We start from the raw sequence: 72,089 nt of genomic DNA on the forward strand, positions 1-72,089 counted from the left end.
AGTCCTAGAGCTTCCTTGCCTTCCACAGGACTCTCTGAGGCTGTATACACTGGCACTAAAGGCTTGGTGATCAGGGTTACCTCAGGCTTGGTCCTGCTATTCCTTAGTATGCTGCAGCCTCTGATTCTCCCCCAGTTACATGGCTTCCGAATCTGTTCTGCTATCTCAGTGGTTCAACGTATTCTTTCTGGCCACAAGTTTAACACCTTTTCATCTGGATGGTCATTCAGTTGCCTGCTCCTATCAATTATGGGTGCCAAATCTCCAAGCATGAGATACCCTAAAAGCATGCTATACTTACTTAAGTCTTTCCCAAAAATTAATGAGAGATGCTCACATTTATATAATGCTGATACAACATTGTGAGGTAGATACTACAGTTATAATTATTGCCATTTTATAGATGGGGAAACTGAGGTTCAGAGAAGTTGACTATGGTCATGCAACTAGTAAGTATCAGATCAGATTTGAACCCAGGTATCTCCCGACTCTGTGTCCAGCAGACTTTCCACTATACTATACTGCCTCACCAAGTACAATCAATATTGCTTCTTCCCAGCCTAGGATATCTCCTAGCTGTCAGAAATCATTAACAGAAGGTAGCAATGAGGTCTTTCTTCCTTCCTCCTCCCCAATATTTAAAACTGCCATCTGATTTGGATGACAGCACCCCAAAATGACCAGCAACACTATCATAAGCTGCAGAGAGCTCTTCAGTGGGGACTTTCTAGGGTGGCATCTCCTCATCCAAAGGGCACTCGCTCCTGGTCTTTTGCAGAGACATAAGATTGCATTGTAAAAACGATCATACCTTGGCCAAGCCAAAGTCTGCTCCCATTTCCCTTTAAAAAGAGGCATAAATCTATTGTGGGTTAGTTGGAGAGATCTACTGTGACATAAAGTGAAATATTAGTCTGGTGGTCAGGGTTGCTGCTACTAAACTTGCTCTGTAAGTCTGTGAACCACTTGTGCAAGGACCTACAGAGTGCAGGAAAAGAAAGGACAATTCTTCATGTTGAACTTTTAAGTCTTGGTTCTTTAAGAACAGCTTTAGGGTGATGGGATAGAGTCTCAGAGATAATGTTATGTCAGAAATTCACTCAAAGCTATGTTTAAAAAACCTCTGTTCTTTTTTCTTTTCAGGCAATTGGGGTTAAGTGACTTGCCCAGGGTTACTCAGTTAGTAAGTGTCAAATGTTTGGTCCAAGGCCAGATTTGAACTCAGGTCCTCCTGACTTCAGGGCTGGTGCTCTATCCATTGTATCACCTGGCTGCCCCCTGAAAAACCCTTCTCATCACAGCCTCTACTCTTACCTTGATGCTGACCTCTAACCATGCAGGGATGGTTTGAAGTGATGCCATAATGCACTAGACTTCTTTCCACAGACTTCCCTGGTTGCTTCCCTGGTTGCCTACCCTTTGCTGTTTCTCCATTGTTTAGTGTGCAGGGGAAATACACAAAGACATAGCAATATTAGAAATTCTTTTCCTAGGGAAACTCAGCTAATACCTTTCCCATGTCCTAGAGACTCACCTAGGGCTTACTCTCACTCTGAGTAAATCATGTAGTTGAAAGAACTACCAATGAAACAGCGTAATTAAATGCACTCAATCTGGTTAACAAACCTTCTTTCTTAAATGTCCTTTCTCTTTGTGCTCCTGCATGCCCCCAGAACTAGCAGAAGGACATTTAGCTGCAAGTGGTTAGGCACTGTCCCCCTCTTGGTGCTGAGTCACTTGGGGACACTCAATGTCCCCACAATCTTAGGTCTTGGGGCCAAAATTTTGCTGATCACATCAGTGTTGAAAGGCAGTGAGAAGGGAGAGAAAAGTAGTTGGAAGAATCAACAAGATTTGCTTGAAAACTTGATTAAAAAAAACTGGACATGTGATAATCACTGTATAGGGAACTCCAAATGTCAAAAACTTCCTTTACCAGTGTAGATCAATGTTGTTGTTCTGTTATTTCAGACTCTTCATAATCCCGTGTGGGGTTTTCTTGGCAGAGATACTGAAGTAGTTTGCCATTTCCTTTCCTAGCTCATTTTACAAATGAGGAAACTGAGGCAAACAGGGTTAAGTGACTTGCACAGGGTCACACAGCTAGTAAGTGTCTGAGGCCAGATTTGAACTCAGGAGGATGAATCTTTCTGACTCCAGGCCTGGCACTCTATCCACTGTGCCACCTAGCTGCCCTCTGCCACTTAGCTGCCCATGTAGATCAATACCCTTTCTGCAATTTATTTTTACAAAGTTCCCTGGGTGCACTTAGGAATTAAGTGACTTGCTCAGAGCCACACAGCCAGTATGTGCAAGAGGTAAGATTTGAACCAAAGTCTTATGGCCTGGCTCTTTATGTACGATGCTATATTGCTTCTCATCAGCTAGCTATGTTGTAAAATATGGAGGAGATTAAAAATTATGATTTTTGAGCTTGACTGAATGGGAAAAAATTGTTACCACTGATAGAAACAAAAGAGCGAATGAAAACAGTTTTGGGGGTAAGAGAGGTCCCATTTTTGACATAAGTAATTTTTTAAAGAAATATTTTGAACTTGACAAACACTTTAAAAAAAGAGCATTCCCATATTAAAAAAACAAAAGAAAACAAGTTAGATGTAAACACACAAATATCCATTACGTATAGACTGCTTTTTAAAGTTCATAGTAAAGTCAGCATGTTAGTTCCAAAATTGCCCTGCTTAGGCATATTTCCCTTTGAAACTCTGTTTTCCTCTGTGAATTTGGGGAAAAAATGCTTTGTTGTTGTTCTCCCTCTTCTCCTGTTTCTCTTCCTATCCCTTTCTCTTTTCACCTTTCCCATTGCTGTCTCCCTTAATTCTCCACTTTCTCACCATTAAAAAATTGATAGAAAAATATTTAAGTGGAGTTATTATATAGCCATTTGCAGATATGAGACTGGAGACTGAGTGAGAGAGAAACCCAAGATCTCTCTCTGAGGGTCACCAGTGTAGATGTGATGGATTAAGCCCTGCGACAGTATCGTTCATGGTGGGAAAGAACATAGAGAGAGAAAGAAGAGCAGAGGGCCAAGAATTGGACCTTGGGGAATGAACAACCCATTGCAAGCAGCTAAGAGGAATATAGCACATGGAAATTCAATAAAAACCAGCCATCCAAATGGGCATCTGCTTCCAAGAATGACCTACGCATCCAGTGGGAATACCACACTCCAAACTCAGTATGGGTGTGTGGGAGGGCCGTCTGGGGCAGGAAAGTGGCACAGTGTTTTAATTCACACCACAATCCTCCTAAGAGCCATTACAACAAGGCTGGGAATGAAGGGCGAACATTGTTTTCTTGTTAAAATACAAACCCACAATCGTTCTATACATGCACAGAGGAGACAGAAAACAAGGGATTTCCCCTAGTTAAAGGCTTGCTTCCCCTTCCCCATTTATAGGGTGAGAAGATGGTCCCTCGTAGTAAAAACCACTACACGGGATATAGCTACTAAATGCCTTTCTCACTTCCTCCTTTGGGCTTCAGACCAACCATCAGTATCCCAGATGGGGGAAGGGCTTTGGCGGGTACAGAGGGTACCATGTACTCACAGGCAACAGTACATAAATGGTCCTTAAGAGCCAGCCATGGAGAAGCAGAGTCTAATTAAAGGGGAAGGATGCAATTTATTCGACAAGAAAATGCTTTCAGGAGAATGGCAGTAAAAAAGTAAGAAAGGAAATGAGAAACACCTTGGTTATGGACAGATGAAAAGGAAGCAGGATCTGCTTTACTTTATGTCTCAGCTGGAAGGAAGGCGATTTAGAAAAATGTTATCAGCACTTTCCCCCCCCATTAGCCTTTCTGTCCAGCCCCTGAGAAGAGCAGAAAGTGAGGAGTGTTAATTAAGCAAGCACCTAATTAAGGCAACCCTGGCGGACAAAAGTTTGGGTTGCTTTCTAATTGGGCAGCTGTGGGCAACTTTCCCAGTGGGTTGTAGAAAAATTATCTAGTCTTCTCCAGACAAACTCAGGCTGTGAGAAGTCAGCTCTGCCCTGGGCTGCTGAAGGAGCAGGTATACTCACTCGGAAAGCAGTCCTGGAGAGGGGCCTGGGAAGTGTTAAAATGACATGACACTCCATCCAGAGCGCTTTCCGTCTGTGAAAGGCCAGAGGTGGCTAAGACACTAGGCAGCTGGGTTTTTTTTTTCAATTTGAAAACAGTGTCTGTCTTTTCTTCATAATGACTCACCAGGTGCAAAGAGTGAGAAGCCACATTCTTTTCTTAAAAAGAGATTTTTGATATATTTTGTTTTTATATCACCTAGATTCCTCTCTCTGCCCTTCCCTGTAAAGTCTCATCCTTCATAACGAAGCATTTTTTGAAAGAAAAAAATAAACGGAGGAAGAGAAAAAAATCCAGCAAACCTGATCAGTGTATAACAAATCTGACATTGTCTGCAATATCCTATATCTATGGACCTTCCACCTCTGCAAACGAGTTGGGGGGTGAGTGCTGGGGAGGGGTTATCTCCTATCTCTGCTGTGAGGGCATGCTTATTCTTTGTAATTTTGCAACATTCATTTTCGATTGTTTTGTGGTTGCTGTTCTGTCCATTTCTGGTGCTGTTGTCATCATTGTGGATATTGTTTTCTTAACTCTGCTTACTTCTCCTCTGGTAAGCTTCGCCATGTTTCTCTGAATTCTTCATAATCATTGTTTCTTATGGCATGGTAATATTCTGTTATAGTGATGTATGCACAATTCGCATAGCCATCCTCCAATAGATGTGACAAGCCACTTTCAGGGGTCCTACAGGCTGTCTTAGTGAAAAGCTGTTTGATGCCTTAAAGAAAAAGGGGAGAGAGTAATGGAAGAAGTAATGCTGCTTTGGTAGTATAAGCACCCAGGTTTGAATTTTTGCTACTTGTGTGGCTTTAGGCATATAACTTAATTTCCTTGGGTCTCAGGTTCCTCATCTTTAAAATGAATATTTGGACTAAACTGCCTCTGAAGGCCTTTCCAGCTTGATATCTACGATTCTATAACCCACCTATTGAAATCCTTCCCATACATCAAGGCACTGCTCAAGCACCACCACGATGTCTTTTCTGATCCCTCAGCCAGAATTAATCTACATCCTTAGACACATATGTGTTTACTGTATTTTATTTGGCAACTTTGTAAGGTTCTAAGTTGCCTGCACTAGTGGAGAGTTTCCTCACCGAGCAGTGCCTTATATCAATAAAATACCAGGTTCAATCCTTATCCCATTCCTAAAAATGTCTTATCTTTCCAGACATACTCTAAGATCTTTGAACTCCAGCTGTATCTTCATTTTACCCACCACTGTATTCCTAGCACCCCACAAATACAAAGGGCATAGTGTTTATTATATTGAATTGAATTTGCCGTAGAATCCATTCTGTCTTTTTGTCTCAGTCTTTTAAGGGCACATGGGTATTAGGGGCTGCTGTGTGCTTCCTCCACTCTCACTGTCCTTTCAAATTCTCTTGGAAGCTACTTGAAGGAGGGTCACCAGCTGATCTGCTACTTACCATTTGCTTCCACTCCTGGGGAATTAATTTCCTTCCTTCCTGTTACAGCCTCCAGTTAGTCCCCAGATGGTTCATCAGCTTTTCAGGATCACACTCTGCTCCTCTGCTGTGATAATTTGAAGACTTGGGGATGTCTGAAATCCCATTTGGCTTCAGTGCCTCGAGGACAGAGGGAATGTGTCACAATTTGCTTTCTTGTTTTCTCTTTGGCCAATATGTTCAAATTATCATATGGGTCACTGCCAATAGTTGTCTATTTACTATGAGGAAAATAAAAACAATAAGAAATGGTCATTTATCTACTATTAAAAAAATCCCCACCCCCCTCCCCCACATCTCCCCATAGCTTTGCAGCACTTTGGTCTTAGTGTATCTCCTTGACAAATTGGAAAATTAAATAGCAACCACGGTCTGCTCATCTATTGATCTCACCACCATATTTCCTTGGTATCTTCTATTGCCTCCTCAGTCCTGTGTGAAAGACTCCTTTATTTTTTTTTAAAGGAATACATCACGATGTTATCTGATCTTCTGCTACTGATCCACAGTCTTGGAACATACTTCTCTGCATCAATGCCCATCTTTTGGCATTTATGTACAAACATTACATTCTTTTACATGCTATGTATTTCAGCCAAACTAGCTTCCGGGGCTCCTCATCCACAACATTCCAATTCCGATTTCCATGCTTTTGTTCCAGCCGATCCTCCCATGCCTGGAATTCACCCTTTTCTACACCTCTACCCATTAGACTCCTTCAAAGCTCAGCTCAGGCACTACTCTTACACGAAGCCTTTGTTGATTCCCCTCCTGCTACTACTGTCCTTTAAAATTACTTTCACTCATATCTCTTTGATGTTTACTTTTAAGTGTAAATATTCTTTCCCTTGATAGAATGTAACCTCCTTCAGCCTGCTTCGTTTTTTGTCTTTGTAACCCCATTATCTTTTTTTTCTTTTAAAGGCAGTTAGGTTTAAGTGACTTGCCCAGGGTCGCACAGCTAGTAAGTGTCAACTGTTTGGTCTGAGGCTGGATTTGAACTCAGGTCCTCCTGACTTCAGTGCGCCAGTGCTCTATCCACTGCACCACCTAGCTACCCCTCCCATTTTCAATGAATGTAGATTGAATTGAATGCTCACAATACGTTAGACACTGAGCATTGGGGATACAGAGAGCAAAAATAAATGAAGCAATCCTTGCCTTCAAAAAGATTACAGTTTATTGGTGGTGGTGGTACAGAGAATAACATGTACATAGACAAATACATACTATATATAGAGAATATTTATAAATTAATTTAGGGGTGGGGGGGAGGCCACTAGCAGCTAAGTGAATTGGGAAAGGCCCTGTGATGGACATGATACTGAAGCACTGCTTTGAAGGGAACATAAAAATTCTATGTAGAAGAAGCAAGGAGAAAGCGCATTCCAAGTATGGTGGATAGTAGCTTCTGCCAAAGGCACAAAGATGTAAGATGAACCATTGTGTACAGGGGACTATAAGGAGGCTAGTTTGACCGTCATGTAGAGTGAGTGAGGAAATACAATGGGAAATTGATCTAGAAAGAGAAGTTGAACCAAAGACTTTAAATATCATTAAAAAAAAATTCCTTTTTTTGTATTCTGTCTTAGAGGCAATGGAGAGCTACTGATGCTTTTTTAGTGACATGATCAGACTTGTGCTTTGGCAGCTGTGAAGAGGATACATTAATGAGGGGTTTGAGTCGGGGGTAGAGAAGATATTCACTTCTTAATTTTGTCTATTCTACTGCACGTGATCTTTTGTATCTGTCTACTCTCCACTCCCATGATCAACACCTCAGTACCCTACCTCATCATCGCCTCTTTCTTGGACTACTGTTGTAGCCTAATTGTCCTTCTAGCTTTCAGTTTCTACCTGTTTTGCTCCACCTTCCACACAACCGTCAAACTGATATTCCTAAAACTCTGGTCTGGCCGTGCCCGATTGGTCCCTTCTCAAAAAACCTCAGTGGATTCCGTATTGCCTATAAGAGAAAACACAAAAAAGGATTAAGAAAAAAAAATCCTTTGTCTTTTATTTAAAGTTGTCCACAAATTGGCACCAACCTCTCTTTCTAGATTGATTTCCAATTATATTTCCTCACTCACTCTGTTTACCAGAGGTGTTAAATATATTTGGCTCACAACCCTCGAGAGTATGGCCAGAACCAAATTAAAATGCAGTTGGGAAATATTCAAGAAAATAAAAAATATAATAAAACATATGTAATTTTACATTCTAAAACTAAGTCAATATGTGGCCCTCAGGGAGCCTTTTGTATGTTCTAATGGCCCCTATTGACATAACTGGTGTGCACAGCAGTTCATCTCATACTGTGTCTTTGCAGAGACTGCTGTCCACCATATCTGGTATGCTTTCCCTCCTCATCTCCTCAAGGAATCCTTATTTTCTTCCTTCCTGATTTCATATTGCCTCCACCTTTATTGTTGTTATCCAGTAGTTTCAGTCACATCCGACTCTCTGTGATCCCATTTGGGGTTTTCTTGGCAGAGATACTGGAGTGGTTTGCCATTTCCATCTCCAGCTCATTTTACAGATGAGGAAACTGAGGCAAGCAGGGTTAAATGACTTGCCTACGATCACACAGCTAGCAAGTGTCTGAGGCCAGACTTGAGTCTTCCTGACTCCAGGCCCAGATCTCTATTCACAACACCACCTAGCTGCCCTTGTCTCTGACCAAACTGACCAACTTGTTCTGTTTCCCCATATATCATATCCCATTTCCTACCTCCTTGCCTTTATACAAATGACAAGAAATGTTCTTTCCCTCATCTCCACCTCTTGAGCTTTGTTGAAGTCTCAGCTTTGAGCATTGCCTTCGGTACAAGACCTTTCCTGATCCCCCCAAGTTGTCGGTTCTTTCTCCTTCCCTCCATGCCAACTACTTCACATACATTTTGTATTTATTTGTGTATATATCCTTTCCCTTCCCCAGTAGAATGTCAGCTCCTTAAAGGCTAGAATGGTTTTCATTTTTTGTCCTTGTATCCATAGTGCCTGGCACACAGTAGGTGTTTAATAAATGCTTTTTCATTTGGATTGAGTTAAACTGAACCACTTACCATTTTTTTGAGCTGGAGACTGACATGACAAGATGAAGGTTTGTTTGGAAGCTATGTAAAGGATGAATTGGAAATGAGATGAGACTGGAGTCAAGGAGACTGGTTATACTATTACAACAGTTCAGGTGAAAGGCAATGAAAGATAGAACTATCATGGTGGCTATTTGAATAGACAGGAGGATCTGGATAGGAGAGATATTTTTGGAGGTATAACTGATAAGATTTGACACCTGATTGAACGTGTGTATGTGTGGCGAAGAGGGTAAGGGAGAAGGAAGATTCAAAGATTTCTTCTCCTATCCTATTCCTTAAGTAGTAATTGACTCTCCATCCTCTCCATATCCTGTTCCTCTTTGAACATGCAAATAATTTACTCATCTCTGATATTTTTTGCATATAAACCTTTTCTTTGGAATTCCAGTTCTAGAAACTATAGAATCTTGACTTTAGCTGTAAGAGCACTTCATATTTCCTTGGTCCACTATGGCCTTTAGGGTTGGAGGCTTCTCTGTTTCTATGAAAGTATGGAGGAAAGTTGACTTACCAGTAACTAAACTCCAAACATAATTCCTTCAGGATCTTTGGCATTTGAATCATGTAAGAGGAATGGGTATCAGCATGGTATAGAGGAATAGTAAATAGGAAACTACTCTTGGAGTTAGGAAGACCTGGGTTTCATATCCCACCTCAGTGTGTGACCCGTGGGAAATTCACTTAATCTTTTTGTGCCTCAGTTTACTCATCTGTAAAATGAGGGTTTGATTTCCTAGTTTCTTCCAGCTTTAGGGCTATGAACTTATGATCTTCCAACCCATCGCTTCCAAACTCACTTCGATTTAACTGAGTCTTCAAGGAAGATACTTAATCTGATGGGTAGAGATGATAATAACTAGTATCTATGTATCACTTTAAGGTTTGCAAAGTGCTTTATGTATATTATTTCATTTGATTCTCACAACAACAGTATGAGATAGGTGGTGTTATTATTATTGTTCCCATTTTACAGAGGAGAAAACTGAGTCTGATTCTTGCTATAACATACTTGACATACATATCCAACCTCTGCTTAAAGACTTCCAAGAAAGGAGAACACACAACCTTTCAAGGCAGCTCAGTTGTAACTGTTAGGAAGGTTTTTTTTTTTCCTGACACCGAGTCTAAATTTGCTCCTTTGAGACTTCCGCCAATCCTGGTTCTTTCCTTGGGGTCACACAGAACAAGTCTAATCCCTCCCTCTTCCACAGGACAGTCCTTCAAATACTTCAACATAAATATTTCATTTCCTTCCTGATTCTTCAAGTCTCCAGGCTAAACACCCCTCTATGGTGTATCTCCCTCTGTCATCTACTATTCATGTGCTCTTAGAATGATTGGGTCTCCTAGTTGCGACTAATCATCTACTGTTTCTAGCTCACTGGTCCTTAATTAACTGCTGTCATCTACATGTGATTCCAGGAATAACATTCATGGCTCATTCATGTTTTGCTATCTTTGAATCTTGTCATATTTCCTCATTCATCAGGGAGCTCTCCAGCTGCTTTGGAGGAAATGTCAGAGCAGTCAACCCTGAATTTTGTCACTTCTCTGGCTTGTCATCGAACAGCTGCTTCTCTTTCTCTCTCTGTTTTAACTCTTAGAGCTCAATTTGCTCATTGCTTTCATGTCAAAGATATAAATCACACTGCTCTGTGGTCCCCACTTTTAGTTTGAAGAACAGGAATAGCAAAAGGTTCCAGAGTTACTTAATTGCTCTCTGTGCAGAATATTGAACTGTGCTCTCTTTCTTTCTCTCTCTCTCTCTCTCCTCTCTCTCTCTCTCTCTCTCTCTCTCTCTCTCTCCCATCCTCCCCTTTTCCTCCTCCTCTTCCTTCTCTTCTCTCTTGTTCTCTCCTTTTTCTCCTCCTTCTCTCCCTCCTTTCCCCCTTCTTTCTCCCTCCCCCTTCTCTCTCTCTCTTCCTCCTCCTCTTCTTCCTCTTTCTCTCTGCCTCTCTATTTTGAAATTTTGTCTTCTTATCTCATCCAAGCTGGAAATATATAGTGGCTATTCACAGGCCCATTCCCACTGGTGATAGACACTCACATTTTGACATTCCTTTTCTGATGTGAATTGGTTCTCTTTTCCTTAGCCAGCCTGGTGGCTTCCAACTCTTAGGGACTCACCATGTTGGTGCCAGTTTATGTTTGGAAACTGGATTGACTTTCACCTTATTGCAACTCAGAAATCCTGAGCTCAAGTTACTGACCAGCCTTCCTGATAGAAGGTATCATAGGACTGTATCACCACACCTAGCAACTAGTATTTTTCTGATGATTAAGTGGGAAGGTGCATTGTGCAGGGCCTGCCTATTAGGTTAGAATCTAGCGTCATAGAACCATAGGTGTTGGAACTAGTTCAAACTAGCATTTAAGAGCTGATTGTTAAATTTTCATTGTGAACATTTACACCTTGGAAATTGACAAACACTACAAATTAAGGCTTGATTTAAAAAAAATTTTTCTAGACTTAAGAAAGTGATGGAGTAAATGCAAATAATGCAGATTAAATTTAAAATTAAATTTTAAAAAATTTAAAAGTGTGTTGATCATACATTCCCCAGAGTCAGTCGTTAAACATTTACCAGTACACCCCTACATAGAACCATGGAGTGTCAGTTGGAAGGGTTCTAAGAGACCATTTATTGCAATTCCCTTGTGTTAGAGAGTGGGAAGATTGGCATTCAAAGACCTGAAGAGGATTGATCAAGAGTACATGGCTTCTATTTTTTTTTTGATAGGCAATGGGGTTAAGTGACTTGCCCAGGATCACACAGCTAGTAAGTGTTATATGTCTGAGGCCTGATTTGAACTCAGGTCCTCCTGAATCCAGGGCCAGTGCTGTAGCCACTGTGCCACCTAGCTGCCCTGAGTACAAGGCTTCTAACTAGTAGAACTGGGACTACAACTCAGGTCTCTTGATAAATCAATTAACACATATCTCTTGAGTTCATCTTCTGCAGTACAGGCAAGATATTAAGTGGTATGTAATCAATCAACCCACAAGATTTTATTAAAGCACTTATTATATCATAGGATCATAGGTCCAGAACTGGAATGGAATTTAGAAGCTATAGAATCCAAACTCTTCATTTTACACGTGAGTTAACTGAGGCACATAAACGTTAAGTGACTTCCCCAAAGTCACACTGCTGATAGAATGTGAACTCAGGTCTTTCTGACTAAGTCCAGCATTCTAACCACTTTATCATGCCAGGTGCTGAACTAGGTTCTGGGGATACAAAGAAAAAGTGAAAGCAATCTATGCCCCCTCAAAGAATTTACATTCTATGGGGAAAGACACATACATGTATGCATACAGTATAGGCACGCAAAAATCACTAAAAATCCACAATCAAAAAGGTAAGGGGAGAGACACCTATCAAAACTAGAATTTCCTAGTCAAGTAACATGATTCAAGGCAATAAACATGAGGCTTTTTTTGGGGGGTGGGGTTGGGGAGGCACTAGTAGCAGAGAGAAGGGTCAGGGATGGCTTTATGTAGGGACAGGTGTATAAGCTTAACTTTGAAGGAAACTAGAGATTCTAAGAGGTAGAAATGAGGAGAGAATGCATTCCAGGTATGAGATAAAGCCAGTACAAAGGTATAGAAGTTCAAGATGGACTGTCATTTGTGAGGTACAGTAAAAAGGCCATTTTGGTCAGACTGTAGAGTGCATGCTTGGGAGTACTGTATAATAAGGCTGGACAGATGGTTTGGAGCAGGGAGTGAGGGCTTCAAGCACCAAAGATGTTTGTAATTGATCCTGGGGTTGATAGGGAGCCACTGAAGTTTACAGAGCAGGAGAGTGACGTGATTAGATTTGTGCTTTAGAAATAGCCCTTTGGCAACTATATGGAAGATGACTGGAGAAGAGACAGATCTGAGGCAGGGAGACGATTAGGAGGCTTTTGCAATAGTCCTAGCAACAGGTGGATGAGGACAAAGAATAGATGAGGACACTGGCTTTACCCTTGAGAAGCTTACGCACATGTGACTCCATGGTCACACAATACAACTCTGTGTATGCTAAGTGTCCCATGAGTGGCACAGCCAATGAGTATACAGTAGGAGTTAGTTTAGAGGAGAAAGAAATTATTTTCAGCTGGAGTGGTCGGGGCAGGAATAAGGCACTTACTGTTGCTATCAAAAGATCAAAGAGCTGCCCACATGTCTATTTTAAGAGCAGTGCCTTGATCATCTCTTGGCCACAGGGAGGCAATTATATTTCCAGTTCACCCTGAAACATATGGTACTGGCAGAGCTAGGAAGAGTCAGAAGGAAGGAAAAGAGTCACTTCAGAATCTGAAAACTCAGTGTTGGTCCTGCCTTAAATATCCCTTCTTGCTGTTGTCCTTTCTCTTTCAACACAGCCATGGGAGAAGGGGAAATTAATGGGGGAGGGGATGGTGAAATCAGGGAATCTGGATTTGAAGGAGAAGGGAATAAGTATTTATTAAGCACCTACTATGTTCCAGGCATTGTGTAAATATTTTACAAATATTATCTCGTTTGAATCCTAGCTGTGCCATCTTACTATCTGTTTGAATTTGGGTGAGTGACATAGCCTCAGTTTCCTAATGTGTGAAATGAGTAGCGTGAATTCTCTAAGGTTCCTTCTAAATGTAAAGGCTAGAATCCCATCTCAGGGTCAATACTAATAACTTCTATTTGAATCATTATCTATTCTTGTGGTTTCCTTCTTTTGCTGCTTTTGGTGTTACTCCAAAGGTTGCTAGACCATCGTTCTAGGGGTGGTGAGCTATTTACACTTACTTTCTACCAGGCAAACTTTCACCCAATAGGGTATTTCTTGGAAGTCCTTTTTCTTTTTCTGGAATGCTGTCTTTATACACACATATGTGCATATATATATGTACACATACATATATGTATGTACACAAACATATACGCATGCATATGTGTATATCTCTCTGTGTGTATGTGTGTATGTGCGCGCGCGTGTGTGTGTATTAGTGATGCAGTGGAGGCTCATTGTCTCTGCTTTTGCTTTTGTAGTAATGTCATTTCCATTCATTAATATCTTCCTGCTTTATATACCATTCAATTTTCTATCCGCTTTTGAAGAAATTGATCTACTCCTGAGTAGCTATTAGTCCTTCCAACTTTTCCATTTATGTAGCCATTTTTTGCTTTTTTAGACTAAGTCACTGTAGGGGTGACTAATTCTGGGGTCGATTAAGAATAATGGAATTTTACCATAAAATTTAAAGGATTACATCAAATAAATGTATGGAAGAAAAAGGAGATAGATGGGTCACTTGGCAATGGAAAGAAACAGACTGCCTTCTTTCCACTGTTATCCTTGTGCTGCCAAGAAAATGTGAGGAAGACCCTCATGGGATCTTCAACCCAATCATGGGTTGATCCCCTGTGGCCAGTCTGTGGACAGATATGAATAAGAGCTGCATGGGATGGGCAGGCATGAATGGGTTAGGATCTGTATCATCCAAAGGAGTGCTCACATTTATGAGATCACAGACCCAATGAGGAATGAAAACACATTGTTAGAGGCAGAATGAAAAATCAACCTCTAAACCAACTCCCCAGTTTTACAGGTTAGGAAACTAAATAGAAAGTATATTTCTTAACTTCAGTAGTTTAATTCAAATACTTAATATGGGCAGAGTCGTGGTGATGGGCTCCAGGAGAGATGCAAAGATGACCTAAGACTCTTTTGTATTCCTCATGTCCTTAGAGTCAAGTTAGTGATGATGACACAGATAAAGATAAACATAATACAGGGAAGGGAAGAGTCACTTTATTTGCATAATTCCAAGTTGCTTTCCAAAATGGTTGTACCATTTCACAGCTCCACTAACAATGTACTAGTGTGCCTATTATTTCACAACTCTTCCAACATGGACTATTGCCATTTTGTCTTTGCCTATTTACAGGATGTGAGAGGAAACCTCAGAGTCATTCTGTTATTATTAGAGATTTAGAGCATTCTTTCATGTGATGGTGAACATTTTGCAATTCTTTTGAAAACTATTTGTTTATATCCTTTAACCAGTTATCCATTGGTGAATGGTTATTTTATCTATCTATCTATCTATCTATCTATCTATCTATCTATCTATCTATCTATCTATCTGTGCACGTGCACAAATACACACACATACACATCCAAGAACTCATTAGAAAAATTTGATAAGAAGATTTCTTCTGGTTTGACCACTTCCCTTCTTATCCTAGGTGCATTAATGTTGTCTGTGCAGAAGCTTTTCAGTTTCACATAATCGTGGTTATCTATTTTGTCTTTTGCAATTGTTTCTATCTCTTGTTTGGCTAAATATACATGTCCTACCCATAGCTTTGAGAGATATGTGATCTGTTTCACTTCTAATTTTTAATAACATTATCTTTAATATGAAAATCATGTATCTATTTAGAGTGTACTGTAGAATGTGGTATAAGGTATTGGTTTAAGCCTAATTTCTGCTAGACTGCTTTCCAGTTTTCCCCGGCAGTTTATATCAAATTATAAGTTTTTTTCCTAGGTAATTTGTGTTTCCCACTTTATCAAACACTGGATTATTGAGTTGCAATGCTTTTGATTCTCCCTTGTCTAGTCTGTTGCCCTGATACATCTCTATTTTTTTTAGAAACAGTACCAAATGGTCAACTTTGAGGTCTGGAAGTACTATTTCCCCTTCATCCCTACTTTTCATCATTCACTTTGATATTCCAGATATTTTTTTTCCAAATGAATTTTGTTATCATTTTGTCAAATTCTACAAAGTATCCCATTGGTAATTTGATTGAGATAGCATGAAAAGTATAAATTAACTTTAGTAGTATTGTTAGTTGTGTTATATTGGCATGTCTTAGCCACAAGCACTGAATATTCTTCCAGCAATTTAAGTTGTTATTTATTTATTTATTCATTTATTCATTCATTTACTTACTTATCTATCTATATATCTATTCATTCATTCATTCATTTATTCATCTATCTATCTATCTATCTGTCTGTCTGTCTATCTATCTATCTATTTATTTTGGGTGAGGCAATTGGGATTAAGTGACTTGCCCAGGGTCACATAGCTAGTAAGTGTCAAATATCTGGTCTGAGGCTGGATTTGAACTCAGGTCCTCCTGATTCTAGGGCCAGTGCTTCTATCCACTGCTCCACGTAGCTAATTAACATCTTTGTTGATTACCTAGGATATTCCAAGTATACCATTATGTTGTTCACAAATAGAGGTAGTTTTGTCTCCTCTTTACCCATCTTTTTTTTTGTTTGTTTTTGTTTTGTTTTGGCGAGGCAGTTGGGGTTGAGTGACTTGCCTAGGGTCACACAGCTAGTAAGTGTCAAGTGTCTGGTCTGAGATCAGATTTGAACTCAGCTCCTCCTGACTTTAGGGCTGGTGCTCTATCCACTGTGCCACCTAGCTGCCCCCCTCTGTACCCATCTTTATGTCTGTAATTTCTTTTTCTTTTCTTATTGCTGTTGCTAATATTTCTAGAACTATATGAAATAATAATATCAAGAGTGGGCATCATTACTTCACTCCTGCATTTATTGAAAAAAATATTCTAGTATATTTTTATTTCATACGATTCTTGGTTTTAGAGAGACAGAGGGACCTTTTTCTGATATTAAGAAAAGGTCCCACTATGCCAATACTTTGTAGGATTTTTAGCAAAAATGAGAGCTATACTTTGCTGTGTTTAGATTTTAAAGCCCTTTATGGTTTATAGTTTATAGCTTTATATAAAGCTTTATAGTTTGAAGCCCTATATAGATAGCTCAACCTATCTGTCCAGCCACATTGGATATTAATTTTTCTCCCTCATTCTCATCTAGCCAAACTGACCTTCTCTCTGTTCCTCATACAAAACATGCTATGTCTTGACTTATGCCTTTGTACTAATTGTTCTCCGTTCCTGGAGGATATTTCTTCCTCATATCCAATGCATGAAATCGCTGTTTTCCCTCAAAATTCATAAGTACCACTTTCTACATGAAGCCTTTCTTGACCTTTCCTCAGTTGCTACTGTCCTACTTTTCAAACTACCTTGTGTGTAACTACTTTTGATTTATTTATATTTATTGTTTTATGTTTATTCTAGATATATTTATAGATATTGCCTCCTCTTTTAGGAGATAAACTTCTGAGTAGGGATTGTTTCATTCACTGTAATTTTATCCTCTGCCCTTAGCAGAGTGCTTGGTAGGCGCTTAATACTTGTTCATTAGAGATGCAAATCTGAGACTAGAATTCAGGTCTCATTCTGTTTAGTAATATTCCCCCTCAAATACATGCTAAAACATTTTAAAACTTTTTTTAAAGTTCTGAGGTCCAAATTCTATTCCTTCCTCTCTCTTCCCTTACCTCTCCCTGAGATGGGAATTAATCTATTATGGGTTATACATGTGTAATCATGTAAAACATTTCCTTATTAGCTATATATAAGAAGATTTTATATAAGAAGACTTGAACAAAAAGGAAGAAAGAAAGGAAATGAAAGATAGTATGCTTCAGTCTGTACTTAGACAGTATTAGTTTTTCTCTAGAGGCAGATGTCATTTTCCATCATGGGTCCTTTGGGATTGTCTTAGATCATTGTATTGATGAGAATCGCTGAGTCATTCACAGTTCTTCATCAAACAATATTGCTGTTACTGTGTACAGTGTTCTCTTGGTTCTTCCTACTTCACTTTGTATCAGTTCATGTAAGCCTTTCCAGATTTTTCTGAAATCATCCTGCTTATCATTTCTTATAGCACAATAATATTCCATCACAATTACATACCACAACTTGTTCAGCCATTCCCTAATTGATGGGCATCCCTTTGATTTCCAATTCTTAGCCACCACGAAAAGAGCTGCTATAAATATTTTTGTACAAGTAGGCCCTCCCTGCCACCCCCTCCCCTTTTTTTGATATCTTAAGGATACAGACCTAATAGTGGTATTGCTGGATCAAAGGATGTGCATGGTTTTGTGGGCTTAGTTCCAAATTGCTCTCCAGAATGGTTGGATCAATTCACAACTCCACCAAAAGTGCATTAGTGTCCCAGTTTTCCCACATCCCCTCCAACATTTATCATTTTCCTTTTTGATCATATTAGCTAATCTTAGAGGTATGAGGTGGTACCTAAGAGTTGTTTTAATTTGCCTTTCTCTAATCAATAGTTATTTAGAGAATTTTTTCACATGACTATAGATAGCTTTGATTTCTTCATCTGAAAATTGCCTGTTCATATCCTTGGATCATTCACCAATTGGAGAATTACTTTTATTCTTATCAATTTTACTCAGTTCTCTATATAATTGAGAAATTAGATCTCCTTTATTCTTAAAGGAGAAGGAATAGGAGGACACTTACAGGTGTTTGTAAGTACACTTATAATAAACTACTTTTCACTATTGCTTTGGGGTTTTTTTCTGACTCAAATTAGTCCAATTTAAAACAAATTGTGTTCATAAGATTTTTTTTTTGTTTACTATGAATTGATGTTTAGTAATGTATTTATGAAATAATTTATTCAGCTTTCTAGATAAGTGTTAAAAAAGAATCAATTAGAGGGAACTGGATTATTCATTTTTCCAGCATGCCCTGCTCTTTTCATCTCTCTTTATTTATCTTCCCCAATTAGAATGTATGTCTCCAACTTAGATGACATTTTTTTTTGTCCTGATGGAATTGATAAGGCACAAACCATTTGTGGTCACTCTGAAAGTGCTTCCCTCAGCTCCCAGGACGTAAGAATATTATCAGTCTGTTTCCTCCCTTTACTCCTGGGTCATTCACTGTTTTGGACCCTCCATACTTCTGGGCCTCACCATTTCCCAAAGTGTACTCAAATGATTTGAAGCAGAAGTAGGGTACCATTTTTCTCTAGAGGTGCACTGGACCACATAAGCAATTTAAGTCAGCTTTTTTTGGGAGGAAGGGAAAATAAGAAAAAAAAAGCTAATTTGCTGTAAAATTATGACACAAAATTTTAAAGGTTTCATATTGCCTCCAGGAGAAAAATATAAATTCCTTTGTTTGTCATTTGAAGCCTTTCATAATCTGGGCCCTTCCTACTATTCCAGTCTTTTTATGCTTCACTCCTCTTCACAAACTCTGGGACTCAACTGTGCTATCCCACATGCCATTCATTTTCCTTGATGTCTGTGTTAGCTTTCGATACTGTTGATCTCTCAGTTTGTATTGATATTCTCTTCTTTCCAGGTTTTTGTGGCATTGCTCTTGAAGGACATACACTCCTATTGCTGACTCCTCCTCAGTCTCCTTTGCTGGATCTTCATCTAAGTCATCCCTGATAACCATGAGTATCTGCCCTGTACCCTTTTCTTTTCTCTAGCTATACTATTTTGCTTAGTAATTTCATCAGTGATGATGATTAATTATCATCTCTGTGCAGATAATTCTCAGATCTATTTATCCAGTTGGTGCAGTGGATAGAGCACCAGGTCTAGAGTCAGGAAGACTCATCTTCCTGAGTTCAAATCTGGACTTAAGCACTTACCAGCTGTGTAACCATAGGCAGGTCACTTAACCCTGTTTGCCTCAGTTTTCTTATCTGTAAAATGAGCTGGAAAAGGAAATGGCAAATCACTCCAGGATCTTTGCCAAGAAAACTCCAAATGGGGTCATGAAGAGTCAGACATAAGTGAAATGATTGAACAACTACCACTGCCACCACCACCACCTCTCTTCTTACCTCCATTCTTGCATCTCCAACCGCCTTTTGGACGTATCTAACTGGATGTCTAGCAGACATGTCTAAAATGGAATTTGTTATCTTTTTTCTGAGATTGCCATTGGGACTGGCCTTGAATGACCAAACCTCAAAACAAAATCTTCAAACTAATGAAACATACCCCAGAAGCATGACAGCCAGATTGACTCTCAAAATACAGAGGGACAGACAGGGCTCCTGGGAAGAGAGAGCTATGGAATGGAAGAGTCCTAATGGTGTGTGGGAAAGCTAAGCCCGGGGTGAGGGACAGACCGAGGTGACGTAGCCTATAAGAGTAGGAGCGACCTTGGCTTTTGGGAGGAAGCAGGTCTAAAAACAATTCTTGTCTATCTGTGTTTATCCAACTGTGTAGGACTTTTGGAGTTTTATCCAGAAAATAAAAAGGAGAAAGGCCAATCCTTCTTTTAAAAAAAAAGCAGTTAGATTTCTAATCTAATGGCTACTGATCAGTGCAAGAAGCAGCAAGTTTATCCTGCAGAATTACCATGGCATCTCCTAAATACAAAGTCATAATCTCTTGTGGCATAAACAACAATTTATTTTAGGTTGCTAAGTAAATAACAGCTGTTTGATGACATCCTAGAGGGGGATGGGAAGACCAGAGTTTTACAAGCTCTTTTTCTCCCCTAGGAAACAAGTCTAAAAACAAAGATGACTTTATATCTATAAGTCCCTAACATTTCCAAGATTCCATTCACAGCAAGGCCAGTGGATACAAAGTTGTCTTTCACTAGCTAGATTTGGAAAATTACAACATAGAGCAATGGAGAGATTGTCCCAGGACAGACATAAGCAAAGTGATGATTTGCTCTCTTTCCCTTTACCCAAAGCATAAAACCAGTGCATTTCTACACTTTTCTTCATTCTCCCCTTACTTTATGGTTATGACTCCATTGAAGCATTTCTCTAAATATCTTATCCTTGATTACTTGCACTTTTTTCAAAATAGTTGAAATCACTTTGTACAGATATTCTTTGAAGGATAACCAATCCATCTCTCAGACATCAAGAAGCATCCTGGTATAGGGCAATAGAGCACTTGATTTGGAGAAAGGAAGACATGGGTATAAAAGCTGCCTCAGACATTCGGTGATACTGGGCAAATTACTTAATCACTTTTAGTCTCAGTTTCCTTATCTGTTAAACTAAGAGGTTGGACTCAATGCCCCTTTCTGGTCTAATTCTATAAAGCTATTTAGGGTAAGAGGCAATTTTCCTTTTCTTTTTTTCCTTTTTTTTTTATTGTGCATATTGCTTTCCTCATTAAATGTTTTTTTTCTTTGCCTTTCCTTCCATTGATATAATATTTTTTAGTTATGATGGACTTTACATATCTTTTTATCAATTCAACCCAGTAAGCAATTTTAAAGTAGTTGCTACGTGCAAGGGGCAGCTAGCTGGTGCAGTGGATAGAGTTCTGGGCTGAGAATCAGGAAGAAGCGCTGTTTCAAGTTCAAATTATTAGCTATGTGAGTCACTTAATCCTGCTTACCTCAGTTTCCTCATCTGTAAAATGAGCTGGAGAAGGAAATGGCAAACTACTCCAGTATCTTTGCCAAGAAAATCCCAAAAGGGGCCACAAAGAGTCAGACACAGCTGAAATAACTCAACAACAGCAAAAACTATGTGCGAGGTATGAGAGGCAGCATGGTGTCCTGGTTAGAGAGCTAGTCTCAGGGCCTGGATTCAAGTCCCCTGAATTCAAGTACTGGCTATGTGACCCTAAACAAGTTACTTTACTACTTAGTGCTCCAGTAACTCTTCTAAAACTATCAGCTGCAGAGCAAGTAGGGGGGACTTTTCCCATCAGGAATTCACTATACCCATGAAATCACATATTATATTCTCTCTCCACTCAATGTACAAGGCATTGTGCTAGGAGCTGGGGATATGATAGCTAGTATTTATGTAGTGCTTGCTGTGTGCTAGGCACACAATTATCATCTCCTTTGACCTTCACAACAACCCTGGGAGGTAGATGCTATTATTACCCCCATTACAGATGTGGAAACTGAGGTAAGTAGGGGTGAAGTGACTTGCTTAGGGTCACATAGCTAGTATGCATCTGAGGCTGGTTTTGAATTTGAGACTTCCTGACTCCAGGCCCTGTGCTCTACCCACTGTGCCATCTAGCTGCCCCTCTCAAAGAAATCACATTCTACTGGAGGATGCAACTTATGATAATTTGAGGAGGGGGAGATTTTTAATGGTAATTTCTTCCTTTGCTTCTCAATCTGTTTATGATAATGACCTTTTATATCTAGTTCATGCATCTATTTGCTGCTTATCTTGATATATGGTGTAAGTTATTGGTCAGGCTGACCAGAGTTCAGACTTGGCTTCAGATACTTACTAGCTGTGTGACCTTGGGCAAGTCACCTACATTTTGCCTCAGTTTCCTCAATTGCAAAGTGAGGATCATAATACATCTACTTCACAGTGTTGAGAGGATCAAACCTGATAATATTTGTAAAGCACTTGGTATAGTGTTTGACACACAGTAGGAACACAATAAATGTTTACTCCCTTCACACTTAACCTTTAATTCAATTTCTGCCTAATGTCTAATTTCCAGTTTTCTAAGCAGTTTTTATCAAATAGTGAGCCCTTCTCCCAGTAGCTGTGCCATTTGGGCTTATTGAATACTAGGCTATTAGATTCGTTTACTTCTGTATATCATGTACCTGATATGTTCTGCTGGTCAACCTCTCTTATTCTCAGACAGTACCAGATCGTTTTGATGATTGCTGCTTCGTAGTATAGTTTGAGAGGTGGTCCTGCTAGGTTCCTTTCATTCCCACCTTCTCTCCCATTATTTCCCTTAGGATTCTTGATCTTTTATTTTATTTTATTTTTATTTATTTTATTTTATTATTATTTTTTCTTGCTCTATATAGCAAGCTTTTGGTATTTAATTGGTAAAATACTGAATAAATTAATTTAAATCACATTGTTATTTCTATTATTTTTGGTCATCCTACTCATGATCAGGTTTCACTGGAACCATCCCTTTTATCATTTCTTTTGGAAAAGGACTAATATTCCATTTTACTAATATACTGTTATTTTTCCCAGTCATTCCTTAAATGAGAAGCACTCCCTTAGTTTCCAGTTCTTTGCTACTACAAAAAGAGCTGCTATAAATATTTTTGTACATGTGTGTCCTCTTACTCTTTTTATGTGTTTTTGCAAGGCAGTTGGGATTAAGTGATTTGCCCAGGGTCACACCCCTAGTAAGTGTCAAGTGTCTGGTCTGAGACTGGATTTGAACTCAGGTCCTTCTGACTCCAGGGCCTATGCTCTATCCACTGCACCACATAGCTGCCCCTGTCTTATTCTTTTTAATCTCTTTGGCGTATAGGCCTGGTAGTGATATTGTTGGGTCAAAGGAGTACATTTGCACGTTTTAATGACTTTTTGAGCGTAGTTCCAAACTCCTTTCCAAATGGCTGTATCAATTCATAGCGCCACCAACAGTGCGTTAATGTGCCTGTTTTCCTGTAGCCCCTCCAGCATTTGTCATTTTCATTTCTTGCCAACTTTGCCAATCTGACCAGTGCAAGGTGGAATCTCAGTGTTGCTTTTGTTTTCATTTCTCTGATAATTAGTGATCTGGATCATTATTTTATATGACTATTAATAGCATAGATTTTTTTCCTTTGAGAACTGCATGTTTATATCCTTTGGCCACTTATCAGTTGAGAAAGAGAATACATTTGTTCATATTTTAAATTCAACAAATATTTATTAAATATCTATTATGTGTTGGGTGGTGAGAATACAAAGATGAAAGGCCAGCCCCTGGTCATGGAACTTACAGTTAAATAGGGTATATGACATATGCTCAGATACATATGGCATAAAGGATTATGTGATATGGGCAAAGTAGAATTCTAACAAAGTATTTAAGGAAACTTAAAGACAAACTTCATTTTCAGCTAGGATTCCCTAAAGAAAGAAAAGCATTTTTATAGGTAGAGAAAGGAATGAAGGACATTCTAGGCATGGAGGGAAGGTTCAAAAGCCCAAATAAAGTATAGAAGATGAGATTAAGGAATAGCTAGTAAGTCCAATTTATCTGGGTTGTAGAGTGTGTGAATGGGAGAAATGTAATAGAGGTTGGGGATAGATCAGTAAAGGTTTTGAATGCCAGGCTCAGGAATTTGTATTTTATCCAACAGGTAATAGGGAGCCACTTAATATTTTTGAGTGGGAGAGGGATGTGGTGAGAGAGACCCTTGCATACGAAGATTTAGCAGTGGTGTGAAAGTTGAGATTGAAGAAAGAGACTGAAGCTCTTATGATGGGCCTTGTGAGAGATGATGAGATCCTGAACTTGAGTGGTGACTGTGGGAGTGGTGATTATAGAACCATAAGATTTATTTTTTGAATAATATTTTATTTCCCCCAATCACATGTAAAAACAATTTTAAACATTTGTTTTTTAAATTTTTGAGTTCCAAATTTTCCTCCCCTTCCTCATCCCTGAGATGACAAGCAATCTGATGTTGGTTATACATGTGCAGTCATGCAAAACATATTTCCATATTAATCATTTTGTGAATGAAAACTTGAACCAAAAAAAAGTGAAAAATAGTATGTTTCAATTGCATTCAGACTCCACCAGTTCTTTCTCTGGAGGTGGATAACATTTTTCATCATCAGTCTTTTGGGATTGTCTTGGATCATTGTATTGCTGAGAATAGCTAAGTTATTCACAGTTCTTCATCATACAATCTTTCTGTTACTGTGTACACTGTTCTCCTGGTTCTGCTCACTTCACTCTGCATCAGTCCACATAAATTTTTCCAGGTTTTCCTCAGAGCATCCTGCTCATCATTTCTTATGGCACAATAATATTCCATTACAATCATATATGACTTCTTCATCCATTCCCCAACTGATGACCATCCCTTCAATTTCCAATTCTTTGCCGACACAAAAGGAACTGCTACAGAATCATAAAATTTAAAGTTGGAAAGGACCTCAGAAACCCTCAAATGAAACTGAAATCATGAGGAAATGGAGAGGGGTCAGATGCCAGAGAGCTTGCAGTAGTAGAAATAACAGGATTTGGCAACCAATTTGATATAGTGGGTGAGGGAAGAGGGAAGAGTCAAAGATAACTCTAAGGTTTCCCACTTAGATACCTGGGATAAAGGTGTTATCATCAATTAAGGTGGGGAAATTGAGAGGAGGGACAAGTTTTGCCAGGAAAAATGCCGAGCACAGTTTTAACAAATTGAGTTTGAGTTGCCTGCAGGCACTGCTAGATGCAGACTTGACTCTCAGTTGGAGAAAGGTTGGGCCTGGATATTTCTATTTTGCATCTTGACAATAGTTCTTAAGAGAATGGATTTCATGTTGTGTTAGCAAATAACATGGATAGAAAGTAAGACAAGTCTAAAAATCAGCTTCCAGACAATAGCTGTAGGGTGGGCATACTTTTCTTAGAAAAGAACCAAAAAACCCAAACAAAAACAAAACACAAACCTTTGCTCTTAAACTTTGGGCAAGTCACTTAAACTCCCTGGGCCTCAGTTTCCTCATCTGCATAACTAGAGAGTTGACCTAAATAACCTGAAGTGCGTTCCAGTTGTAGTTCTAAGGGCCTATGATTATATGGTGTCTTCCTCTGTCTTGATTTAATACAGAAAACAGGCAAGAGTCTTGCTTTTGAAAAATGAGCCTCAAGAGTTTACATAACTTTCCAGTGGCCCCAGTCTTTTCTTTTTAAACAACATATATATTCTGTGATAACAAACTGATGTTCCAAGTGGCTTGTCATAGTACAATGTCTGAATTGTTTGGGTAGTGTCTACCTGTCTCCTTGGGCCCATGGCATTTTTGACAGTCACGGAAAAATGGAGCATTCTTTTATGGCCAACAGACTCTTAGTGACCCACAGAATTTGTATATTATGGGTTTAAAAGTGGGCTTGCTATGTCATTTTGGAATTTTTCCTATAAACATTATGTAACACAAAGAATATCCCACAGACAGGATATGAGAGACTAAATTGGTCTTCCTGCCCCCAAACTTTATATTGGACTAAATGATTTCCGAGAGCCTTGTCAACTTTAAATGTCTTATAATTAAATTCAGTACAACCTGCATTTATTAAGCACCTGTAGTGCTTGACTAAATTCAATGCAACGTGCATTGGTTAAGTACCTGATGTGCTTTCATTGTATTGTTGTGTTGTGTTGAAGTTAATTATGCAATGTGCCATGTAATTATAGAGTGGACCATGAAAGGCACCAGGGATACAAAAATGAAATAATCTTTGCTGTCAAGAAGCTTATATCCTGATCAAAAGGGGATACAGCATTATAAATATTCAAATCAATTACAAAGGAATTATGAAGAGAGATGCTATCCACCCCCAGAGAAAGAACTGATAGACATATGCATAGTATGATTTTACTTCCATCTATTTATCCATCCATCCATCCTTCTATCTATCTTTTATCTATCTATCTATCTATCTATCTATCTATCTATCTATCTATCTATCTGTCAAATGGCCTTCTCTGGGGTGGGGTAGGGAGGAAAGGAAGGAGGCAGTTTGGAATTTAAAATGTAACAAAAATAAAATTAAAAGAGTAATTGTTAGCTATTTTTGTGATACTTAATATTTCAGGAAACTTTAAAAAATGTATTTCCCCCCACTTAATCAAGTCATTCTCACACACCATAAAATGAGAAGTTTGCAACACTCATTGACTTTGAGCTGAAAAAGACCTCAGAGGCTATATAGTTTAATCTTCTAATCTTACCGATGAGGAAACTGAGACCCAGAGAAGTTAATTAACTTGCCCAGGATCATACTGATAATAAGCAGCAGTGGGATTTGAACCCAGGTCCTCTAAGACTCCAGAACCAGTGCTCTTTCCATATACTACTCTGTGTTCAGGAGGGAATATTTGCCGAGGGGCTTTGTAGATTTATCAGCCACTGCCGCACCTGTTTCCGGTTGGACTTGAGCTCTACTGGGAGAATAAGAAGAGATAGGCTTAGCAAAGGAAGTGGCTTTGTCCACCAGGGGCTTCTGGTAGGCACATGTTGGATTGTATTGAATTGATATTTTGAGTGATCCTAGATTTCAGTAATGTTGGGTATTCCTTCCATTGCCTTCTCATCATTCAAGACTGTCACGGTAATACGTATAAAATGTCTAATAGAGTTGTTGGGAGCACTAAGAGATAAAATGACTTGCTCAGATTCACCTACCCACTATGTGTCAGAGATGAGACCTTGAATTCAAGTCTTTTTGATTGATAGGCTGTCTTTCCTTCCCCTTTGCCAGGCAACTTGCTAAAATTTACAAGCTATAGAGCAGTAGCTGATCTCTGTTAGTAGAGGAAATTTCCTCACTGGGAGTTCCCTATACCAATTAAATCATAGGTTTGGACAAAAAAAAGGCCTTGCTTTGAAATGTTCAAAGCAAAGTCTTTAGTTTTCCCATGTGATCCTGGGAAGAGGGTCAAGTTTATCTTTCATGTTATGTGTCCTGTTAAGGAGTCATGTTATGCGGCAAATTAGAGAACTATGAACAGAGAGCTCTATTGAGTTTCTAGCCATACCTACTTAGAATTCCACTGGCTGTTTTCATTTGTTGCTTCCTTGGCTTTTTATATGTAGAATGTGGCAATTTAGACATTTCCAAAGAGAAAAGAAAGGCATCACACATCCTCCTCAAAGGCAGAGGAGGATGATTTTAGTTTAATTTGATGCAAATGGCTTTGATTAAACAAGTAATTGAATAAGAAATAAGTGCTGGTTGAATTAAAGATGAAGTAAATAGTAGCAGCAATAACAGCAAATAAATGGTTTGAATGTTTTACTTTTTAGTTCCAGATGTGAATAACTTCTGAACTCTCTAGCATCTGATCTTTCTGGTAATGCTGTAGCATCTAACCTCTCTATTTGACAAACACTGATTCTAAGCACCTGCTATGCCCATGAAATATCAGTAATGCCAACATTTTCCAGGGTTAATGGTTCAAAGTCAGGTTCCTTTTACTATGAATAACTTGAGGAAAAATGCATCTCTAAGCATTATAGGAAAGAGTATTGGATTTGGAGACAGGGGATACATTTTCAAACCCCAGCTTTGCCATTTAATATATTTGTATGACCTTGGGTAAGTCAATTAACCCCTTTGTGCTTTAGTTTCCTCATCTGTGAAATATGGGGCTGGACTAAATAATCTCCAAATCCCCTTGAAGCTCTAAGACTGTAACCCTATGACCTATGTGACTTTGGGGTAAATCAAGTGATTTCTCTGGGACTCAGTTTCCACTTTTGTAAAATAAAGAAGTTGGATCAGAGAGTTTCTGAGGTCCCTTCCAGTTCTAAATCTACAGTCCTGTGATCTGAGAATCAGATTTAAGGTGAGGCACACATTTGCAAATGGACAAAAGCATTTGAAGCTGTTTCTGGAGGGAAAATTGTAAGCCATTAGAAAGAAAGAAAATTGCCTGCTATTAAGACAGAATGTATATTTGGATTGGGATATTTAAATGACACATCCTTCCTTTTTCTGAAGGTTTTGAGTTTCTGCCAAATAGGTTTTCTAACTCAACTAGAAAAAAAAATTCAATTTTCAGACAATTCTAAAAGTTACTGTGCCAATTGGGTGCTATTCTGGGCTTTTTTCAAACGCTTGGTATTTTTTCTGGCACTGTGGTAGAGGAAAAATCCTATTGCTTTTGGTTGCAAAGACTTTCTTTACACTATTGCTATCTGGGATAAACTTCTTATCGTTCTCTGCCTCATTTACTCTATTTTTTGTTGTTGTTCAATTGTTTTCAGTTGTGTCTGACTCTTTGTGACTCCATTTGGGGTTTTCTTGGCAAAAATACTGGAGTGGTTTGCCATTTCCTTCTCCAGCTCATTTTACAGATGAGAAACTGAGGCCAACAGGGTTGAATGACTTGTCCAGGGTCACACAGCTATTAATTATCTGAGGCCAGATTTGACCTCAGGAAGATAAGTCTTCCTGATTTCAAGCCCAGCATTCTCTCTGCTGAATCACCTTGTGGCCCATCATTTACTCTATATTTCATTTCTAATCTTAGCAGGAAACCTGCCTTCTTTCTCTTGCTAAAATACTCTTACCTTTCTTTTCTTATTCCTTCTGCTATTGTCTATTTTTTTAAAGGAAAGAATTTGAGGGTTATATTTAGTTTTTTTTGTTTTTGCTAGGCAAGAGGGTTAAGTGACTTGCCCAGGGTCACACAGCTAGTAAGTGTCAAGTGTCTGAGGCTGGATTTGAACTCAGGTCTTCCTAACTCCAGAACTGGTGCTCTATCCACTGCACCACCTAGCTGCCCCCGAGGGTTATATTTAATATGAGAAGTATTGAATCATAAAGATCATAGATGGAGAGCTTGAAAGGGCCTCGAAAATTGTCTAGAGTTCAATGCTCCCATTTTACACTGAGTCTCATCAAGGTTAAGTGATTTATCCAGAGCACTTAGTATCAGAGCTCATATTTGAGCTCAGATCTTCAGACTGTAGAGCTACCACAAGTCTTCAAATTTAAAGCAGCGTATCTCTCCCCAAAGTAGTTCAGGGTTAGCTACAGTTAATAAGCATTTATTAAAGGCCCATCATGTATCAGGAATTGTGCTAAGCACTGGAAATAAACAGTGGCAAAAAACAATCCCTGCTTTCAAGGAGCTGACAGCTTCATGGGTCGACGGTATGCAAACAACCATGTACATTAAAGATGTATACAGGATAAAATGAGGCTAGTCTCAGAGGGAAGGCACTGAGATTAAGGAGGACTGGAAAGGGCTTTTTGCAGAAGGTGAAACTTTAGCTAACACTTGAAGGTAGCCAGAGAAGCCAGGAAGTGAGCATGATGAGCGGGAGTGTTCCCAGCATGGTGGATAGCCAGTAAAAACACGAAGAGCTGGGAAATGGAGTGTCCTGTAGAAAGAACAGCAAGGATTAGATGGCAGAGTACACATGTGGGCCTAGTGTAAGATATTAGAAGACTGGAAAGGTAGGATGTGGCCAGGTTAAGAAGGGCTTTAAAATCCAAATGAAAAATCATATATTTGATCCTGGAGGTAACAGGGAACCAATGGAGTGTATTAAATAAGGGTGTGACATAGTCAGACCTGCATTTTGGAAGGGTCAATTTGAGAGCTAAGTGGAAGATGGATTAGAGGGAGAGGGGACTTGAGGCAGGGAGACCACCTAGCAGGCTATTGCAGTAGTCCAGTGTGAGGAGATGAAGGCTTGCACCTGGATACTTTAAGTGTCAGGAGACAGGGAGGGATGGGAATAAACTGTAACCAACTGGGCAACAGCTCTAGTCTATTTCCTCACTTCAGCATCAATTTCCTCCGATCCCTCAATCCTGGTAAGTCATTGTCTGCCATTTTATCCTGGAAAAGCATAATAGTCACGCTTGTGCCTTTGTTGTTTAGTTGATTAATCATGTCTGACACGTCATGACCCCATTTGGTGTTTTCTCGGCAAAGATACTGGAGTGGTTTGCCATTTTATTTTCCAGATCATTTTGCATATGAAAAAAAAAACCCAAGGCAAACAGAATTAAATAACTTGTCCAGAAACACATACCTAGTAGGTGTCTGAGTCTAGATTTGAAATCAGGTCCTCTTGACTCCAGGCCCGGCATTCTATCTACTGTGCCACCTAGTTCCTCAATTTTTTTATACCTTAGTGTCTCAGTTTTTTCCTTAGTGTGATAACCGTCTCAGGGTGACTCCTACAATGTTCAAGATAATAACGTCTCTAGTTTTATCAGTGGCAGGCTCTTTCCTCATTTACAGTGGGCAGCTTCAAATGTTGGTGCCTTGGGGACCCACAGAACCTCTATACCATCTACTCTTATTTCTGGGATAAAATGTCCTCCTCATTGCTGGCTGCTGCTCTCTCTGAGGATGTTTCTGTTCCATATTGCTTATTCCCACAAGTGAAAATATAAGGTGGTTTCCATAAAGCTGCCATAGTGTAAACTTCAAATATTTGACCTTAGTTAGCTGTGCCATCTTTATATGAAGTCACACATACCTTATTTTTTCCATTGTACCTATGCATAAGGATAATACTTAATCCTAGAAGCACCTGAGTATCAATAGAGCCAGGGCTACCATAGAAATTTTCTTTTCCTTTAGCATGACCCAGTTCTTCTTCCAGTTAGCTCTGTCAGAATTTCTTAAACTGAAAGTCCAGGAATGTATAAGCAAAGCCAAGAGGCCAATAGGCTGTGATCACATGATTGGAATGATTTAAACCAGTTTCAAGACCCAAGCAACAAACTTCCTGATTGCCACACAAGTAACAGGAACTGTGAATGATCTTTCGCTTATAAAACTGGGCTGCTTTTAATGCCATCTGTTGGACAGCTTGCATTGTTGTCTTGAGTCTTTCCTCTCTAGGAAGCACTGTTGTGATAGGAGGGCCCTCTTTCTTCCAAAGAAAAATCCCCTTTCATGAGATGCCACCAGAATTCAGCCAGATGGTTTCTGGGTGACATCTGATGGCACATGGGAGACAGAGGCAAGCATCTTCTGCATGGAGCAGGGGCCAAAATGAAAGCAGTAATGAAGACTTAGCAGTGGAAGGATTGTAGGCCACAATGTTCCTCATTCAATTCATTTCCATTCAGTAAATACTGACTAAACACCTGCTATGTGCAATGTGGATACAAGGATTAAACACACACATGTATACACACATACACATAGATCTCTTGCCTTTGAGGAATCTAGTCTGGGGGAGAGGAAATAAGACATGGATAAAATTGTGTGATGGAAGGCTGAATGCAGTCAATGCTAAAGAGAGATCCAGGCAAAAGAATATGAGAAATTGAAGAGGGAGAGATCTCTGCTCCTGTGAAAGGCAAAGTAGACTTCATGGATCAAGCCTGAGCTAGTCTTTGAAGGAAGAGAACAATTTATAGGCTAAAATTTGGAGGGAATCTGTTTTGGGGATGGCATTGAGTCTTTTCAGTTGTGACCCCAATTAACCCCGTTTTGGGGGTTCCTTGGCTACTGAAGTGGTTTCCTTCTCCAGCTCATTTTACAGATGAGGAAACTGAGGCAAACAGGGTGAAGTGACTGGCCCAGAGTCACACCACTAGTAAGTGTCTGAGGCTGGATTTGAACTCAGGTCATCCTAACTCCAGGGCTGGCATTCTACCTACTGTGCCACCTAGGATGAGAGACAGCCTGTGCAAATGAACAGGGTAGTGACAGGGAGGGGATGAGCTCAAAGAACACCTGCTATTCTAATCTGACTAGAGGAGCATAATAAACATGAGTGGAAGTGTGAAGTTAGGCTGGAAAGGTATGTTGGAGCTAGATTGCAAGGAGCCTTTAATACCAGAAAGTTTTTGGTTTTGTTTTGTTTTCTGAATTGCAAGAGCATTGAATTATTACACGATTGAAATATAGATAAAAGAAAGAAATCATATGGTAAAATCATTCTCTGCTCACCCACAAATATATGACATCTGAGGGATGGGAAAGTAATCTCCTGCCCAAAATTTGCAAGGGAGTGGAAAAGTTGTCCCTTAGCGTGTGACCAGGTGGGAAACACATAGGCTATAAAGAGTCTTCATTTTATCCTGTAGGCAATGTGGATGCCCTGAAGGTTTTGGAGCAAAGGATGACACATCTAGACCTTTGCACAGAATGTTTACTTTGCTAGTGGTGTACAGGATGGATCAAAGAGGACAGAAGCTTGAATCGAGGAGAAAAATTAGGATTTTTTTTTTACAACAGTTTATGTGAGAGATAATGAGGACCTGACTTAAGATGGCTCTAGTGAGAAGAGTGGAAAGGAAGGGCAGGTTGAGGAACATGGAAGAATTGAAAGGGAATGGAAACTGGGCAACTGATTTGATGTGTGGGATGAGAGAGAGAGAGAGAGAGAGAGAGAGGAGAGAGAGAGAGAGAGAGAGAGAGCGAGAGAGCGTGAGCGTTGACTTTGGGAGGCTAAGAAGATGATGGTGCCATCAGCAGAAACTGTCCAGTTAAGAGAAAGAGTGAATTTTGTAGGAGGACGGAAAGAAGAGTTCAGTTTTGGGCATGTTAGTTAATCTATCTGAGACTCAGTTCCTTCCTCTGCAAAATGGGCTAATAATATCTGCACTACTTATCTCAGAGTTGCTAGGAAAGCACTTTATAAACTATAAGCAATATGAACATGGACTATTATTACTTACATAGTACAAAGAGTGATGTTGTTTATGGTCTGAAAAACCTTAAAACTTAGAGGTGATGAAATAGTGCATGCGTGACTGGAAGGTATTTGGAGATATTCAGGGTAAGAAAGAGGGAAGCTAGGTGGTGTAGTGGGTAGAGTTTTGGGCCTGGAGTCAGTAAGACTCATTTTCCTGAGTTCCAATCCAGCCTCAGACACTTATTAGCTGGGTGAACTGGGGCAAGTCACGTAAGCAAGTCATTTAACTCTGTTTACCTCAGTGTTCTCATTTGTAAAATGAGCCGGAGAAGGAAATAACAAACCACCCCAGTATCTCTGCCAAGAAAACCCAAATGGAGTCATTAAGGGTCAGACACAACTAAAAACAACTGAACAGCGATAGAGAGTATGTATGTAGGGAATGAAAAAGAAGATACTTGGACACAGGGTAGGGTGTGTGTGTGTGTGTGTGTGTGTGTGTGTGTGTGTGTGTGTTAGAAAGAAAAGGATGTACTTTGGTGTTTATTGACTGACTAGAGAGAAGAGGGGAAAACATATATGGGGAAATTGCTTGTTTACTTCTTTCTGTATTCTAAACATTTAGCCTTTTAGTACTTTTGTTCTCGTGTATGTAAAACTAGAAAGAGCATTATGCCCAATCTTTCAATATTTCATAACTGTTCCCCATGTGAATTTAGAAGGGGCTTCTTTATCCTTTGTTAATTCCAAAATAAACATTTCCATCTCCTCATCCCATGTGGTGCAGGGGGCTGCTTTGTGGGGTTTGTACCTCTGCATCCACTTAGCTCACAGAGTTTCCTTGAGGAGGACCGAGATATGCTTTATTAGTAGAGTTCTTTAGGAAACTTTGCTCCCCACACAAGCATTGCTAATCAAATGAGAACTTATTGTACTATTTGGATGAGTCACTAATTTGTTTTAACAACTAGCAAATTAATCTCCATGTTACCCACCTAAGACTCTAGGCCCAATTTCATTATTTAACCTAATCACCTGTAAGGAGTGGTTTACTAGGCAATTTATTACCATCTTCACTCCCTTCCAGATTCCTCAAAGTTAGTGTTATGCCTTATTTCTCTGTGTGTTTTCCCCAGAGCTTTGTATACAAACTGGCACTTAATCACTATTGAATTGAATGGTCTATTTTAAACACCTTTCTTTGTAACCTGGGCATCTCAGGTAACAGATGCAGATAGAAGTGAACGAGGAAGAGCTGAACTGCATTTATATTGGAATGTTGTTTTGCTGCATGTTTCTGGGTGGTGAGGGCTTGTGACACGGAAGGTGGGTTCTGCTGAGAGTCAGAAGTTTGTTACTTGTGGGACAAAAGGACTAAGGCAAATTTTCCACTTTCTCTGAGTACTGCTGCCTTTCCAACGGTTAACAATTAGCAGCAGATTAGTGGGTCAACAACCGAGGGGGGTGGGATGGGGAGGAGGGGGGTTGAGAAGGTTTAAAAGCTGCCTTTCCAGAAGCACTTGTGAGCCACCAAGCACTCAAAGTAAAAAGGGTGAGAAAGGCGTCCTTTTAGTGGCTTCTTTGGAAAATGCCTCCTGCTTTTCTTTTGCTAGTGTTAATTGGAACTTTTGCTAGAGGAGATGAAAGGATTTGAGTCTTTATTTTTTTTTGAAGAACAAAAAGAAGGGCAAGAAGAATGTATTCTTAGGAGGTGGCAGGAAATCAAGTTCAGGAGGTTGAGAGTGAGTAAACATGGCACAGGAAAAGAGAAGAAATGCAGTAACTTTGAGACAACCTGACCAAGAAGGGCTTTTGATCACTGTCAGTGACTCACAGATAAGGACAGAGTATGAGTCTAAGGATATAAGAAACAAGTGGGAAATGATGGAAGCTTATGGTCAGTGAGTCTTGTGAATCTTGGAATGACTTGTTTCCTGAATGACATTGGTTGAGCTATTTTCTTTTAAAAGAAGGGAAAGAAAAGAATGAAAGGTCAACATTGCTTAGCAAATATTCTGATAGAGGTCACGAAGAAAGTAGGCCAAGGAGAACTGGCCAGGGAGGAGGGGAAAACCCACTATACCTCTGGATGACCCATCCTAAAATTGACACAAGATCACAATGTCTGCAAATGCAAGAAGAAGGCTGAACTGCTGGTTGAGGTATGTTCCCTCCCATCTTTCATTGTTGGTTAATCTCAAGTTTATCTCTTCTTACCTGAAATGCTCTTGTTTGATGAGAGGTATTACTAAGATGCTAGTTTGGGTGACCTTATAGGCAAAACAATGTTAAACATCTTTATTTATGAGTCATGTGGTCATGAAAAAACGAGATTCAATGTTTTAACTGCATCAAGTTTTATTTTTGTTTTTTTTGCATTGATCCAATGAATACTTGAGCATCTGCTATGTGCCAGATCTCCCACTTCCTCTGAAGGCTCATTTAAATGTGGAGTAGCTGTTGGACTACAATTATCATTAGTATCACAGTTTGCCTGAGTTACCTCACGTATAGCAATGTTTAGAGTTTAAAAAAAAAGTCTTTTAAATATTCCTCCTGAGCTCTGTGGTAATGACATAAAGGGAAGCTTAGCGTTTCAACTGCATTAAGTTTTATTTTTGTTATTTTGCATTTGCATTATAGGAACTTGAGTGCCTACAGTGCACTATTTGAATAGCCTGTGGTCTGCCTGAGGTCTCTCCCTACTCCAATCCATCCCCTAAAGTGCAGGCTTGAGCATGTCACACACACTTCCTGCCCCCAACTCAATAAACTACACTGGTTCCCTATCACCTCCAGGATTAAATAAAAAGAATCTTCTGGCATCCATTGTCCTTCATAATCTAGCCCCCCCTCCCTTTCCAGTCTTCTTCCACCTCACTCCCCGCCATATGCATTTTGGTCCAGTGACACTGGACTTCTTGTTGTTCCCCAAACAAGACACTCCATCTCTCAGCTCCTGGCATTTTCTCTGATTGTCCCCCGTGCTTGGAATGCTCTTTCATACCCACCTCCTCGCCACCCTGGCCTTCTTTAAATCCAACTAAAATCTCATCTTCTACAGGAAGCCTTTCCCAATCTTTCTTAATTCTAGTGTCTTCTTTCTTCTAATCATTTCCAATTTTTTCTGTTTATAGCTTGTTGGCAGATATTTGCTTGTCTCTTACAATCCTTTGTGAGCTTCTTGAGGGCAGGGACAATCTTTTGCCATTTTTTGTATCCTCAGTGCTTAGCACAATATAGTGGGTATTCACATGTATATATCTATATCTATATCTATATCTATATCTATATCTATATCTATATCTATATCTATATCTATATCTATATCTATATCTATATCTATATCTCTATCTCTATCTCTATCTCTATCTCTATCTCTATCTATCTCTATATCTATATATCTATATCTATATATATATCTATATATCTATATATCTATATATCTATATATCTATATCTATATCTATATCTATATATCTATATCTATATCTATATCTATATATCTATCTATCACACAACACAATAAACATGATATATATATATATGTATCATACGTATATACACAACACAATACACATATACACATAAGGCAGTGTGCAGGTATATGCACATATGCACATCTACACACATTTATGTATATATACACATACACATACACATAGATATAGACTCCTATGTCTCCTATTAAAGGCTTCCTTAGATGGCTTTTTGTGATGTGGAGGGGTCTCTGGTTTCCCCTAAGGCTACCCTAGCAGAATATCACCTTATTATTTTCTATAAAGCTGGAAAATTCAAATAACCCAATGGTATTTTATTATATGAAGAACAGTTCACCTAAGCTTGGAGATTTTCATGACCATCGCTACTAGGTAAAGACTTTTTATCTACTTCTGCCATAGCAACTCCTAAAAGTCTTTTATGATTGTGTGCTATGTCAGTGGAGGGAATATACATATCTAAGAAATACTAGCTGTTTTAAAGTATGTACCAGAGACTAATAGAATAGCTCTGTATTTCTGATGACTTGTAGCCTTTCAAACTTTTATTTGAATAACATTTGTAGGAACAGTGCGGTATAGTGTATAGACACAGTCTGAGTCAGGAAGGCCTGTATTCAAGTTCTGACTGTGACATGCTCGATGTATGACCCTGGACAAGGCATTTGATACCTCAGTGCCCTAGGCAACTCTACGGTCAATTTGCAGAGTAGGTGATGCTGATTCTCACTGATAGGGGGAAGCTCCTTACTGGGAGTTCCCCACACCAATAAATCATAGATCTAGTTTTATGAGCATGTAGTAGTACCTGTGATAGGTAGCACAATCAATATTGGACTAACAGTCATTACTCGGTTTAAAAACGCTCTTGGGATTGTTGGCCATTAGTTATTTTAATTCTTGGGCCTATAGTCAGGTAAAAGTGCTCAACCTTGCCTATAAATAATGAGTCTTCTGACTGATTGTAATGAATGCATTTTTGTGTCATACTATCTTGGGTCTAGAGCTGGAAGAAACCTCAGAGGTCATCTAAACCAGTAATTTTAAACCCAGATAAAAAATGAGCCCCCTAAACCATACATCAGGATCCCTGTAGGTGGCATATTGACTTTGGAAAATCACATTTTAACATAATATGTTTTATTACATTTTAATTAATTTTGTTAAATATTTCTGAATTGCATGTTAATTTGGTTCAGCTGTACTTAAAGTACAGATACCAGCAGGCATATTTGACACCTCTGATCTAGAATAATTCCTCTCATCTTACAGAAGAGGAAACTAGACAAGTGGTTCCACAGGGAGTGGTCAGTGGAGCCAGGATTTCAGTCCTGGTCCTCTGACTTCATATTCCATACTCTTTCCACTGTATTCTTGCTGCCTCTCAGAGTCCTTTGCCACCACAATAATGGCTTCTTCCTAAATAAGGATAATTTTAAGAAAGATTGGAGGCTCAATTCCACATATCCAGAAAGGGATGTAGATCACAGAAAATTAGAGCTGGCAGGGACTCATCTAATCCTAGCTATTTAATAGAGGAAGAAAATGAGGCCCAAAGAAGTGAGACAACTTGTCCAAGGGTATATAATTAACTAGTGGCAGGACTGAGCTTTCTGGACCACCAATGGAGGGCTTCTATCCCCCTTGCCCCCCCACCTTGTTTCTCCTAGTACACAGCCTCACAATGCCTCCTTGGATTTAGGTCACTCTGTTCAATTGTTATTTTATTGCTTGCCCTGACAATGTTCCATTTAAAAATTTAATGTCTTGGATGATGATTAAAAGATGAGTAATTTTATGGTTATTCAGTAACTTTGATGAGCTATATAGAAAGCTATCAGTTTTCTCCCTCCTCCCACCATAGAGTCTTAACATCTAAATTATGAAATGGGGCCATGAAAATGGCCCCGAAATGAAGTGGCTAATTCAATTTTTGTATAGTAATAAGTAATTATTGATCTTGTTACTATGTTACTCTGGCATTTTTTTTTCCTGTATTCAAAATGCTTAAGAACAAGTTGGCAAGTTTAGAGAAATTCCTCTTAGGCTTATGACTTGAAAGCTAAATGTGATGGGAGTGAATCCGAAGCTCAAGAAATGGAAAGAGAAGCTGGGAAGAAGACATCAACAAGAATGTTATAAACATGCTGGCAAACTGAAGAACTAGCAGATGGTCTTCCTGCTCACATGCTATAACAAGGACAAAAGCAACTTGGGGTCAGAAGTCAGGGACACCTAAAACAATAGTGAATAGAAGGTACTCTATTCACCAAATAGCATTTTCTTTTTCTGTCTCCTTCCTCCTTTCCCCCTTTTTGCTACTCTTCCACTTCTGCTTACTATCTTCCTTTTCATTTTTTTAATTTTCCTCGTCCATGCGGTAGACTTGCTAGTGGTATTCCCAACCTGTGATGCTTAGGACTTAAACAGGGGATTGACTCTGCTCTTTAACAAGTGGCTTTCCCTGTTTTGTTGGCTCGTGGCAGTGCCTTTTTGTGTCTGACGCAGGTTGTCATATCTTCATGGAATGAGCCTTTTCTGATCAAATAAGAATACCTATAATGCACTTCATTTAAAAGTTTTTAGCTTTTGAGTTTTTAGAAATATTTAAGTTCTTTATGAATTCAAAACAGATAAATAGCAAGTGCTCGGACACTTATTATTTAAAGTGCACAATTGAAAATACGGATAAAATATTTTCAAGCTAAATTTAACCCCAAATGATATTCCTTGGACTTTAGGGGAAGGACTTTTGACTTATAATCAGGGAAGCAAAGAAAGAAATTCATGAGAACTAAAAAATAGCAGCTAGTAGCAATAATTTCAATGAGGTCAGTGGTCTCTACCCCATTCTTTAGCATATAATGTGAGAAAGAGATGTATAAGGAAAGCCAAAACTTTTAGGTTGGTGGTTGTTACAGATTGGCTTATTGGTGTATCATACATATATACATGCATATACATATCTATACACACATTTATATACATATACACACAAGATTTTTTGACCTGAGATTAGTGAATTTGCTTTTATTATTTTTATAACTGTATTTCAATATAATTTGTTTTGCAATCTCATGTATTTTATGCATTTAAAAACATTATTTTGAGAATTCCCATAGTTTTTACTCCTATTTTTTGTTAAAGAGGGCCCATGACACACAAAAAGGTCAAGAATGCTTGGTTTAGTGGATTTCCCTAGATGTGTGTCTGGTTTCCTCCATTTCATGGGTTCCTAAGGAAGTCTTATATTCCTGGGTGTGATCTGATGTCTTGGGTACAGAAGATACTGAAGCACTGATAATTTCCAGATGGTCAGTGATAGCTATGTCCTGTATATCACTTTATCACCAATTCTACTTTTGAAATGTACCTGTATCAGAAGGAATGGGATCCTGATCAACACAGAATTGAAATCATTGTTCAGAAACAGCACCCCTAATAGTGAAGAAATAGCATAACAAACTTCATAGATACGCAGACGATTTTGAACTAAGTAGATGTGCAATATGGAACACTTGTACGTAAAAAATAAGAAATTGACTAAACAGCCAATTGACTGTTTTGCTATTACTAAATGCAAGATATATTATAAAGTCAATACTGTCTATTATAGTAATGGCTCAGAGGGCTCCAAATATCCAGAAAAATGTTGATGGTAATAACAATACAACAATTTCTAATTTTCTATTGACAAGTATAGTTATTCAAATATTCATATTTGAATATGGGGTGAATGAAATGAATTTAGAATGAAAGTTTATAGACATTTGAGAGGTATCTGTGGTATAGAGAGCTGGAAGTCAGGAAGACCTGGATTTAAGTCCTACCTCTGAACATTGTGGCTATGTAACCCTGGGAAAACCAGCTAACTTCTCTGTGGCCTAGGCAATTCTAAGACTAGTTATATGATATTGATCTGTATTAGTAGAGAAAGCTTCCATACTGGGAGTTCCCTTTAATCCTGAGAGAGAGAGAGAGAGAGAGAGAGAGAGAGAGAGAGAGAGAGAGAGAGAGAGAGAGATTAATTATTCCTAGCATAAAGATGAGTAGTGACTTTTAAAAACTTTTATGTAGTTATATCCTCATTTTGATCAGTTTAATCCTTATTTTTTTTGACCTGTTCATTTAACATGGATCTGTTGCTATTTTATCTTTAACAATATACTAGGGAAGATGGCAGAATAAGACAGGAAATACCAGGCTTTCAAAAATTCTCTTACAAAGAAGGTAAAATATCACCTCAATGTGAACTTTAAAAGAAAGAAATAATTAAAAGTTGGGGTAAAGCAGTTCTTCTCCTAAGGCAAGTTGAGAGGACCTTGAGAAAGACAAAACCTTCTAGGGAAGATGTTTGGCCCAACTGAAGTGCAAACTTCTCTAGGCAAACTCCCCTGAATCAACAAACAACAAACCCTCGGGGCAGCTGGGTTGAGCAGCAGCCTCCATGTCAGGAACTTTCACCTCGGGTTGGACAGGAAAAGGGGAAGATTGAAGGACCTTCTGCCATCACTGGATTCCAGACCCAGATCCCAGATGTGCTGACCAGAGGCCAGTCCCAGGTTGTGGCTGAGGAGAGCTGATGCTTGGTGAGTGTGGTAGCAGAGGGGCAGAGGCATTGCTGGCTGTGAGCACTTGCAGGAGACTAAAGTCCCTAGTTTCAGTTTCAAGGCAGAGGAGTGAGCTGAAGTTTGCAAGAGCATTTGTGGTGACAATCTGGCTGGGTTCCCTACGCATGGTTCAGGGGTGGAAAGGAGTCTTCAAGGTTGGGCCCCCAGACAGAGCTCAGAGTAAGAAAAACCTTAAGCCTGAGGCATCATCCCCAACACATCAGGACTAGAATCTGACTATAATAATAAACTACCCCCAAAAAAATGCATGAGCAAAGGAGAAATAACTCAATCACAGCTACTATGGGGATAGAGAAGATGTGGCTTCATACTCACAAGAAGACAGTGAAGTTGAAAAACAACTCCTATTTTAAAGAAAAATGTCAAATGGTCATAGGCCTAAAAAGAGTTCTTGGAAGAGCTTAAAAAAGATTTTAAAATCAAATGAGAGGTTGAGGAAAAATTAAGGAAAAAAAAGCGAACCAAGAAAATCAAGAAAATTATGAAAAGAAAATTAACCAATTGGAAAAAAGATCTAAAAACTTAAGGGACAAAATAACTCCTTAAAAAGTAGAATTGGGCAAGGGGAAGCTAATGCCTTTATAAGACACCAAGAATAACAAAAATCAAAAGAATGAAAAAAATAGAAGAGAACATGAAACATCTCACTGGAAAAACAGATCTGGAGGACAGATTGAGGAAAGACAATTAAGAATTATTGAACTACCTCAAAGTTATGATAAAAAGTCTAGATATAATACTATAAGAAATTATTGAGGAAAATTGCCCTGAAACTCTTGTAAAAAGGAATAGAAAATACCCCACCAGTCACCACCTGAAAGAGATCCCAAGATGAAAACTTGAAGAAATATTATAGCCAAGTTTCAAAGCTCTCAGGTTAAGGAGAAAATTCTACAAGCAACAAGAAAAAACAAATATGGCAGAGCTACAGTCAGACTAACACAAGATCTAGCAGCTTCTACATGAAAAAACCTAAAGGCCTGGAACATTATATTTCAAAGAGTAAAGGAGCAGTATTTGCAACTAAGAGTAACTTATTCAGCAAAACTGAGTATAAGCCTGAATGGAAAAAAAGGATATTTAATGAATTGAAAGACTTTCAGTATTTGTTATAAAAAGACCAGAACTCAATGGAAAATTTCACATATAAGATCCAGGAGAAACATGAGGTAAACGGTAAAGATCAATTATAAGGGATGCAATAAGGTCAAACTGTTTACTTCTTATATGTGAAAATGTTATCTATACTCTTAAGAATGTTTTTATTATTTGGGTAGTTTGAAAAAGCATACATAGAAGGTGTGGGATTGAATTGAGTATAATGGGATGATTCTAAAAAAATAAAATCAAGTAGGGAGAGGTAAAGTGGAAAAATTATCTCATACAAATGAGTTGTGAAAGAAAGAAGTGTTACCGATGAAGCAGGCAGGAGTGGAGGGGTGGTAGTATTGGAATCTCCTTTTCATCAGAACTGGGTTAAATGGGAAATAACATATACATCTAGAAGTATATAAAAGTCTTCCAAATTTATAAAGAAATAGGAGGGTGAGGGCACAGGATAAACGAGGGACTTTTAGGGTGTGTACATTGAGAAGTAGGAGGGTGGGGAGGAAAGGACAAGAAGGATTCTTAGAGGTGTGGGTAAATTAAGGAATAGGAGAATAAAGGGAGAAAGTAAGGTAGTGATTCTTAAAAAGGGTGTGACTTAGGGAGGTGTAGCGGTTAGAAGTGAATTAGATATATGAGGAGGGATAAGGTAAAAAGAGAGGAAGAGAAGGATAATAGTGAGGAAAAATAGGATAGAAAGAAATGCACAACTAGTAATTATAACTTTGAACATGAATGGGATGAACTTGCCCATAAAATGGAAACAATGGAATGGATTAAAAATCAGAATTCAACAATATGTTTACAAGAAACACATTTAAAAATGAGAGATATGTACAGGGTTAAAATAAATGCCTGGATTAGAATTTGCTTCAGCTAATGCAAAACAAACAAACAAACAAAAAAACCCCAGTTGGGGTAGGAATCATAATCTCAGACTAAGTTCAAGCTAAAATATTTAATTAAAATTTTATCTGAGCAGGGAAACTACATTATGATAAAAGGTGCCATAGATAATGAAGCAATATTGATGTTAAACCCACATGCACCAAATGCTATAGCATCAAAATTTTTAAAGGAAGAGTTAAATGAATTACAGGTGGAAATTGTACTATAGTAGTGGAGGACTTTTACCTTCCCCTCTCAAAATTAGATAAATCTAACCAAAAAAGATAAATAAGAAAGAACTCAAGGAAGTTAATAGAATTTTAGATAGGCTAGGTATGATAGATATCTGGGGAGAATTGAATGGGAATAGAAAAGAATATGCCACTTTTTCAGTGGTATATGGTACCTTTACAAAAGTTGACCATATATTAAGGCATTAAATTTTATAGTTAAATGCAGAAAATCACACACATCAAATACATCCTTTTCAGATTATATTGCAATTAAAAATTATATTCAATAGGGAACTACGGAAACACAGATTAAAAATTAATTAGAAACTAAAGCTAATCTTAAAGAATAGGTTAAAGAATAAATCATAGAAACAATCAATAATTTCATTAAAAAATGACAATAGTGAGACAACATATCAAGACCTATGGGATGCAGCAAAAGCAGTAATCAGAGGAAAATTTATATCTCTAAATACTTATATCAATAAAATGGAGAAAGAACAGACCAATGAATTGGGTATGCAATTAAAAAAAATAGAAAAAGAACAAATTAAAAATTCCCAATCAAACACCAAATTGGAAATCCTAAAAATTAAAGGTGAGATTAATAAAATTGAGTAAGAAAACCATTGAATTAATAAATAAAACTAGGAGTTGGTTTTATAAAAAAAAAAGACCCAATAAAATAGATAAAGCATTGGTTAATATGATTAAAAAAGAGAGAAAACCAAATTTGTAGTATTAAAAATTAAAAGGGTGAATATACCACTAATGAAGATGAAATCAAAGCAATTATAAGGATAATTATTTTGCCCAATCATATGCCAATAACTTTTAACAATTTAAGTGAAATAGAAGAATATTTACAAAAATATAAACTGCCTAAATTAAGAGAAAAGAAAATAGAATATCTATTTTAGAAAAAGAAATTGAACAGGCCATAAATGAGCTCCCCAAGTAAAAAGCATCAGGACCAATTGGATTTACAAGGGAATTCCAGCAACTGTTTAAAGATCAACTAATTCCAATATTAAATAAATTATTTGTATTAATAGACAAAGGAGTCCTACCAAACTTCTTTTATGAAGCAAATATGGTACTGATACCTAAACCAGGAAGAGCAAAAAACAGAGAAAGAAAATTATAGACCAGTTTCATTAATAAATATGGATGCAAAAGTCCTGAATAAAATACCAGTTGGGCGACTACAACAATATATTACAAAAGTTATACATTGTGACCAATTGGGATTTTTATACCAGGAATGCAGGGGTGGTTGAACATGAGGAAAATGCTTAACATAATTGATATCAGTAATAAAAGTAACAAAAATGATATGATTATGTTAATAAATGCAGAAAAGGCTTTCAATAAAATACAGCACTCATTCCTTTTAAAAACACTTGAAAGCATAGCTATAAATGAGTTTTTCCTTAAAATAATAAGAACTGTCATAAGAACCATCAGCAAGCATTATTTGTAATGGGGATAAGTTGGAAACCTTCCCAATAAGAAACAAGTATGCTCATTGCCACCTATGTTATTTAATATTGTATTGGAATCTTAGAAACAGCAGTAAGAGAAGAAAAAGAAATAGAAGGAATTTGAATGGGCAATGAGGTAATAAAGGCATCTGTTTTTGCAGATGACATAATGATATGCTTGGAAAATCCTAAAGATTCAACTAAGAAGTTAGCTGAAACAATAATTTTAGCAAAGTAGCAAGATATAAAATAAACCCACATAAATCATCAGCATTCTTATATATCACCAACAAAACACTGCAAGAAGAGATAGTAAGAGATACCCCATTTAAAATAACTATAGACAATATAAAATACCTGGAAATATACTTGCCAAAACAAACCCAGGAACTACATGAACATAATTGTAAAACACTTTTTATACAAATAAAGTCAGATCTAAATACTTGGAGAAATATTAATTGTTCATGGGTGGGCAGAGCCAATATAATAAAATGATAATTTTACCTGAACTAATGTATTCAATGCCACCCCAATTAAATTACTAAAAAATTACTTTACTGAGTAAGAAAAAAATAATAAAGTTCATTTAGAAGAATAAAAGATCAAGAATATCAAAGGAACTAATGGAAAAAATGTAAAGGAAGGAGTTTTAGCAGTACCATATCTTAAATTATAAGGCAGTAATTATCAAAATTATCTGTACTGGCTAAGAAATAGAAAGGTAGATCCATGGGACAGAGTAGATATACAATACACAGTGGTAAATGATTATAGTAACCTTGTGTTTGATAAATGTAAAGATTTAAACAGGATAAGAATTCATTATTTGATAAAAATTGTTGGGAAAGCTAGAAAGCAATCTGGCAGAAATTGGGCACTGACCAATGTCTTACACCATTTACCAAGATAAGGTCAAAATGGATATATGACCTAGATATAAAGGGAGACATTATAAGAAAATTGAAAGAACGTTGGATAGGCTTACGGATAGAACAATTTATGAATAAATAAGAGATAGAGAGCATTGTGAAGTGTACATGGGTAGTTTTGATTATATTAAGTTAAAAAGTTTTTGTAGAAATAAAACAGATATAGCCAAGATCAGAAGGAAAGCAGAAAATTGGGGAAAAAATTTTACAGGTAGTTTTTCAGATAAAGATCTTATATCTCAAATATATAAAGAACTTTGTCAAATTTATAAGAATAGAAGTCACTCCCCAATTGACAAATAAAGGATATGAACAGTTTTTTGATGAAGATATCAAACCTACCTATAGTCATAAGAAAAAAGCTATAAATCATTATTTATTAGAGAAATACAAATGAAAACAACCTTGAGATATAATTTTATACTCATCAGATTGGCAAAAGTGATAGGAAGGGAAAGTGACAAATGTTGGAGGGTATATGGAAAAATTGGGACACTAATTCACTGTTGGTGGAACTGTGAACTGATCCAACCATTTTGAAGACCAATCTGTAATTATGCCTAAAGAGTTTTAAAACTGTGTATACCATTTTACCTAGCAGTATCACTATTGGGTTTGTTTCCCAAGATGATTAGGGAAAAAGTAAAATAACTTAAATGATCTAAAATATTTATAGCAGCTCTCTTCGTGGTGGCTGACAAAGAACTGGAAATTGAGGGAATGCCCATCAATTAGGGAAATGGCTAACCAAGTTGTGGTATATGATTGTGATGGAATACTACTGTGCCATAAGAAATGATGAGTTCAATGATTTTAGAAAAACATGGAAAGACTTGCATGAAATAATGAAAAGTAAAATGAGCAGAATCAAGAGAACATTGTACATAGTAGCAGTAATAATGTCCTAAGAACAACTTTGAACAACTGAGTTATTTTGAGGATTGTAAATATCATATCAATTACAAAGGACCTAAGAAGGAAGATGTTATCTACCTCCAGAGAAAAATGGTAACAGGGTAGCTAGGTGGCACAGTGGATAGAGCACTGGCCCTGGAGTCAGGAGGACCTGAGTTCAAATCCAGCCTCAGACACATAACACTTACTAGCTAAGTGACCCTGGGCAAGTCACTTAACCGCATTGCCTATCATTAAAAAAAAATGGTAACCTTCTCTAGGTGGGTTGGGGAGAGAGGGAGAAAAAGAAATAAGATCAGAGAACAAAAGAAAACTTGGAAGTATAGAAAAGCAGGGTAGCTTTGAAAATGATGTGTGATGCTTATTATGTAGTTTTTTAAAAAAATGTGTGAAATAGATATTCATATTGAATCCTTTTTTTAATGTGTTGTGTACATGGAAATTTTTTTGTCTTTATGTATTTAAGTTCAAAGTGAATAAAAACGTAAAAGTATGCTGTATTCCTTTAGCTCTGCTCTTTCTGAAACCCTTCACATAAATATTTTTCTTTTTCTTTGAAAATTTCATGTTTTGTTCATTGTGGTCTGCTAGCATGCCACCAAGGGGCAATGTAATACTGAGGTTAAAGATGCCCTCAGCATCAACAAGATATGTGTTCAAGGCCTTGCTCTGAGCCACCTTGGCCATGTGACCCTAAGCAAGTCTTAACTTCTTGATGCCCTAGGCAATTCTGTAAGAATGTAAGTTGCAAAGGCAGTGCCAATGGTCAAGGGTAGAGGGAATTTGTTTATTCACAGTTTTTTACAAGAATAAACCCCAGATCTGAACTGAAAAAAAAATCCCATTATGTTTATAGCATCTGTTGTCATTTCCTAATCATTAGACACCCATTTTTGCTTAGAGAATTTTTTTTGTTATTTATTTATTTGTTTTGGTGTAAGACAGATACATGTCATTTTTTGTTTTTAACTTCATGACCTTCCTAGTGTATAATTCCTATAATATGTTAACTGACTCAAAAGTGATGAATGTCTTTAACAGAAAAACAGGGAATTAAGCAAAGGCTGGTTCAATTTACATCCTAACAGCAGTGTAAAAGCACATATATTATTACACATTGTTATGCCAACATTGACTTTTCTAGTCTTTAATTATCTTTGCTAATTTGGAGGTCAGATTCCAAGTTACTTTTTTATTTTGAATTTTGGATTATTAGAATTGTAACTTTTTTGAGAACTGTTTATTCATTTCCCTACCTTTCTGGAGAATTGCTTTGATAAATTTTGGATGTTTTATTGTTGTTTAAGAGAAATAAGTCTTTTTTGCCTTAGTTTTTCATCTAGCTACCCAACATTTATTAAGTGCTTACTATGTGTCAGGCTGTGTGCTAAGCATTAGAGATATATAGAGAGGCAAAAATAATCCTTGCCCTCAAGAAACTCCCATTCCAATGGGGGAGAAAAACATGAAAATTGCTAGGTTCATAAGGTATACGTATGTATATATACGTGTATACACACGTGTGTGTGTGTGTCTCAGAGGACAAGGCACTAGCATTTTGGGGGAGGGGAAAACTGGAAAAGGCCTACTGCTGAAGGTTGGATTTGATCTGAATCTTGAAGGAATCCAGGGAAAATAAGAGTTTTTTCCTGTGGATTTATTGCTTTTTATTTGGCAAAGGCTTTTTGTTCACATAATCGAATTCATCTATTTTCTCAGATTCCTCTGTTCTAGCTAATAAAGAACTTATTTCATTTCCTTGTCCTGTTTTTTAAAATTAGATCACTGATACAGTTGGAATTTTTTGTGGCATTTATAGTGTGATATTAGTCTGTTGACAATTCTCATCAAACTATTATCCAACTTGCTCAGCAACCTTTTGTGACCTCCAGTTATCAAACACTAGACTATTATATTTATCAGAGTATAGTTCATTGTTTAATGTATTCTAATTTATTGAAAAAAACCTAGTACCAGATAGTGTTGGTTGTTACTTCATAATGTAATTTGACATCTGGTACTGTAAGTTCCCCTTCTTTCTTTTTCTTTTATAACTTCTTTTGATATTATTTTTAAATGATATAGCTATTAATAATGAATGGGAAAATTTAGCTTAAACTTAATTTGTCAAATTATTAATTTCATAAAATATTGGGATATAGCAAAATGGATTAGAAAGCAGATCCCAACAATTTGTTGTCCACAAAAATTACACCTAAAACAGATTCATACAGAAGGGGAAGAAGACTCTACCATATATCAGCAGTAATTAAAAAAAATTCAGAGCAACAATCTTGATGTCAAACAAAAAGATAAATATGACTAATTAAGATGGAAAAGTAAATTATATTTTGCTCAAAGAAATGATAACAAAAACCTACATTAAATATGCATAAGTTTATATTCATTGATTGGTATAATGTCTAAAATCTTAAAATGTATGTTAAATTACAGTGAGATAGAGAAGTTACTAATTGTGAGGGATGTTGACACGTTCCTTTCAAGTGGTAAGACAATTAACAGAAAGACAAACAGAAGAAAACATCAGAATAACTAGACAAAACATTGGTGACTACTGAATGGAAATAATAATAATAATTATACTTATTTCTCAGTACTGAACAGCAACTTTGAAAAGCCTGGCCATGTTTAAGGCCAGGAAGAAATTTTAAGTTAAAACAAAATGACATGGAATAAATCTATTTAAAAAAAATTAGAAACATTCTCGTTTACTTCAATGGATCTATGATCTCATCAGTTCATCAATACATATGATCCTTTTAGCAATGCAAGATGTGACACAATCCCACCTGCTTGCCATCCCGTGTGACTCTTATCTATGTCCTCATTGCCACAGGAGACCAACACAACGTCGTGGAAGACCTTCTTGACATTCAAAAGATATCATTGGGGCACATGGGCAGTTCATTGTCAGCCTCATCCCTTTTTTATGTCTAACTATTCCTTATTTTATATGTGTTATAGCTTGCTTAAATTTGCCACGTTTCTTTCTATTTCTCTCTATGTGAATCTCATTATAATTCTCTGGAGAGTATAGTGGTCTGTGACCCAAAGTCATAGAACAATACTAGGTGGTAGATTATTATTTTTAACTTTAAAATGATGATGATGATGATGATGATGATACTTTAAAATTAATTTAGAGCTCTAAATTCTCTCCCTTCCACCACTCCCTCACCTACTGAGAAGACCAGCAATATGATATCAGTTATACATGTGAAATCATGCAAAACATGTTTTCGTATTAGCCATGTCACAAAATAAGAAAAATAAAGTGAAAAAATTACATTTCAATTTACACTGAATTCATTCATTATCTCTCTGTAGGTGGATTTTTCTTTTTAAATTTATTTTTTGCTTTTTGGTGAGGCAATTGGGGTTAAGTGACTTTCCCAGGGTCACGCAGCTAGTTAAGTGTTAAGTATCTGAGGCTGGGTTTGAACTCAGGTCCTCCTGACTCCAGGGCCTGTACTCTATCCACTGCACCACCTAGCTGCCTCCCCCCACCCAAGATGGATATTTCATCATGAGTTTTTTGAACTGTCTTGGATTCAAACTGTAATTAATGATCAGAGCAGCTAAGTCTTTCATAGTTGGTCATTATTGTTACTGATCTTCTGGTTCTGCTTGCTTCATCTTCCATCAGTTTGTATAGATTTTCCCAGATTTTTTGAACTACCCCCTTAACATTTCTTATAGCACATTCTTGTAGTAGTCTGTCATAATCATATACCACAATTTGTTCAGCCATTCCCCAATTGATGGACATCCCCTCAGTTTCTAATTCTTTGCTACCACAAAAAGCTACTACAAATATTTTTGCATGTTCAGGTTCTTTTCCTCTCCCTTTTATCTCTTTGGTAAATAGACCTAGTAGTGGTATTTCTGGGGCAAAGAGTATGTACAGTTGAAGAGACCTTTGGGTATAGTTACAAACTTATCCAGAATGGGTAGATAAGTTCACAACTCCACCAACAGTTCATTAGGGTTCCTATTTTCCCATATCTCCTCCACTATTTGTCATTTCTAGTAGTTGTGAAGTAGTACCTCAGAGTTGTTTTAATTTGCATTTCATCAATAGTGAGAGTATTTTTTCATATGAGTATAGATAACTTTGATTTCTTTTTTCTGAAAACTGCATTTATCAGAGAAACTTGCTGCAAAAATTTTTTGATGTTACTTCATTGCTTATGGTATCTTTTTAACAAAATATAGTTCCCCTAATTCTCTCTTTTAATTAGGTCTGTTTTTGCTTTTACTTTGTCTGAGATCATGATTGCTACCCCTGCCTTTCTTACTTCAGGTAAAGCTTAATAGATTCTGCCCCAGCCCTTCATCCTGTACGTGTGTGTGTTTCTATTTCAAACGTGTTTTCTGTAAACAACATGTTGTTGGATTCTGGTTTCTAATCCATTTTGCTATCTGCTTCCATTTTATGGGTAAGTTTATCCCATTCACATCCACAGTTATGATTACTAATCATGTATTTCCCTCCATCCTATCATAACAATCTGGTTGCCCAGAGAAGTTCATCAGTATTGTATGTCAGTTTCACAATGGCATGCTTGCAGGGTTCTGGAATAATTAATGATCCTTTTCTAGTCACCAATGGAGTGCAGCAGGTGTGCTTGCTTCCATGTTCTTTGTTTTTTTACCATGATGTTTTCAGGGATGTTGCCAGATGCTTTCAACAAAGACAAAAATGATATCAGAGTTAGCTACTGCACTGACAGTAAATTACTTAACTTGAGAGGGCTACAAGCCAAAACTAAAATGAAGGGAGAGCTGGTTCACAACTTTTTGTTCACAGATGATTGAGCAATCAATGAAGCCACTGAAGCTGAGATGCAACAGAGTATGGATTGGTTCTCTGACACTTGTGCTGATTTTGGCCTAACAATTAACACCAAGAAAACAGAAGTTCTTCACCAGCCAGCATTGCACCATCCATACATAAAACCATCAGTTACAGCAAATGGAGAAATTTTGAATGCTGTAGATAAGTTCACTTACCTTGGCAGTATACTTTCCAGGGATATACACATAGATGATGAGGTTGGTGCACACATTGCCAGAGCTAGCTCAGTGTTTGAGAGGCTCCAAAGGAAAATGTGGGAGAGAAGAGGTATTAGGTTGCCTACCAAACTGATGGTCTACAGAGCTGTCATGCTGACCTCACTGTTGTATGCCTATGAAACCTGGAACAGTATACCAGCACCATGCCAGGAAACTGAACTATTTCCATTTGAATTGTCTTAGGAAGATTCTGAAGATCACCTGGCAAGATAAGGTCTCTATAAGGAAATAAGGCAAGATGCTGAGGTCCTTTCTCAAGCTGAACTGCCAAGCATTCAAACTCTGCTGTAGAGAGAACAACTTCAGTGGACTGGCCATATTGTTCAAATGATAAATGTATATTTTCCTAAAAGACTATCGCTCAGTTTTTAGAAGATGGATAGGGCTTTCAATATGTTTACTTGAAAAGGAATTTCAGCTAAATATACTAAATTCTTTCTGAACAAACCCACTTGTTTAGTTCTTAGTTACTTGAAGACCAAGAACTATAGGAGATAGAAAAACAATGAATTGCCCATACTGCTTCTTTGTTTTGCTACAGAATAGATGGTCAGTGTTTTAAGTGATGAAATATAAGAAAATCCTCTTTTGACTTTTTTTTCTTTTGGTGAGGCAATTGGGGTTAAGTGACTTGCCCAGGGTCACACAGCTAATGTTATGAGGCTGGAACTGAACTCAGGTCTTCCTGACTCCAGAGCTGGTGCTCTACCCACTGTGTCACCTAGCTGCCCCCCCTTTTTGACTTTTCTACGTGTAAAATTACAAAGGCACCTATTTATCAGGAAAGTAATGGCTAGTAATTAAGACTTTGGTTTGGAGGGATATTATAAAACGGTTTTTTAATGTGCTAACTCCCTCCTTGAGTGGTCATGAATCTGTAGGAGAATGTTAAATACGTAACTTAGAGTTGGACAGTGGGAAAATGGGTATTCTTCCTTCTCCTGCTTCATCAATAATCCAGTGAAAACAAACAAATTATAATATGAGGCACCTTGGTATAGTGGACAGACATAGGCTTTGGAGTCAAAGGACAGAGGATCAAATCCCATCTTTGATATTCACTGTCAGAGTAGTTTGTTACTTAATCTCTCTGGGCCTCAGTTTCCTCATCTACAAATGAGGAAGTCCTCCTGGCTTGTTCCATTAGATTATGAAGTCCTCAAGCGCAAGAACTGTCTTTTGCCTTTTCTTTTTTTCTTTTGATCACTGGTGCTTAAATACAGTGCCTGGCATATACTAAGTGTTTAATAAATGTTTATTGACTAGTCTATAACCTTCCGGGTTTAGAACTGTGATTGAATGACTCACTATCAAGAAGAAAGAGAGAGGCAAACCAAAAGCTATCTTGTCCAAAGTCAAAGTCAGAGCTTCCTGAACATCCCAGGATTTCTTTCAGGTTTTGGAAGACTGGAAAAATCTCTGAAGAGTTTGCAAGTATGGAGGAAGGGAGGAGGTACTTATGAGAGGGACTGAGGGAAGAAAGAAAGGGGGGTAATGATGATGCAGAAAAAGAGGAAGAAAGGAATACTTGATCAGCTTAGAATGCTTCCCCACCCCAACTTCTCTCTCTCCATCTCTTTGTCAATTTACATTTTAGAATATAATGAGTTACAGAAGGACAGGCTCTACCCTGTGGTTTTGCCTCATTTTCTTGAGGGCATAAGCGTGCAAAGAGCCTCTATCTGGTTCCCTAAGCAAAAAGCATCTTGGATTATAAACCATTGTTTTTCTGTAACTGCACCAGAAGATTCTAATAATTCATATCTTCAACCACTTTCCTCCCAGCCCCATCCCTTTCCCAAAGCAATGAGTGTCTTCTTCCTGGACTCCCTCTCCCTCTTCCCTCCCCTTTTCCTCCTCGCCAGGCTTAGTCAGTGCAAGTTCTCAGTTTACACTCTTCCCTAATGTTATCCCATGTTCTGTGGGCCTCTAGTCCCCTACAATCTGCTCGAGTCATCCTGCCCTGATGATGTGGGAGAAAGATGATTGTGGTGACTGAGGGATTATCGTACATGTCTGGCAGAAGGAAAGAATGACATCTTTTGTTTGAAACTGCTGATTGGTCTATGAGTTATATTACTTCTCTGCAGTGCTCCAAGAATATGAGGCTCACTTTTCCAAAATTCTTTCCTGCTGAAATAACTGTGATTGTAAATCATGGGAGCTCACTGCTGCTTGCAGTAGTGATAGGGGCTCCCTGGCCTGAAACTCCCCTCCCTTTCTGCTCCCATCCCCCACCTTCCAATCTGATTTGCTCAGACCTGCTTCCTTGAGTTGAGTTGGGGCCAAAGGGAGGCACTTGAGGGTAAGCATTTTCCTTAAAGAACACAGCTCTTCTAACTTCATTAAAATGATTTACGTCGGTCCTTGCTATAAAGATGGAGTAAGTGAATTGCACGTTTAGGAAAGATTTAGTGGATCACCAACAGGACTCTCACAAGTAAATAGACTCGCTCTTGCTGAGTGACACTGTTTGGTTTCCTTCTGCCCGTGAGGGAGAGGAAGGAGCCTGTTGCTTCTGAGATAACCTCGCAGTATGTCAATGTCTCTTTTGCAGTTGAAAGGAAATTACTTGGACAGCAGCTGGCCACTGTTTCTGAAATGCTTCAATCCACACCTATTCTATGAAGTTGTAGAAACAGGACTTGGAGTCATAGGCCCTTAGTTTAAATCCCAGCTCTGCCTCTAAATACCTGTGTGACTTTGGACAAATAGTTTCGTCTCTTTGGGCTTATTTAGTTTTCTCATCAGTATGTGAGGCTATTGGACCAAGTGACAGCTAATGCGTCTTTTGTCTCTAGTTCCATAATCCTATGAGTGAACTGGGAAATGCAGATAGGATGGGAAAGCCTAGAATTGGACAAATAGAATAGCACAAAATTGGGGAGAATAAAAATTGTAATTTTCACACCCTGCTCCTTCCCCTCCTTCTACTTTTGTTGTTAAGAGTATTTTTGTTTTGTTTCTAATTAATCAGCTTAAAGCATTTATTATCTCTCTCTACCATTGTTCCCGAAAGAACAGCAATCCCTTTCCTCTCCTCTGGACTTGTGTCTATCATTCCAAGATCTTTTAACATCTGCATCTTACATGAAATTCAAAGTTATTAAAAATTAATTTGGGGACAAATGTCCTTGGGTCAAGTAGTAGTGCTAATTGAATACCAATGATGGCTAGAACCCTCTTCTAGGCCCTAGAATCAGAGCCATAAGGAGGGCAGGACAGCTGGGGCTCTGTCTAAGGTGCCATCGTTGGAGGGGAAGGGTGCTGCATTTTTTTTCCACCTCAGTCTGCTTCATGGCCCTCTACCATCCTGTGGGGTGGACTTCTAGGATGAATGTGAGCCCCAGGACAGGGAGCAAGAGCAGAGTAAATGTCAGCAGAAGTTGGGGAGGAGGGATAGGAGACTGATGGATCACCCCTTCTTTCCCTATGACTACCCGCAATCGGATTGACTCTATTAGGCTCTATCTCTTTCCTCCTATCCCTTCCAGCGATAACAGGATTACAGACTGAATTCTTTGAGGGATGATTCCCTTTCCTTCCCAGAATCAATATACCCCTTTTGCAACTGAATTTGCCTCAGATACCAAGATTTCTAGTTATAGTTCTGCCTAGAATACCTCAGAAAAAGAGGATTTAGGGAATAGAGAGCTCACTCAGATCACTGGGGTTAGTAAAATTCATAGGTTCATAGATCTAGACTTGAAGTATAGAACAACACCTTTCTTTTACAGATGAAAAAGCTGAGGAACTGATTGCAGTAATCCTGTAGGACACACCCTTTTTTACCTTACTTCAAAGATCCTTTAGGTTCCTTCAAAACATTATTTCTGTATAATCTGTGAAGAAGAGAGTATAGGGATGGGATAGTTATAACTCTTTTTATATATGGGAAATCTAATATACTGAGAAGTTCCAGACTTGCCTTCAATTTAGATAACTTGCTATGGATAGGCTGTCCCAAACGTTTTAGTGCAATTCAGTTCAGTTTAAAATTTAAAATTAAAACTGCACTAAGACATTTGGGACAGCCTCTATAAGGCAGAGTATTATGGAAGCCATTATTTAGGAGGTCAACTGATTGCCCAGGAGCAAAGGAGTATGTATGAGGAAATCATCCTGTCTAGAAGTTAGCTATTTTAACTAGTTTTCTGAACAAGATTATATGTTGGGTTATTTCTACAACTAAAGAAGGAAAATTATGTAACTGGTTTCTAAATTTCAGGGTCCTGGGTCAATGCCTCAGGCAGCTCGCCCTAGTGATTTTAAACATTTTTTCCTTGTCTGAGATCATGATTGCTGCCTTTATTTTTTTGGAGTTGTCTATCACATAGTAAAAAAAATTTTCCAGACCTGCTTATTTTTAGAATTTTTTAAAATTTGTGCCTAACAAATTGTTGCATATCCATTCTATTTTTATTTTATTGGGGAATTTAATCCATTCACATTTAAGGTTATAATTATTAGGTTTGTGTTCTTCTCCATTTAAATCTTTGTAGTGGGTTCCCTTTCTCCTCTTTTAAGTTAGTAATTGCTTACTACATTTAGCTTTGCTTCAACTGTATTTAATCCCAGTATCACAGTCTCTCCCCATTTCCTTCCTTCCTTCCTTCCTTCTTGCCCCAGTCCTAGTTTGAATTTACTGAAATTATTTTTTTCTTATTTTCTAATTTAGTTTTTACTCTTCCTATATGACAATCTAGCCCAGAATCCTCCTTGCCCATTCCTCCCACTCTCAATCCCAGGAAGTGTTTATTTACTTCTTCTTTCTTATCTCTTCTACCCTTTCAGTCCATTTCTAAAGTCAAAGCTTCCATTTGTGAACTACAGTTTTGCATTAAAAAATGTTGCTTGTTCAAGGCAGAACATTCTGGGGAACAAAAATTATTCTTTTCTGTTTTCCGATCATCAGTTAGTGTAATAACAAACGAAGCTCATTCCTCCATCCATGTTTTTTTGGTTTACTTCTGCCCTTCTCCACCCCCCCTTTTTTTTTTTTTTTTGAAAAGTCCTTTTGGATAACATTCAATTCTGAGATTTTCATGTGTGAAGGACACACTGTGGTGAGGCTATGGATTGATTGTTTACTAAGTTATAGGACCTGGTCCTACTCTATGCCCTTCCATTCATTCCTTGCTTATCTTAAGGATGGTATATGCTACCACTTGAATTATATTCCTCTGTTTTTGATGCATGCTGCATGATTCTGGAGGGAGAATCATACATTTCCTCTCCTAGAGTGGGCTAAATTCCTGGGAAGTACAATCCTTGCTTAAGAGGGGGAGGGCAGTGGTCTCCTGAAACCTGTTGTTGTAGTTTAGTCATTAATGACTCTTTGTGACCCCATTTGGGGTTTTCTTGGCAAAGACTAGAGTGGTTTGCCATTATCTTCCCCAGATCATTTTAAGGATGAGAAAACTGAGGCATATAGCATTAAGTGACTTGCCCAGGGTTACATAGATAGTAAGTGTCTGGGGCTAGATTTGAACTTAGGTCCTCCTGACTCCAGGGCCAGCACTGTATCCACTCAGCTGCCCCTGAGATACCTACTACTTCCAAATAAACCATTTATTGGGTTCTTTATCACTTCCTCCCAACTGTTTTTTACCCTGATTTCAGTCCCAATTGCCTATTCTTATCTTTTCTTTTAATTTTCCTATTTCTCTTTTGAACCATTTGGGGATTTCTTGCTGATATGTGGAAGATCCATAGAATGTGTTATCTAGATACCTCTTTTGCACTTGGGGTTCATTAGAATCACAGATTTTAGAGCTGGAAGCAATTTCTGAGAACATCAATCCAGCCCTCTCTTTTCAATAGATAACAAAACTGAGGCTCACGGAGATGAAATGAGTTGCCTGAAGCCACACAGCACTTTCAGGTTACTTTCTGTTACATGTTATTTCTTCATTGTTATGACCTTTCCTACTCATTATTTCTCCTTTCTTGTCTCTTTGCTGGACTTTTGTTTCAGTTTGGAGATCTACTTGTCCCCAGCCATTTGGTTTATTGGCTTCTTAAACTTTGTCCCTTGTTTTATCTACCATCTGATGCAGTGGGTTGCAGTTGGCTTCCACGCTGGCCACTCTCAAGATCTCTTGGTCTTGTGAGGTAGCATAGGAGCAAACGTTTGCTCTTACTAGCCCCTCCCTAAACCACAGTCTTCAAATTTGTTTCCTGTTCTGACTAGGTTTTCAGTGAGCCACCCACCCTGAGTAGGGGATGGATTGACAGGCAAAATCCATGGAACTTGGCTATCATTGAATTTTAACTTCAATCTCTTCCCTATGTGTAGAACAGTTCTGCCTGAGCCCCTCCCTGATTGGTTATTTATGCTTTCCAATGAGGTTAGAAGTGTGTGTGTGTATAGATATACATGTATACACATACATGTACATATATGTATAAGTATACACACACACACACATACACACACACACACTGGCACTTAGGGTAGGGATGTGGGAAGGGGTTAAATCTGTTCATTGATGTGGAGAGCTGATAAAATTAGATCTATACATGGAGGACCTTGCTGTGGTATGGGGTAGGGGTGGAGGTAGAGGTACACATTCTTGACTCAGTCCTGTGCTTCTATTTCTGATTTGATGCCTTTACCTTGTAAAGGCAAACAGTGGAGGCATCTCCCATTGCCTTTTCTTCTTTCTAAAATGTGACTGTCTCTCTACTTGGAACATTACTGGATTTGAGAGGGATGGGTTCTAGCTGTTATGCTAGAGCCTTGTCCTCATTCCTCATGTCATCCTGTTCACTTGGCTGTGCTCTAGTTATAGCCCTGAAAGTAACAGATGAAAAATGACACAGTTCCTGCCCTGAAGGAATTGGGGGCCTTGTATTAGATCCAGATTTCCTCTTCTCCATATCCTTTAAGTGGACAGCTGCACTCAGTGGCTAGAGTGCCAGGATAGAGTGCCAGGCCTGGAGTCAGGAAGATCTGAGTTCAAATCTGGCTTCAGACACTAGCTGTGTGACCCTGGGCAAGTCACTTAACCCTGCCAGCCTCAGTTTTCTCATCTGTAAAATGAGCTGGAGAAGGAAATGGCAAATCACTCCAGTATCTCTGCCAAGAAAACCCCAAATGGGGTCATGAAGGGTCGAACATGACTGAAACAACTAAACAACAAAAACAAATATTCTTAAGTATCTTTTTCATGTAAATGAAATGTTGATTCTACATTCTCTTAGTAATGTTTTTCTGGGCATGATGGTTGAGCATAGAGTCTGAAGATCTTACATTTATTAAATACCTACTAAGTACCTACCTTGTGTACAAGATTGTTCTGGGTATTCTAAGGGATATTGAAATGAATAAGAGTAGAACTTAATCCCTTTCAACATGAAGCTTAGAGTCTAGTTAAGGGTCATAGATCCCAAGCTGGAAGGACCAACCATCTGATTTTACAGTTGAGGAAATGGGCTTATGGAGGGTAAGTGATTTACTCAAAGTTTATATAAGCAGGAAGTTTCAGAAGCAGGATTTGAACCCTGGCTTTCTGATTTGGGAGCCAGCATTAATTTTTTTCTTTTACCATACTGAGATGACCAAAGACAAATGATCAGGTGGTATAGAATATGCCCAATGAGTGGTGCTAATGAAGTTGGAGGCGGGAAAGAGCACAGCTGACTGGTGTGATGTGATTTGTGGATGTACAGGGACAGAGTGAAACTTATGTCCTCTTTGGTAACAGAGGAATTCCCAGTGACTGAACAATGAAGACATTTGCTCTGATGACCATTTGGTGTCATGAACCCTTGGTGACCTTACTGCTTTTACACAAGGAGAACTCTCGAGCCTCTTGGGACAGCATGGGCTGCTCCTAGATCGATTCTCCTTTCCTGGTTGTAATTGTCAAGCCCTGGTGTCCTACTCACATCTTGGGATGACTCTAGGAATAAAGGCACTAGAATACAGCAAATCTCTTTTATAATGCTACTGTTTGAGAATGATTGATGTCTGATTTTACCTATGTATCACATATGTGTATATGTACGCACACTTTATATATATATGTACATATATATATACGTATACACACATGTTGTTATTCATTTGTTTTTCAGTTATGTCTGACTCTTTGTGACCCAGTTTGGGGTTTTCTTGGCAAAGATATGGGAGTGGTTTGCCATTTCCTTCTCTGGCTCATTTTATAGATGAAGAAACTGAGGTAAACAGGGTTAAGTGACTCATTCAGGGTCACACAGCTAGTAAGTATCTGAGGCCAGATTTAACTGAGGAATGTGATTCTTCCCGACTCCAGGCCCAGCACTCTCTCTGCTGCACCACATATTGTTGTCCTTTGTCCCTCAAGAGGATCAAAATGATATCACTATACTGGGGTCAAGGTACCTTGTGTCTGGCTGTGGCTGATCAGAACAATATGAGCTTGGAAGGCTCTACCAAAGGTTGGGCATAAATAATCCACATGAACATTTGAAGTAGAGATAGTTTTAAATTTGCACATCTCATGTTTCTTTTGAGCTGCTGCATTTCTGCTTTGCTCATGGAACACAGTACCTTCTTTGATGCAGGGATGTCATGTTGGGTGGTCCTCTACCAGTATCTTCCAATCAATTCCAAAATTTTAGAGAGGCCTTGAGAGTATCCTTGTATCTCTTCTTTTGAACTCTATGTGATTGCTTGCATCTTGTGAGTTTTCCATAAAATATCACCTAAAATACCTCCTCTAGATTACTATGTAAAAATACCACAATAAATACCTCCGTAAAAGTACTAGTTGCTATATGTATGTGTGTCTATATATGTATCTGTGTATCTCTGTGTGTGTGTGTGTATATATGTATATATATATATATATATACACATATATACACACACACACACACAGAGAATATATGACATCGAATATATACATATACACATTATATATGTATGTGTATTATTTGAATCTGACCTATAAAAATATATGTATCAGATATTAGTCTGATGTAAATAATATCTACGTGAATGTATGTAGATGCATATTTATATTTGGATGAGGACCAAGCCTGTGATTTCATTAGTATAGGGAACGCTCATTTGCACTTGAGGAAATTCTTGGTACCAGTGCAGGTGGGCACGCTTTTGGCAAATTATACATTTAGTTGCTTAGAGCACTGAGACATTAGTGACTTGCCCACTATTACAGAGCCAGTTTTGTGTCACAGATGGGGCCCTGGTATTCCTGGCTTTGAGTCTGACTCTACTATGCCACCATGCCTCACATATATAGGCATATCTCTACCCAATAAATATTATAATTAGGTCACATTTAGCATTTATAATATAGTTTTTATTTCAAGAGATAGTGTTTGACCCATGGTGTAGATACAAAATCCATGTAATGGTAGGTTGTTGCTGTTGTTTTCTATTTTTACCAGTACTCAGTTAGCCATGTAGGTACTCTGAAGATATTTGATAGGTCTGGTGCTCTTCTTCCTTGGTAGTTTGGGTAACAAACAGGAATTTGCTTTTTGGTTTCTTATATTTCAGTAGATGTATGATCTCAGCTTGGGTCTTCTTTCAACAGTTCTGTTACTTTTTACCTGGTTGACTTTGGGCACATCTCTTAACCTCTGTGGGCCTCATTTTCTCATGTTTTAGGTATGATGGTTAGATTAGGTGACACTTAAGGTCCCTTCCAAACCTAAATCTAGATATCAACTCAACAAGTATTAAGAAATCTTGGGTTTATGGTCTTAGAAAATGTTGATGTTTTGACATTCCTCATTAAACACTGGCTTTTCTAGCATTCCCAGAAAAATTACAACAGTGATCTAGAACTGAATCCTTCACAAATCCTTCCAGTAATAGGCAGATCACATCAGCCAGAGAAGACCATATAAAATGTGAATATTATGTATCTCCATACAAAAATCATTAAAGGACATGTTGATGCAGATATATCCATGAAGGCTTACCATTGAAGGATAAACATTCAAATTCCAGCTTCTCTCTTCTCTTTCAACTGAAATAATAGAGATATGGCTCAGCCCTCCAAATTTTGGCTATAACATCATCCATTGATTCTTCTATGTCTGAAGGCCTTTTCATATTTCCTACTGGTAGCTCTGTTCTATTCTATAAAGGAAACATCTGTAAATCATTGTCATCATTTGGATTTTCACTTTTTTTGTTTGAGACATTGTTTTCCATGGAAGTAATCAGCACAGAGTATATGTTTACCCCTCAGCTTTTCTCTGGTATTTTAAACATAAATTTATAGTAAATTGCATAAGCTCGGGAGAACTAAATGACAATTTTACACGTGATCTCAATAGAATTAAACATAGTTATTCTGAATATTAGTTCAGTATCCAGTCTTCATATCTATCTATTGAAATTCTACCTTAGTCTTCCATGACCAGTTTAAATACTACTTGATCTGTGAAATTTCAGAATAATTTTCCTCAATAGAAATTAAGAATTCTTTCCTGTTTATTATTTCATTAATTAGTAAGAGGTAATACATTTGTAGCACATGCTATTGAAACTACCCTTTCTACAAATCCCTGCTCACACTGAAGGTCAGGTCTTCAGAGGTTGACCACTGCTTTCCTCCTTCAGGTTTCTAGGGATAGTTATGAGGGTGTGTGTGTGTGTGTGTGTGTGTGTGTGTGTGTGTGTGTGTGTGTGTGTGTGTGTGTGTTTTGCTTTTTCTAATGCACAAGACCCTGCCAGTGTGCTTCTTTATATGATTTCCAGTTGTTATCAGTTGGTCAGCCAGACTTTATTAGTTTCACATATTTGTATTTAGGATGGTGTTTGGTACAAAACACCCTCTACAAAACTATATATACGTGATATACTCTGCCACCAATACTTTGAGGCTATAGGGGAAAGTGGACTCAGGCTTAGAGAGCACCTGTGGCAAAGGAGTAACTAACAGCTCTTGGAAATCCTTTTCTTGGAGTCCTCAAGATGTTCCCCTGTGGTATGAGAGTAGTTCTTCTGCTGGGCTCCTTGAAGAGCCTTGAACCTTCCTTCCTTCCTTTCTTGTATCCAATCTGTCTTCAGAACCCAATGCTGCCATCCAACCACTGTTATTCTAGGGACATGGCTAGGATGCTGATGGCAAAGTCCAAATCCTCTGGTAGCCTGAAGTTGACAGTCATTGACCAGCCAAGGAGAGAGAGACGAGAAGGCTGAGACTTGGGTTGCTGATGCTGTCAACCTCCACCCTTCTTGAGTGTTTGACTGGAGGTATCTCTCCGGTACCAGATAAATGCTGGAACCATTGATCCCAAACTAACTTCCCAAACAAACAAGCCCGATAAGGCATTAACAAGTCATCAGGTCAAATCAGTCAGCTAACTACTAAGCCCTGGGTTATAAGAAAGACAAAAAATAGTCCTTGCTCTCAAGGAAAAGGGAAAGAACAACATGTAAATCATGGACAAAGATGTTACAAGCAGGATAATTAACAATAATCACAGAGGGAAGTAACTAGCATTAAGGGATATCTGAAAAGGTTTATCACAGAAAGTGGGACTCAGCTGGGACTCAAGGGATGTGAGGGAAGCCCGGGGAATGTAGATATGGAGGAATGCCTGGGGGACAGGCAGTGAAAATGTCCACAGTTGAGACATGGAATGTCTTGTGTAACAATCAGCAAAGAGGCCAGTGTCACTGGATTGTGGAGGAAGGTGGGGGGTGGGGTGGGGAGAAATAAGATGTAAGAAGAATGGAAGGGTAGGAAGAGGGCCAGATTATGAAGGGCTTTAAAAGCCAAAGAGAAGATTTTATATTTAATAGTAAAGGTCATAGGGAACTACTGGAATTTATTGAGTAGGAGGTGACATGGTCAGACCTACACTTCAGGAAGACCAGTTTCACAGTCAAATGAAGGATGGGCTAGAGTAGAGAGAGACTTTCAGCAGAGAGACCAACTGTAGATTATTGCAATAGTCCAGGTCTGAGGTGATGAGGGTTTGCACTAGGGTAGTGTCAGTGTCAGAGGACAAATGGGGCTTACAGTAGAGAGATTACAAAGATAGAAATGACAGGACTTGTTAACAGATGAGATATGAGGGTGGTATATGGGAGTGAGGAATCAAGGATGGCACATAGGTTGAAAGGGTGGGTGACTGGGAGGATGGGGATATCCTTAACAGTAACAGGGAAGTTCAGAAGACATGAAGGTTTTGGGGGACAATAATGAGCTCAGCTTTGGATATGTTGGGTTTAAGATGTCTGCAGGAATCTAGTTTAAGATGTGGTTTAGTAGGCAGTTGGAGATGTGATTCTGATAGTCAAGATCAAATTTTGGGCTGTGTAAATATATCTGAGACTCATCAGCAGAGATGATAATTGAATCCATGAAACCACCAATTGAAATAGTAAGGAGAAAGAAGAGAAGAAGGCTCAGAACAGAACATTGGAGGATTCTTATGGTTAGTGGACCTGCCCTGGATGAAGATCCAGCAGTGGATACTGAGAAAGAGCGGTTAGACAGATAAGAATAGAAACAGGAGAGGAGATAGTCAGAGAGAAGAGGGTGATTGTGTCAAAGGTTGAAGAAAGATCAAGAAGGAAGATGATGGAGAAAAACCCATTAGATTTGGTAATTAAGAGATCATTGGTAACTTTGGAAAAGGTGGTTACAGCTGAATGATGAGGTTGGAAGCCAGACAGTGAGGATTTAAGAGATTGAGAAGAAAAGAAATGGAGGCATCATCTTAGGTGGTCTTCTTTAGCAGTTTAGTCACAAAAAGGAGAAGACATAGGATATTAGCAGGGATGAATGAATCAAGTGAGAGTTTTCTGAGGAAGGGAGAGACATGAGTATGTTCACAGGCAGTAGAGAAGCATCCAATAGTTAGGGAGAGATTGAATATTCATGAGTGTGGGGATGACAAAGGGGGAAATTAGGAGAACAGGGATTGGAATGGGTTTCCTTGGGCATGTAGAGAGATTAGTATTGACAAGAAGAAAGTCATATGAGATGGGGTGAAGGAAAAGATATTGGCAGAAGCCATCTGGGTGATGTGAGGTAGGGAAGAAAGGAGAACTCTTATAAATGGTTTCAGTTTTTTCAGTGAAATATAGGGCAAGGATCTCCATTGAGAAAGTGGAGGGAGGAGGATCCATCAGTGATTTGAGGTGGGATGAAAAAGTTTAGAAAAACCATGGTAAAGAATAAGATAACATCAATTAGGTAATTAAAATTAAATTAAATTAGGTAATTAAAAGAATTGTCTTGACACAGTGAGGGCCCAGTTGAACATGTGTAACATAAATTTGTAGTGGATCCAGTCATGATTTTTCTTCAGTTTCTTTCAGCAGCACCTGAGTAAGAGCAAAGGCAGTGGATGGTAAGAGTTATCCAAGGGTGGGGCTTATGTGGCAAGATCTTTGATAAGATAAGGGAGGAAGGGACTAGAGAGAAAAGGAAGTGCAAAATTGAATAAGTTCCTCAATCAAACAGAACAGATTTCCTGTGGCATTTGGTTGAAATTTCTTGATCAGATAGATGCTCAAGCATTATTCACTTCTGATTTATTCAATTAAGATAAGTCTTCACAAAGGTATAGTCTTGCTTCTTCTTCTTGTTCTTCTTGTTCTTCTTCTTGTTCTTCTTCGTGAGGTGATTGGGGTTAAGTGACCCCAGGGTCATACAACTAGTAAGTGTTAAGTGTCTGAGGCTGGATTTGAACTCAGGTCCTCCTGACTTCAAGGCCAGAGCTCTATTCACTGCACCACCTAGCTGCCCCTGTCTAGTGCTTCTTAAACTGTGGGTTGTGACGCTATCTGGGGTCACAAAAAATTTGGCAATAGTAAAAGGTTTCTGAAAGCGCAAGGACCAAAAATTAACTCACAATCAAATTTGTAATGCATCTGAGGTGTTTATGGTAGCACTTGCCTGTGTTACATCATACAACTTCACTGCAGCCTTGGTGCTGAACACAAAGCATGTGCATTTTGCACTGCACGTGCCCTCAGCCCACGCAAGGCCAATGATCTACTGCCAAAATACAAAAAGAGGTCATGAGAGGGAAAAGTTTAAGAAGCCCTGGCTAGACTGATAACCTCATCTTGTTATGTATTTTTGATTCTATATATTAATTAGGCACAGAGTAGCCTGATTGCCTTATGCCAAGCATCTTCTGTAGTGTAATGATCCTAGTATCATAAATTTAGAGCTAGAAGAAACTTTATTGACCATCAACTCCAGTATCTTCATTTTACGGGTTAGGAAAATGAGGCACAGAGAGGCTAAGGTATTTGGCCAGTGTTACATAGCTAGTACGTGTCTGAGGTAGGATTTGAATCCAGGTTCTCCTATCCATTACACCAAATTATCTGTCTAGGAAGATTTCAGGAAAATCTTCATTATAAAAAATCAGATTTGGTTTCCCGTCCTTCCATATAAAATCCCAGCCTAAAATACGCTGAATGGAATATGTAGTAAACAAAGACGAAGAGTGGACGCAATAGAACTTTAAAGTGAATATAATCATTTTCACGCTACCTACCTTATAGAATTCTTATAAAGAGAGCTTTTTGCCCGTTTATAGCCTGAAGTGGATGAATACCTTTATTGCAGTTACTTTTGGGACCTTAAAGTGCTCTTAGAAACCTTAAAGTGCTATGTGACTATGAATGATTAATTATTGCTTTGGGCCTTCTGTTGTTTGTGTCCTCACTATCATGTCAGATATTGGGACCCCACACAAACAAACCCCTCAGAATGCTGAAGGTTTTGTCAAGGATGCAGCTGTCTCTGGGTTCATTGACACAAGTGGTCATCATTGATGAGCACTTCCATGTACTCCCTGCTTAAGACCTCAGGCAGCCTACAGCACAGCCCATTTTAGAAGACTTTTCCCAGGGCTCACAAACTCAGACACACAAGGAAATTACATTCCCCGGAGCTCTATTGTTTGTCATTTGATGTCCTTTATTTAAAAACAAAAACCAAAACCCTAAGTCTTCCAGTGGCAACATAGAACCAATCTAACAGCAACCCAGGTGGCTGGGCTCCCTCTGCTTTTATAAGTTGCCCATTTATAGCCTGATGTGGATGAATACCTTTATTGCAGTTACTTTCAGGAGCCCCTGCTTTCCTGCCTCCTTAAGCATGGTAATCACTTGAAGTCACAATTTAATTAGCTACCATATGGAATATATTTTTTTCTGCATTCAGCTTCAGGCTGCATTCTCATTTCTAATCTGGGGCTGCATATAGAGCCCCTATCAGCCTTAATGAGGTCGCACGTGCTGTGAGGAAGGAAGGAACATATCCTAGAGTTTTGCAATGTGCTGGGCCTGTGCCAGAAGTCAAATGATTGAAGGAGGCCAAATATAATGGAAGCTGGGAAAGAAAAGCAAACATAGGTGGAAAAATAGTGATGAGTGGAAGTCTTGGCCAGCTGCTCTTTTCTTCCTGACTTGGGAAAAGAAAACAGTGTTGAAATCCTGGGTCACAGGCTGAAGGGAAACGGTGGCTATCAGCAAAAGTGCCAGACTCAGGAAGAGCAACTTAAGTATTTCAATGGCAATATTTTTAGAAAAAATATATTAAAAACTTAGCAATCATCATAAAAATGAACAGCCGGTTAAACAAATTAAGAAATGAAGTCATATATAACCTCCAGACCCCAAGTGTTTATGATTTGTTTTTCAAGTATTTACATTAACTTGAACAAAATAATAACTTGTTTGTTTCTCTATCATCTTATCTTTTTCTTCTGCTTATATTACTGGAATCTGTTGCTGTCATAATTGTGATTTTTATGTGTTTGTTATCGATATGCATGTTTTGGTACAAGCCTCAGCCTCCCCATGAGTGGGTGATTATGGGCATGTAATTTATATATTTATATAATATAAATTGCTCTGCATCATTTCACATAAATATTTTTGTATTTCTTTGTATCATATTTGTCATTTTTTATGGTGTAATGATATTCCATTGTTTTGATAAATGATGATTCTTTACTTCTTTAACTGTCAGACACATGGATTATTTCAAGTTTTTTTCTCTTATGAATAAAGCCTTTTGAATATTTTATATGTATTGGTCTTTTTTTCTTTTAATAACATTCATAGGAAATAAATTTTAGTAATGGAATTATTGTGTTAAAATACATAATAATTTTTAAAAAATTAGTGTATTGCAGGATTGTTTGCTCCAAGATGGCACCATTCCATAGTTGCAACAGAAGTGTAATAGTTCTTTTTTTCTCTATCTTGCCAAAATTGAATTTTTGTAATTTTAAACTATCTTTGCTAATTTGATTGTTGTAGGTAGTATTTCAGAGTTGTTTTAATTTGTTTTTCTCTGAAGAGTTGGAAAGTTTTTTTTTTTATGAGTTATTGGCTATATATATATACACATATATTTGAGAATTGCCTAATTAGGTCTTTGGGGGGTATTTTACTACTAATTCTTTAATTTTTATAAATTACCAATTCTTTAGATTTTGGGTACAAAATTTTTACCAGAAAATATTTATGTAGGAGAATTTTTTCAGTCTGATACTTTAAAAAATTCTAGTTGCATTGCTTTTCAGTATATAGAATCCTTTATTTTTACACACACAAATCTATCTGTTTTGTCTCTTACAATCTATTCTGTTTGTTGAACAGGTAAGTTTTCTCATTTCTGTGTCTATGATAAAGGTATTATTCCTTTTTCTTTTTAAGGTGTTTCTTTTGTCTGTTTAAATATTTATATCACTGATCCACTTAGAATTTTAGTACTACATAGTATATGAGATGGGGTGTTAACCTCATTTTCAGAGTTTTTTCAATATTTTATTTTTTGAAACTGACATCTGTATCTATCCCAGGCTGGAAGTACAGTAGCCACTCATAGCCAGATTCTACTACTGATCAGTACAGGGGCTTTGAGTGGCTCTGTTTCCAACACAGGTCTGCCAACCTCTTCTTAGACAACTTGGAAGGCTCTGCTTCTTGACCCTTTCTTCACTTGGGGGCTCGCTGTAGCTCAAAACTCCATTACTTAAGCAAGCCACTAGCCTCAGCCTTCCCAATTGTGTGTGTGTGTGTGTGTGTGTGTGTGTGTGTGTGTGTGTGTGTGTGTGTGTGTGTGGTTATGGGCACTAATTTATAATATAAAGTATTTGGTAAACATTAATCCTGTATAAATGTCAGTTACTTCTTTTTGAATCTAGAAGATTTTTCTAGTCTTTTATGAAAATATAAATGTTCTTGGGAGGGTTCTTAATCTCCAGTCATTTTCCCTTAATCTCTCTATTAGCAATGTGACCTTGTCTTTGTATACATGTGTGTGTTTGTGTGTGTGTGTGTGTGTGTATAAAATATATGTATATATATGTGTGTGTGTGTATGTGTACACATACATACATATGCACAAACACACACATATATACACCTGCACATATAGACATATGCATGTATATATAGCTGTATATATGTACATGTATGTATATATAGCTATATACATGTATATGTACATGTGTGTATGTATGGGTATATATGTGTATAGTTAGATAGTCTTTGCACTCTTCCTTGAGTGCAAATTCCTAGAGACAAGGACCAAGTCTGATTTGTGTGTTTGTGTGTATATGCAGATTTGGTTCACTACATTCACTACATTTGGTTCACTACAGGGGCCCCTGGAAGATATTTCAGAACCATAGCATGATTTAGGTTTGCATTCTCTGAAAACCTTTATGTAGCATTCTCTGAAAACCTTTATGTAGCTAATTCATGAGCCCCTACCAAGTCCCACCCCTGCTTTTTACCAAATGAACCAGAGGACTACTAGTTCAAAGCAAAAGACTTTAAACATCATTTTTAAAAATGATAGCCAAAATTATCTAATGCATACAGTGGTATATTTTCACACAGAATTCCACAGCAAACCACTTCCCCACTTTACTCCCATAAGTCCAGTCCTTAAAGCCTCCGCATTGCCTCCCACATAATGGGAGAGAGACTCGGGCAGTTTACTGAGAGTTTTCCTGGTTCCCGAATCACTTTGTGTTCCCAACATAGAGGGTGGGAGATTAGCTCGGTCATTTATGCAACATACTAGAAAACTTTGTGGAAGCTCCTGCAGTTATCTGGGAGTGTCACAATGTGAATTGTAAAACATTGATTGGAAATTCACGAGACTTCTCTGGATGAGAAGTACAGAAGGGGAAAGAACCTCAGGAAGAAGAACTACACCCCAAAATTTGCTGCCTTAGCACTAGTGGTGCCTCTGCAACTTGTAGTAGTTGCAAGAGGGCATGGTGTCCATAATCTTCCAGCTTCTCTTTCTCAGTTCTCTTTTCACAGAGTCCTGGGGTCAGGGAGACATTCCAGTGCTTCCTGAACTATGCATGGCCCTCTGTGATGTGATGTTCAGGAACCTTTCCCAAAGCTTTATGGGAGATGTAGTCCAGAGAGCCAATGATTATCCAGATACAAGTTCCTTACATATCTTTACATTTATATACTTTTAGATCTAGACATATAGATACAAATTAAAAGTGAGGTATTTGTAAAGTGCTCAGCACAATGCCTGATATGTAGTAAGCTTTATACAAATATCAGCTATTAAAAATAGCACTAATTTAGCACTTATGTTGTGCTAAGCTTTGAGCTGAGTGCTTGGGATGCAAATACAAAAGCAAAACCATTCCCACATTGGTGACCAGTAAAGGATATTTTGATTTGAAAAATTATAGGAATATACAGTATATATAGGAAAACTATAGGAATATAATGAAGCCATAGAGAAATTGATCAAAACATTCTTTATGGGATCTATGACAGAACTGATTTGGTTATAGTTGATATAAAGCTTCATCAGAAGCTGTCAAATCCATATATTTCCATCCCTAAGCTGTCCTGTTTTTCTTCCCTATGGAGAAGCACCACATTGATATCTCCAAAGGAGAAGCCAGAAGAAAAGTCAAATTAAAATAGAAACAATGCTCCGTTTTCAAATAATAATAGCTAGCATTTATATAGTGCATTGATTTGCAAAGTGCCCCATATATGTTATCTCATTTGATCCTCACAGTAATCCTGTGAGATAAATATCATGATTATATCCATTTTATGAATGAAAAAACTGAGGCTGAGACAGCTAATGTGACTTGTCCAGGGTGCCTGGACAATTAAATGTTTGAGGTGGACCTTGAACCCAGGACGTAGGATCACAGAATTATAGATTTAGAGCTGGAAGGAACATATGGACTCCAATCTCTTCAATTTACAGGTAAGGAAACTGAGGAAACAGAGATGGTTAAGTGATGTGCTAGTATACTTCTGAAGTGAATACGTCATCTAGTACCCTATCCTCTATACCCCATTGTCTCCAGATGGTGAATGTGTGTTGTAGGGAAATGGGGCGGCCTTATTGGGTACCCCCGGATTATACCACATATATAGTTATCCCATCTGTCTCAGCATAGGACTTACTTTGCCTATAGCATTCATTTCTCATAATGAGGAGAGGTAAATACTAAGTCCCTATGGGAAGAATTTGGAGCACCAGTAGTTTTCAGTCGTAGTTGGTTTCGTATGATAGAAAGAACACTATGTAGACCTGGGTCCTATTGCCAGGTTTGTCACAAAGTAGCAGTGTGATCTTGGACACATCCCTTTTTTCTCTGGGCTTCAGTTTCCCTGTAAGGAAAATGAAATGAACCCCTCCTTGTCCTTAGGCCCTAGATTGGATGAGGTAATCTCTAAGGAAGATTCCCTTCGTGATCTGGGATTCAGTGAACTGCTAAGCTAATGATAAGGATGACTGCATGCATATTGCGTGTGCACGCGCGCACACACACACACACACACACACACACACACACACATACATATTTAGCCCAGACCCATGATTTCATTGGCTTAAGGAAGGAGAGTTCCCATTTGGGAGTTTTTTAAACCTTTTTTTGGTGTCATGGACTCTTTTGGTAAATTGGTTAGGCCTATGTACCTCATTCCAGAATACTGCTTTTAAATGCATAAAATAAAACAAATGGGATTACAAAAGAAACCAAAGGTTAGTGAAAATAACTCCCCCTTCCCCTGTCATCCAATTTGTAGATATCCTGAAATTTATTGATAGACTCTTCAATGCCAAGTTAAGAACCTCTGCCCCGTACCAATTGATATCAGCACACCTCCTTTGTAACTTGGAATCTTTGAAGGTTGCCTGGGGGGTAGTGAGAAGTTAGATGCATTGTTTAGGGCCGGTACAGTTATCCTTTCCACATCGCTACTTTCCCCATCTCTGTTTTGATATATCGTGGGTCAGCATGAGAAATGGAAAATTTTTGAGAGTTTTGTAGAAGCCACAGATGACACACAAAGGTCCCAGACAGCAATGCAAGAGTTTAGAAATTCAGAAGCGCATAAAATATATGTGCAACGTTGTATAATATCACGTTGTATAATATCAATATATTTTATATTTTAACACCAAAATAATTCAGATTTCTTAGATCATGGAGACTCCACATGTCTAACCCCTATGGTATGGAAAGGATAACTGTATTTGAGTCATGACTTCCTGGCTTGATGGGTAGCCCTCTCTATTCACTGTGCTGTGCTGCTTACATGAATTGAAAATCACAGTTAACAACGCATTTATTAAACACTCACTACATGCAAGGCAAAGTGCTAAGCACTGGGAATGCGAAGAAAGGCAAAACCACAGACCCTACGATTGAGAAGCATGCGTTTTAATCAGGGAAATGTCCAAACAACCACGTACATACAAGTTATATA

The 72,089-nt window shown here is 38.2% G+C and overlaps 1 pseudogene; it reads right to left on the bottom strand.

Annotated features, from left to right (window-relative positions):
• Window positions 1-4,628: 4,628 nt before the first annotated feature.
• LOC110218850 (pyruvate dehydrogenase E1 component subunit alpha, somatic form, mitochondrial pseudogene) lies at window positions 4,629-30,962 on the bottom strand (annotated as a pseudogene).
• Window positions 30,963-72,089: the final 41,127 nt, after the last annotated feature.

The sequence above is a fragment of the Phascolarctos cinereus genome, unplaced genomic scaffold, assembly GCF_003287225.1.
Source record: "Phascolarctos cinereus isolate Bilbo 61053 unplaced genomic scaffold, phaCin_HiC Scaffold_4;HRSCAF=312, whole genome shotgun sequence".
Lineage (NCBI taxonomy): Eukaryota > Metazoa > Chordata > Mammalia > Diprotodontia > Phascolarctidae > Phascolarctos > Phascolarctos cinereus.